The sequence below is a fragment of the Brachyistius frenatus genome, unplaced genomic scaffold, assembly GCF_029030835.1.
Source record: "Brachyistius frenatus isolate BFR_SWC_R1_liver_20210118 unplaced genomic scaffold, ASM2903083v1 Contig_49, whole genome shotgun sequence".
Taxonomy (NCBI): Eukaryota; Metazoa; Chordata; class Actinopteri; family Embiotocidae; genus Brachyistius; species Brachyistius frenatus.
Genome location: NW_027210648.1, coordinates 374,743 through 434,265, shown reverse-complemented (window position 1 = coordinate 434,265; position 59,523 = coordinate 374,743). Strand labels below are relative to the sequence as shown.

General features: G+C 41.2%; 4 protein-coding genes across 9 annotated transcripts in view; 2 read left to right on the top strand and 2 right to left on the bottom strand.

The window, feature by feature from the left end:
- Positions 1-523: 523 nt before the first annotated feature.
- btbd8 (BTB domain containing 8) lies at positions 524-28,604 on the top strand. 6 transcript variants are annotated; one of them, XM_069703968.1, is made up of 20 exons: positions 611-831; positions 2,380-2,400; positions 2,940-3,058; positions 5,216-5,395; positions 7,864-7,988; positions 8,351-8,468; positions 9,721-9,810; positions 10,497-10,577; positions 10,664-10,760; positions 12,438-12,526; positions 14,498-14,600; positions 15,094-15,276; positions 15,383-15,553; positions 17,767-17,896; positions 18,781-18,842; positions 19,576-20,119; positions 21,516-21,603; positions 23,152-23,264; positions 23,352-25,292; positions 27,709-28,604. In XM_069703968.1, exons 3-20 carry the CDS (start codon positions 2,955-2,957, stop codon positions 28,206-28,208), a joined length of 4,719 nt encoding a protein of 1,572 aa, XP_069560069.1. In that variant the 5' UTR covers positions 611-831; positions 2,380-2,400; positions 2,940-2,954; the 3' UTR covers positions 28,209-28,604. The 6 variants fall into 6 exon arrangements, with proteins under 6 accessions (XP_069560071.1, XP_069560069.1, XP_069560068.1 ...); XM_069703967.1 differs by having other exon boundaries at positions 2,380-2,404; XM_069703970.1 differs by lacking the exons at positions 611-831; positions 2,380-2,400 and adding an exon at positions 524-593.
- An 823-nt stretch (positions 28,605-29,427) lies between these two features.
- LOC138624079 (protein SPO16 homolog) lies at positions 29,428-30,729 on the top strand. The gene is made up of 5 exons (XM_069703963.1): positions 29,428-29,536; positions 29,732-29,825; positions 30,075-30,246; positions 30,414-30,492; positions 30,565-30,729. Exons 1-5 carry the CDS (start codon positions 29,483-29,485, stop codon positions 30,670-30,672), a joined length of 507 nt encoding a protein of 168 aa, XP_069560064.1. The 5' UTR covers positions 29,428-29,482; the 3' UTR covers positions 30,673-30,729.
- Positions 30,730-30,899: 170 nt separating this feature from the next.
- On the bottom strand, positions 30,900-40,320 carry LOC138624080 (glomulin-like). The gene is made up of 18 exons (XM_069703965.1): positions 40,266-40,320; positions 39,172-39,297; positions 35,532-35,642; positions 35,348-35,456; positions 34,383-34,632; positions 33,994-34,084; positions 33,720-33,886; positions 33,573-33,626; positions 33,462-33,492; positions 33,264-33,353; positions 32,655-32,696; positions 32,481-32,554; positions 32,001-32,085; positions 31,776-31,885; positions 31,489-31,552; positions 31,278-31,413; positions 31,078-31,172; positions 30,900-30,995 (listed from the first exon to the last, which is right to left on the bottom strand). The coding sequence occupies exons 1-18, from the start codon at positions 40,311-40,313 to the stop codon at positions 30,900-30,902; spliced, it is 1,779 nt and encodes a 592-aa protein (XP_069560066.1). The 5' UTR covers positions 40,314-40,320.
- Positions 40,321-58,436: 18,116 nt separating this feature from the next.
- The window catches only part of gfi1ab (growth factor independent 1A transcription repressor b), a 6,060-nt gene continuing 4,973 nt past the window's right edge, over positions 58,437-59,523 (bottom strand). Inside the window, exons 5-7 of the mRNA XM_069703955.1 lie at positions 59,199-59,336; positions 58,904-59,069; positions 58,437-58,746 (exon numbers count right to left, since the gene is read on the bottom strand). Of these exons, the coding sequence (XP_069560056.1) occupies positions 58,568-58,746; positions 58,904-59,069; positions 59,199-59,336 (483 nt within the window). The 3' untranslated portion in view covers positions 58,437-58,567. The remainder of the gene's footprint in view (positions 58,747-58,903; positions 59,070-59,198; positions 59,337-59,523) is intronic.

The window sequence follows — 59,523 nt, the reverse complement described above, 5'->3', positions numbered from 1 at the left end:
TTGGTTTTGTTAATAGATTATTGTTTAGAACTATTAACAAACCCATTTATTTCAATTTACTGCTATTACTATTAGAAAGTTATACACCAGATCACTCTGCAGCAGATCTTCCCAGATCTTTATATCCTTTGTGTTTCTGTCTCTGATGCTGATTCAAACATTTACAATTACTTTACAGTGACATCATAGGATAGAAGAAACGATACAGGATTGGACTTTGACGTCAATGCCAGGTGGCAAGTTCTTTGGCTGCCTTCATGGACAGTCGGAAATATTATAACAGAATATAAATAAATAAACAAAATGTATTTTTGTAACGCAGTGATCACCGCCCTTCCGTCCTCAGAAGACACCTACGTCCTACAATCCACCCGTGATCACTGAGCAAATATGTGTTTTTCTGCGGTGGTTGTCTTTTCATAATTTGTAGAACCGGCGCAGACACCTGAACGTGTCACAAGAGTCTGGCCCTTTCTTTAGTAATTACACTGCGCATGTGCAGCAGCTTCCGGGTTGTGACGCTGTGGGCCGATCCGTCCTCGTTGTCCTGGTGAGGAGGCGAGCAGCGTGCAGCGGTGATGGCAACAACATCGGTCAGTGGGTCAGCCCGTAAATGTACATGTACTCTGCTAGTAAGTGTTACCGAACCTCACACTAACAGACAGTTATCGGCTGCAGTTCATTTATCTGGACCTTTTTTTGTATTATTATTGTAAACTGTTCAAGAAGAAAGAGAACTATTAATGGACGCTCATCAGCTCGAGCTAGCATGCTAGCTGCGAGAAGAAAATGAGGATGAGAGTGTTAGCTGACAGTGCAGAGACAGTACAGAGACAGTACAGAGACAGTACAGAGACAGTACAGAGACAGTACAGAGACAGTACAGAGACAGTACAGAGACAGTACAGAGACAGTACAGAGACAGTGCAGAGACAGTACAGAGACAGTACAGAGACAGTACAGAGACAGTACAGAGACAGTGCAGAGACAGTACAGAGACAGTGCAGAGACAGTACAGAGACAGTACAGAGACAGTACAGAGACAGTGCAGAGACAGTGCAGAGACAGTACAGAGACAGTGCAGAGACAGTACAGAGACAGTGCAGAGACAGTGCAGAGACAGTACAGAGACAGTGCAGAGACAGTACAGAGACAGTGCAGAGACAGTACAGAGACAGTACAGAGACAGTACAGAGACAGTGCAGAGACAGTACAGAGACAGTACAGAGACAGTGCAGAGACAGTGCAGAGACAGTGCAGAGACAGTACAGAGACAGTGCAGAGACAGTACAGAGACAGTGCAGAGACAGTACAGAGACAGTACAGAGACAGTGCAGAGACAGTACAGAGACAGTACAGAGACAGTGCAGAGACAGTGCAGAGACAGTGCAGAGACAGTACAGAGACAGTACAGAGACAGTACAGAGACAGTAGTACAGAGACAGTACAGAGACAGTGCAGAGACAGTGCAGAGACAGTGCAGAGACAGTACAGAGACAGTACAGAGACAGTACAGAGACAGTGCAGAGACAGTGCAGAGACAGTACAGAGACAGTACAGAGACAGTACAGAGACAGTAGTACAGAGACAGTAGTACAGAGACAGTACAGAGACAGTACAGAGACAGTAGTACAGAGACAGTAGTACAGAGACAGTACAGAGACAGTGCAGAGACAGTGCAGAGACAGTGCAGAGACAGTGCAGAGACAGTACAGAGACAGTGCAGAGACAGTGCAGAGACAGTGCAGAGACAGTGCAGAGACAGTACAGAGACAGTGCAGAGACAGTGCAGAGACAGTACAGAGACAGTACAGAGACAGTGCAGAGACAGTACAGAGACAGTGCAGAGACAGTGCAGAGACAGTACAGAGACAGTGCAGAGACAGTACAGAGACAGTGCAGAGACAGTACAGAGACAGTACAGAGACAGTGCAGAGACAGTACAGAGACAGTAGTACAGAGACAGTACAGAGACAGTGCAGAGACAGTGCAGAGACAGTACAGAGACAGTACAGAGACAGTAGTACAGAGACAGTAGTACAGAGACAGTACAGAGACAGTACAGAGACAGTAGTACAGAGACAGTAGTACAGAGACAGTACAGAGACAGTGCAGAGACAGTACAGAGACAGTGCAGAGACAGTGCAGAGACAGTGCAGAGACAGTGCAGAGACAGTACAGAGACAGTGCAGAGACAGTGCAGAGACAGTACAGAGACAGTGCAGAGACAGTACAGAGACAGTGCAGAGACAGTGCAGAGACAGTACAGAGACAGTACAGAGACAGTGCAGAGACAGTACAGAGACAGTGCAGAGACAGTACAGAGACAGTGCAGAGACAGTACAGAGACAGTGCAGAGACAGTGCAGAGACAGTGCAGGACCCACACACATCTACCAACGTAGGTAGGTGTGTGTGTGTGTGTGTGTGTGTGGTTTTTGAACGGAGGCTGATGAGATATCTATTAAACGTATCTTTACGAGACTTTCTATTCTCCGTGATCGTATCATGGGTGTTTTTCTCCTGGAAAGCCAGTGGAAGCGGGTTGTTTATTATGGAAGCTATTATTGGCGATTCAATTCTAATTGAATGTCTCGTGCTGATTGTGTGTCGTTGTCGCCAGCACCTCTTCCCATTTCCATTGATTTCTCTCAAACTGGTCAAACAGCCTCTCTGAAGTGCAATTTCGATTCACGAAGACTGTGTGAAACATGTTGTTGCTCTTTGGACAGTGCAGTGGTTAGTACCCTGTACTATTGAACGATATGTTAGAGTACTTTCAGTTATGAAAACCTGATAGCTCAGTGATACCTGCAGGTATATTTGTCATAATCTGTGCCTTCCACCCCAGACATGTTTTACAAATCCAACCACGGGATGTTATCTGGTCCTCTTCAGTCAGAGCTGCTTAATCATTGACTGTCTTTGCCTGTATCTTAGAGAACATAACAAGCCATGATCACCACTGAGGCTGCGAGAGAGTTCCAGGCCAAAGAGCGCAAATACAAAGATCAGCTGAAGAGATGTTTATCATCGGCTTTGTCTGCAGACCTTAACAGGTAAGTCACGTGACAGCATCCAGAGACCTACAAAATATAGAAAAACCCAGTCGTTTGCTTTATTACCACAGCGATACAAAGCGGTCTCAAAGTACGACTGTTCTTGGGGATTTGGTTTGGTTGGTTTCTGTTAAAGGCATTTGAAGGGTTTTTAATCAACCAACCAGCCAGCAATAGTGAACTGGTAGAATTATTCTGCTGTTTGAACAGGATTGTTTTTGTGATCTTTTACATTAAAAATGTATATTATTTCAACTTATGCTGAGAAGTGTTAAAAATATGAATGAATATTGAATAAGTTAAGATTGAATTAAGGTTTCTGGTCAAACCGCTCTTTCCAGGGTGAGAAACTCAATGTTCAAGTTGAACTAGAAATGTATGGATCTTCACACATTTGTTAAAGTGGTGCTTGAGAGTTTGTGAACCCTTCAGAATTCTTTATATTTCTGCATAAATATCTCCTGAAACATTTAATTAATTTTAGATGAATAATACATTTTCTGCAGCTGATCCAATCCACGCCCCACCACCACACTTGTATTTGTAACGATTAACTGACAAAATATTTTGTGTGCCCTTCAAACCACCAGTAATTTTCGTGTTTGGCCTATTTAGACTCAGATTTAGACTTTATTAATCCCACAGTGGGGAAATGTAGTCGTCACAGCACCATAGAAACACAAAAAAAGTGCACACAATATGAAAAAAAATGTAGAAATACCAATACATAAAATAAGAGATAAAAATAATTATTTTAGAAAAAATTAGAGCAATGAATAAATACACACACACACACACAGATTATAGACACAAAAATAAATATATACAGTTTAGGACTCCACCGATCCATAGTCACAGATTGTAAATGGTCTGTACTTGTATAGCGCTTTATCACCTTTCGGTCTCAAAGTGCTTTAACATGGTTTCCCCATTCACACACTAATGAGACAGATCACCATGCAAGGCGCTGCCATCAGGAGAACATTCACACACTGATGGTACAACATCAGGAGCAACTTAGGGTTCAGTGTCTTGCTCAGGGACACTTAGGCATGTGGACAGGAGGAGCTGGGGATTGAACCACCAACCTTCTGATTAGTGTTCAACCCACTCTACCGTCTGAGCCACAGCCTCCCTTGTGCTTTATTTCTACCAAAGAATGATTCAAGAAAAAAGTTTATGTTTTGGAATGACCAAGTCAAAGTTCTACCATAATTTAATAGTTATGATGTTGAACGAGCTGAAGAGAACAGTTCATGTGAGAACACTGATCGCCATCCCAGAGCTGTTCTGTACGGGAGAATGGTCAACGTACTGTCATCGGTCGATAATGGGAATGTTTTCGCAGTTATTGCTGCACAATAGAGTCACACCACATTTTGAAAGGTTCATATACGTTTAACACTCCCCAATATGTAGTGTTGAACCATTTTTCTCAATAAAAGTATTTTTATACAGTATATTTTGTATATTTTGTACTCGTGTTTAATTGGGTTCGTCTATTTAATTTTAGGGCGTGTGTGAAATTCTGATGATGTTTTAGTTGCTATTTAAGCAGAAATATTGAAAGTTCAAAAGTTTTCATAAACTTTCATCAGCACTGTACATAGAATAGAATAAGAATAGCCAAGGGTGGAGTTTTTCCTCCGATAATAGGATCAGTGGATCTGAAATATGAAACTTGGCTCACAGCAAAGTTGCACTACATTTCACTGCTGACTGGAAGCTCACAAGAATCAAGCTCACGTGGATTCGAGCAGTTCATGGATGTGAATTTCCTTTTTGCATGAGTGGCTTGTCAATTTGGGCGTTTCTCGTCGGAGGATTACAAAAATGGACAGGACATGAGCCTTTAACTCATAACGCCCAGTTGGCTGGTTTCTGGGTCACCCAGATCAGTCATTGAGGCGGGACGAGATTTAATGATGGTGAAGAAATGGACTGCCTCAGGACTCTGCTTGTGTTATTCTGAAGAGGAAAAATAGGCCATCAAACTAATCTTTGAATCGCTGGTCTTTGTTTATTGTCTATATTCTATGTTGCCTTTTAAAAGTACATTCAATATGAAAACATCATGTCCAACCTAGTTTATTTTGTTCTGTGATTTGCCTTTTGAGGGATCTGCCCCTGATAACGTGCTGTAATGTATTTCCCCAGGTTGCTGCAGGAGGAACTGGAGGCTGATGTTTCTCTGTATGCCGGCTCGGGTTCGCTCCGAGTACACAGAGCCATACTGTTGGCCCGAGTTCCTCATATCCTTCAGGGACAGACACACAAAGATCCCATCATCCTTCATCTGCCCGGCTCTGAGCTCTCTGAGCTGAAAGATTTCCTCAGGTAGGCACTGGGCTCCTCCGTATTTGCTGATTTAGACAACTTCTATTTGCAGCTCGAGAAGACAGCTACAATAGTACAAGTACTATTCACATGAAGCCTTATTCTGCATCTGCTTTCTAGTACATGTTAAGAGACATCACTTCACCTTATCTGTTACAGTTTCAGTGCCTCTCTGATAGAGGGCGCCAAGAACATCATATTTAATCTGCAGGGTTTGCTTTTCAAGGAGGATTGCAGATGCTGCAGCTATTGAATAATAAAGTATTATCACATTTTCACGTTAGTGTCGAGACACACAAAGCACAAAAAGAGTGTTTATAATCACCTGCTGAAAGGTTCTAGTGTAACATTTGCATAGTTTTCAGCAAAGCTTTGTTGTGCACCCTGAACCAGGATGACTTGTTCCTTTAGTCCTAATTATAGGACTATTGTAAATATTATTAAAGTGCCATGGAGTTAAAAATTCAGTTTCAAATTCCTCTCACATACAGTACAAGAAATGCAGCACTGCTAATCCCACTTGTTCAGTTGTGGAGGAGTTTTTTTGTGTTCACTAATCTCCCATTATACATAATGTTATATGGAACTAAACTAATATTGAACATTACTGCTTCTGAAAGGTTCGGCTTTTCTTTTTTTGTTACTCAGAGGGAAGGCAGCAAAGGAAAAGCTGCAAACTGGACACTGACGTTATTACCAGCCAAATTATCTATTAAATATTGCTGTTTAAAATTGAAAAGGAGTGAAAAAATGTTAATCCATTTGGAATTTTAAATGAAAATTCCTCACAGCATTCTGTCGAAACTGTAGCTGAATGATATAAATCCTTGCAAAAGATGCTAAATTAAAGGGAGGTTGGCTGTGTGCTCACGCTGTGGTGGTGCAGTTGAAAGGGGGCTTTAATGCAAAGCTGCTAGTTTAGTAATCAGTCTTCTAATTAGATTTTCACCTGGAATCATGGTCATGGAGTTTTTAATCAAAGGTATGAAGTGCTCAGTATTTGATGGTCTCTTCATTTTAAAGCCATTGGTCCTTCATACTTAGAGGGCCTCCAGGTTATCACTTCAAATTTGATGACGCTGCCAATATGTTACCTGAGTTCTGTTACCAAAAGCAAAATTATACTTTTTTTTCAGTTCCCTTTAGTTTGATGAATATAAACAACTTGTAGATCAGGAAGGAAACAATGCCGGGGAAACAAAAAGGCAGAAATTTGTACTGACAGACTCATTTAAAAATCACTGGAAGACAGACATTAAGTTGATTTGATTAACGCAGACTGCTGTTGCCTCATACTTTATAATGGACAAGGACTTTTGATTTTGATCTTTTAATTGGCAGTTTAAACGGGAGGAAAGATTAAAACAAGCATATGTGCATATCAGCATGTGAGTAAAAAAAGGTGAACCTACCTGTGAAGCCCTTTGCCACCAGGGTGACCCATCTGAGTTTAAAAGGGAACTGAGCTGATGTTTCTAAAGGTCTTGGGAAGCACTACTGAACATGTGGAAAAACGCTGTTTGCTGAATCGGAGATAACATTGCCATATCTGATAAAATGCTTCAAATCTCCAGGATTGGATGGAGGTGAAAACGACAAATTTGAAAATAAAATAGAATGTCTGGCTGCTGTTCATCTCTGCTTCAGAGTAGCAGCTTGAGGTTAAATCAGCTACTAGTATAACAGGCTGTTCACACATGGATACTCCGTTTGGCCGGCTATCTCTTCCCTCTCACAAGCCTAAAACCTTTGTGCATGTGGAACATGCACAAATCTCCAACCGTCGAACTGTCCGTTGTCGAGTTGCACCGTGGGTACCAGGTTTTGTCTGGAATTAAAAATGATAATCTCTGCTACTCCTGCATAGATTTTAAACCTTTTTTTAAGCAGTCCAATTTGAATCGGACAGGAGTGCAACACATTTTAGATTACAGTGATTTAATTTAGACAGGGTAATAACAAAGTACCAATTCATCTGATACCAACTTTTAATACTTGCTGATTTCCAGGCCTGAGTTCACCCCACACATTTTGGGTGGACACTTGATACCCAGTCTTTCTCCAGAAAAGCCTCCTTTCAGATTTGCTCTGAAGCTGGGTGGCCCAGGGCTCAATGGAGGGATTACATCACCCAGCTGGCTTTAAAACATTTGGAACATCTGTTTGAAGTTTCTGGAGAAAAAGCTTCTGGAAAAAGCGTGTTTGGGTTGTTCTGCTCACTCTGTTGCTTCTATAACAATGACCATTACAACAACTAATGTATAGAAAGATAGCAACATGGTGTGATCCATGGCAGATTCACTTTGGGCCTAACTGGTTGCCTCCCATACAGAGTAACTTCATACGTTTGCCAGCCTCTGCATAAAATGCCTCAGTGAGCAGAAGTCACAGCGCATCAAATGAGACTGTAATTTAAATACGTATGAAAGGCCCGATTTTAATTAACTTTTGGAGTCTCGCCCCTGCAGGCGCGTGTACACGGCAGACCAGAGCATGCGCTCGGCTGAAATAATCCCAGATGTTGAGGGCTCTGTGCCAGAAAGCCTTCTGCCCGCTCCTGACCCGGCGGACCACCAGAGCTGCACTGACTCAGGTAGACAGATGAAGGGTTTATTGTCAGTTATGTGACCGTTCAGCTGCCCTCCTCCCTCCACTTTCCTCACATCATATTATCTCAGCCATAATCCATTTAGGAGCTAATCGCATTTGGATCTCTGTTGTTGTTACTGCTAATTACAGCACGGCCACGCTATGGAAAATGTATGATTTAGCTCTTCTTTATTTCTTTTTTATGGTATTTGTACTTCAGGAATTTAATGATAGCAAATTCTGCTTTTTTCACACACACACACACACAAATACCCACATATGTGGCCTTCACAATAATCTACACCTAAAGCCTTTCTCCTCTTCGCTCTCTCCCTTCTGTCCTTCTTGATTATTCATCTCGACCAGACGCTGTCGTTCTCGAGCCGGCCTCTGGCCTCGGAGCGGACTTGCTGGATCTGTACCAACGGGGCGAACAGTGTGACATCACCATTCAAGTAGCAGAGCAGGTCTTCTCCTGCCACAGGTAGAGCTATTTATGGTGACAGCTCAGCCATCTCTGTCGACACATCTGGAATTCAAAAGCTCAGTCTGTATTTTTTTTCGCATCCACGGTGTCGGTAATAATCTTCAGGACATCACTGCCACATTTACCAGATGTAAAAACACGGCGGAGGTCGCACATATGCTGTTGACTCACGCGAAATGTGGAGCAGCAGTAGGTGGTCATTCAGTGATGCAGAGGTAGTAGTAGCAGCTGGTTACCATGGAGACAGGTTTCTCCCAGCTCCTGCTCAGGGGAGCAGCCAGCCAGCGAAGCTCGTCAGAGAGGAGAGGCTGGGCTCTTTTTTTGGTTCCTCTGCAGCAGCGATCTGTGTGACGGCGAAGTGTTAGCTGTTGCTGTAGTTCTCACCCAGAAGCTGAGCCAGGGTTTCCCCGGCCCTTTACCCATACTGAATAAATGTATATAAAAAATTAAATAAATATATATTTTCCATTTACAGAAGAGACATGGTGACAAAATTAAAATATAGCAAATTCATAGTCACACACACACACACACACACACACACACACACACACACACACACACACACACACACACACACACACACACACACACACACACACACACACACACACACAGGAACCCAACAACATTTACATATAGCGCCATATCACAGTACCTCATTGGTGTAAAGTTGTTACATTATTATAACATTTACATTATTCATATAATGAATATGGAATCTAAATGCCTGGTGTTAAAATTATGTTTCTAGATTAAGTTTGTCGCTTTTGCTAAAATAAAAGCAAATTTGAATAGGAAAAAAAAAAAGCATTTTACAGAGGCTGAGACAGGAACTTTACAGAGAAGTGCTTTAAAGATGGAAATGCAAATACGTATTTTCATTGATATTTTCATTGAGGTCTGTATGGTTAACATGCAAAATGTAGAGATGTTTTTGTGATGTCAGAAATAAAATACAGAGATGAATGGTCGACAGTAGTAAGCAGATTTATGTATGTAGTTCACTAAAACCCAAGGACAAGCTTTTTGGTTGGTTGAAATGGAAAGCAATCCTGCTACAGTATAATCAGGGCCTGGGAGATTAAAAGCACTCTCGAGACTATAAAACACACAAGATAGTTTTTTTGTCCTCTTGCTTATCACTTCAAAGCCTTTTAAGTGCACACAGTCCCAGCAGATGACATGTGAAATATTAAATGGATGGGTGGATCTAACATGCAACTGCCTGCTTTTATTGGGTTTCTAGGGCAATCCTGTGTGCGCGGTCTCAGTACTTCCGAGCCATGCTTAGTGGAAGTTGGATTGAGAGCTCCAGACAGTGCATCACTCTGCAAGGGTAAGACTGGTACATGATTATCATCTAGCAGCAGGTCAATAATACACCTCCACTCCTAGAAGAACAATTCCACACATTGTTCCTGAAACAACACAGCTGAATTACTGCATGCACCGCTTTCATTATTCATGTCTTCCCACAGCTCACAATGCCATGTTTTAACTCCACAGACCGCAGTCACAGCCTCCCGCTGACAGGGAAATCTCAAATAGTTTGCTCTGATTTCTACCAAGTAAGACCGCAGTGTTAGCTCTGTGAGGCACACAAATGTCTTCCCATCCACTGCATGCTGAAGAATCCCCCACCACCACCACCCCCTCCCCCACCCGCCCCGCAGTCTCCTTCTTTCAGAGTGGCAAATGAAGTCCACTATTTTTCCTCCAGGGATAGATGTGTCACTCACCTCAGCGTTACTGGTCTGAGGGTAACGGGGGAAGACACGGCTGTTGAGAATGGAGAGCAGCTCCACTGATGTGCAGGGGAAACCTTTGAGGTGGCCCTCAGGTTGCAGTCACATGGATCGAGTGTGCATTCTCAGTTCTGTTTGCAGCCCTTATGCAAAAATATGTAATTTACACTTTATGTTTGGACTAACGTGTAGAATATCAGGGTGGGATCTGTGACAATTTTGGATGTTAACCAGTGATAAATGACTTATACAAATTTTATTGTGTTGATGTTTTCAGCTTGGGTCCAGATGAGATGGAAATCCTGCTCCAGTTCATGTATGGCGCCATCGTGGACCTGCCCAGCGGAGCCAGTGCCAGGTACTATATGTCAACAAACAGGCCGTTCTGAATCAGAACACAGGACCAGAAAACAAGCTGACCTGTATGTGTCTCCTGTCCCACAGTCAGGTGGTGTTGGCTGCAGACATGTTGGGTTTGGAGGGGCTGAAAGATGTAGTGGAGATGGTTCTTACCCGAGACTGCTGCCGCTTCTTCCCCAAGGTCAGTTATACAGAAGTAGTGAATGCCCTAAAGGATGTATTATTATTATTATTTTTTTTTTAAATAGGCTTATGTAAGTGATATTAAGAGGAACATAACAAATTTTACCTTTGTTCAAATATGTTGAATTTCAGACTACACATACAGTAATGCTGGGCAGTTAGAACAAACATTTTTATCACTGTATTTTTTTTGATGGTGTATCACAGCAGTTTATTTCTTTGCATGACCAAGCTTTTATATAGGTTAATAGTTTATCGGAAGTACATAATAACATTTAATTGTTATGTATATATTTCACACTTGAATAAAGGCTTGGTGGGAATCCTTATTTTCTTCCATAACTTGAAATTTTGCAAAGTACACTGATATTGCAGTACATTTCTACGCAGCATAATGCTAGGCAGTGTAATTTTGTACAGGGGTCCCATCAACACAGCAAAAAGGTAGTTACCTGGTTATGACCTCAGTTCGATGAGTGTGAATAGTTCGCTGCCTGTTATGAAGTTACACTAACTGTTTCAATGCTGCACCGATACGGCTGTATATAAAATGTTAATTATGATACAGAAATTAAAAGTCAGTGTACTGGATGAACCTGCACACCACCCAGCACTAACATACAGTTTATGATTAGTAGAAGGTACTTTCCAGGATTCACAGTTATTTTCAATTTTAGGTTTTTCATCCTTGAACATAAAATTTTAACAAAATTTGAGCTTTAGAAATTGATGAACATATTTTGTTCGTGCAGTACTTTGTAAACATAATATCAATAAAAACTGCTCCAAACCTGAAGATTTTGAATCAAATTAAGACTTTCTTCATATCAAATCATCATGCCTGCCTAAACCTACGCATGAATAAAAGTAGACCATGTAATAGCATTAAGCTACCCTGACATCTATGCCTAAGCTTTATACCTACTGTACGTAAAGATGAAGTTGCATTACACTTAGAGGTTTTTGTATCGCGTTTATTTGCATCTGAATTCATGAAGCAAAAATCGGTTAATCAGTGTGCTTGAAACAAAAGGCCGATGTGTCACTGGTCAATATGGAGTGCTTTTTTTGATACGAACAGTATTTCATGCCCTTTAAAAACAAAAGGGCCAGATTTACTAGAAGAATGTGTGCCTCAGTTTTCACTGAGGTTGTTTTTGCAGTCTGTGCATATTTGGCTCCGGATGTCCTCAGACAAGCAGCTCATTACAGTTGGTCAGTTCCTGCACTGCGTCTGGGACAGCCTCCTGAGTCACACTCTCCTTGTGAAGGACAGCTCACAGACACCGTTCAGCAGTGGCATTTCTATGACGTCACCTAAGCTCAGAAAATAAACAATAACGTAGTGATCTTGATTGTAAAACATAGCTTTACTTCACTTGAAACTTTGTTGGAGATGGTGTTAATGTGTTGTGATCAAATTTAAGTTTTCTAAACTCCCAGTCCACTTCTCATTTTACATTATATTAATTGGATATTGGGTTCATGCTTTATTGTTTTTTCTAAGCAATTGTAGTCATATACAAGACTATATTTAGTGCATGTTTCTTACCACCAATGTGATTTTCCTTGTTTCTCTTGAATGGTAAATCATTTTTGTATTATGTTTACACATTGTTACACAATTTGTCACAAAGTGAACGTGCCCTTTGTTTTGCTCCTGGTGTGTTTGCAGCCAGTCGATGGGGTTCAGAGAACAGTTCTTGAGTGCCTCTCCCTCACGCATGCCTTAGGCCTCCATAACCTCCACATGCTGTGTAAGAGGTAAGTGTCTGCGTAAAGCAATTTCTTTTTCTGCACCGGCTGCCACTTACAAGACTCCCACAGTTTTTTAATCCTTTGTTACAGCTTTGAAATTGATTATGTACATATAGACATTTGGAAAAGTCACCACATTTTATGTAACTGTCCAAGAATTTAGATTTTTCTTAAATGTCACTTTAAAACTACATGTAAAACAAAAAAGACAACAAAACAAAAAAGCTCAAAAGCTGTCACCATTCTTGCCACTGCAAGTTACTATGGATTCAGAAAGTACCCATTCACTGTTAGTACACTGTACTAAAGTGTTTTGTTGCTAGGCAACCAGCATATGGGTGCATACCTCTTTTTTGTTAAGTGGCCAAAGGCCAAGGTAGTGATGCAAATTGCTTTAATGAGAAACACCGCTGTTTTGAGGAAAGTGTGATCAGTATTTGCTCAAATACAAATTAGCTACATTTTAGGATTAGAAAATGATTTGGGTTTTTGTACTTAAGTTACAATCTCGAAGATCTCCGTTTTGTTCTCTTTGATGGCATGTCTAGCAGTAAGCAGTTTTTGCAGTTGTGTTTTTGAACTTCACTTCCCTGAGATTTTCCCCTCTGCAGATAATACCCTATGTGATGTGGTTTCACTACTTGAAACTAGTGTGACATCATTGTTATTGCAACACACACACTCTCTGACTCTTTTAATGGGAAACTAAAATATGGAACGTCTGCACCTCCTCAATTGACCAAGGTGTAACCTTGTAGAAATAAAAGCTAGTAGATTTGAGCCAGGCTGGAAAAGGGGCTCTACTTGCATTGAACTGTGGGACATATAAATAGTGCCTCTGACTGACACCTTTTACTTGCAAATACGACAAATCGCCTCTTATCTTTTGTCCACAGCGGTGCTGTGGTGTTTGACACTGCAACTAAATCCATGATGTTAATAGATGCTCATCAACATTTTAGAAGTTAAGCACCTTGAGATGAACAGTTGATGGTGCTAATTCTCCTCCTATGTGCCATTAAACTATAACAGAAAGCGATAGATGCCATTACAACAGTGAAAAACAATGTGGAAATAGTTTTCCAGCTGTTTTTATAGAGATGAATGGAAACGATTCTAATGATTATTAAATATGGTTGCGGTTGGCTCAAATAATCGTAATCAGGAAAATATGTCAAAATCCACCAGAGTGTCATCTAATTCAATGCAATGATAAAGGAAATCTGACCTTTTGTACAAAGGAGTAGAAATGATTATTTGCTTCAGTTTGATTGCTGAATTTGAAATATTTCTTCCTGACTTTACATGTCAAACCTTTGTAAAGATTTTTTTTTACTGACTTTTGGACCCCACTGTGTAGGATAAGCACAGTATACTGCACTGCTTTCATCTCTTTCCTTTTCTATTCATTTTCTGTGCACAGAAACTGTGTTTTTACCCTTTGAGTTTTCCTTCAGCTGATCATATTGCATATTAACTACGGTGTATCACACCCCAGTCAGCAGGCAAAAAGTGTGTGAATGTAGGTTAGGGACAGAGGTTGGGATGTGTTGAGCGAGGCTGTGAGCGGATTGTAATGGTTCTAATGTGAAGTGTGTGTGTGTGTGTGTGTGTGTGTGTGTGTGTGTGTGTGTGTGTGTGTGTGTGTGTGTGTGTGTGTGTGTGTGTGTGTGTGTGTGTGTGTGTGTGTGTGTGTGTGTGTGTGTGTGTTGTGTATGTAGAGTGGGGGGTTGCCTTTGCCTTGTTGTCTTTGCTAAGTCTGATGAATCACGCGATGGTGCAGCGCTGCTCTGTGCAGCAGTGCGTTGCTGAGCGTCTCAACCTCACTCATTCATTCTGTTCCATCAAGCAATGCTGCGCCGGCCGCTGCTCGGAGCCTCTGGGTTTCACTGCACGGACCTTGAAAAGTTTGTCACACTCCGATCAAACTGCTGAGTTGAAAATGCACTCCTGTAACGCTACAATGTGTGTCTTCAGGTGGGTTGCTGAACATTTTGTGAAGGCCTGGTGTGAAAGAAACTTCTCCCTCTTGTCACCTGAGCTCCACAGAGCCTGTCTAACTGCTGTAACTGACACCATGGTGAGTCCCTCCCCGCCAGAGTCATCGGCCCTGCTCTATTGACGTAATAGCACCAATATCAATAGCCCGTTCACCAGTGTTTTTCCATAGGAAGGAAATTGAACATGATCTAATCTAAACGGACCTTTATTATATTCTTAGTTATTAAAGACAAGGTAATTTAGGAATACGATGTGGATGCAGACAGATGGGGAGAAATCCACGCTTGTAATTGATAATTGAGTCTTGAGCCTGAGACAAGACTGTGGGTTTCCTTCTGCGAGTAAAGCAAGACAAACCTATTGTTGCTCACTCTTGGCAAGTGCTGAGGTTCAGAGCCGGCCAAGAACTGTTGCACAGTGTGGGAAATCCCTCCATTGATCAATCAGTGCTGGGCAGGAATAAAGTGTGAATTTTGTTTTTTTATATATATATAGGATTGTGCTCATCTGACTTTACTTTGTGGTCTCGCATAGACAGAGTTTATTTTAGCTGATAGGTGTTTTCCATTCAGACTGTACAGAATGCAGTAACCACGCTCTGTAGCGCTGAGCAGTTGATTGGCAGTCTCCCAGAAGTCAAGTGGGCCCAGCAGGTGAGGAGCCTGGCGACAGAGCTACAGGAAGAGAGCCTGCATGTCATCATCCAGCACTTCCCCAAAGTGACCTGCACTCAGGCTTTCCAGGACCTTCGCAGGGTACGGTGGCGATGCAGCCGTGTTAATGTGCTCTCATTTACTGCGATGACGTGAGGAAATAGTCAGCGTGCTTATTTTTTTCTCCCCGTCTGACGTCGCGTTACAGAGAGAAGAGTTTACCAGAGAGCCAACGCTGTTGAAGAAACTGTGTTCAGCCATCAGGGAAGGCGTGACGGTGGATAACTGCTGTGATCTTTTCACTGCTGTGCACCGTCTGTGTGGAGACGACATTGAGGAGGGTTTTCACCTGGAGCAGGGAGGGCCTAAACAAGAGGAGGTAATATTAAGCAGTTCTTATTACAGCGTACTGTGATCATTAAAGTTCCCATCTCATCTGCGTGGTGGGTTATCAGTGTGGTTCTTTGTTTTTTTTACCAAGCTTTCAAATGCAACTGCATGTCCTGGTTCTGAACCCTTGTTGAGATCACACTACATGTTTTCCCAACAATTATGTCAGATTAGGCCATTAATGAGTCATAAATGGTTGCCATGATTTGGTTGAGAGACATGACAGACTAATCTTAATATTCCTCAGGAAATACGTAAAGTCACTGGAAGGAGGTGTCAGGGACCAACTTCAGGAAACTAGAATGTAAACATAAAATGGTGTCCAAAGAGAATTGTATAATAATGGCTGTCTTGTGTTGGGGAAAAGTCAAAAAGCCTATCGTCCTGTTATTTATGATCAATGAAGTCTAGTTTATTTTGGTTAATAATTTGGCAGTTTGTCTCTTTTCTTGAACAAGGTCTTAAAAATCTTAGCTTGCAACCATTTCGTTCCTTCATGTGATTGGTCATGTGGTGGTCATAATGTTTTACCTCATCTGTGTTTTACCTTATTATAATGAACATGGCCGCTGTCCTTTATTTCACAGGTCCCATACTGTATAAACTATTTTTATTTTTATTTTAAAGCAGGTCTAGGTGCTATATAAATATTGTGAAAGTGTCAAAACGCTCAGTGCACAGAGAAATGCACACAACCTGTGATCAGTAAGTGTGTAGTTAGGACAAGCCGTTTGGATTTATGCGAGTTTGTGATTTCACTGTAAGTCTGTGATGTCACTAACTCACACTTATGTCTGCCCTCAACACGGCCCACCTTTCATCTAGAAAAAAAACAACGTACAGTCATACTATCGCTTCCATCCTGTGGGTGGCCTGAGTGTGTATCACTGAGAAAAGAGTTGGCCTATCAGAGGAGAGGCTACTTGAAATCAAAGTACTGTAATGACAGACACAAACAAGCCTATACTCGATAGAGCTCCAGAGAAAAGCTTGATGCAAAGCTTGATGAGGTGTAAAACTATATTGAGATGGCTTTTGCTACTTAAAACCACAAAAATATTGTGTCATGGATATAAAGAATGCAAATAAAAGACTGGAATAGTATATATAGTGTAAGATATGGGACCTTAATTGTTAATAAGTATTTACACTCAGTTGTCACTTGTGAGTACTAGCAGTGTTCTTCTTTCTTGCCCTTGGCAGAAAATTGCAGTATGCTTTGGCCTGTTTCCTCCAGTTGTAGATCAGTGGAATAGTGCGGCACCATTGGCAACGGAAAGTTTTCCCCAACAAATGCACCCTTCACTCCTGTTTAAGTAACCTTTAATAAAAAAAAAACACAGTGCCTGTCCATTAGAGGAAATTATTCTGCCCTTCTTTAAAAATGAAAGGCAGACAGCAACAGTCCTAAACATGGGCTGGGGAAGTTGGTAGCTAATGGGGGATTAATCAATGCTGTGTTGATTTTGGTCTTTTAATGGGATTTGATGACAATGTCAAAGGCGTAGCATATCACCAGCCTCATCTTAAAATGTCACCATAAGTGAACTGTGCTTCTGATTTCTAAGCTGATGTATCAAGAAGAATTGAAGTGGTGGTATGTGGTTTATCATTAGGCCTATGATGTTAAAAGGTCACAATTAAAACCTCTTATACTTTCTAAGCTAAAGTCAAGATTGGGTAAATTAATTAAATAATTGAAACTGTTAGAATACAGACTAATAAAAGTGTGTGAGCCGGCAGGTTAAGCTTGTGAGATGACTTCCATGGGAAAGTGACCTGGCTGCGCAAGTTGAAGCGCATAACCCCTGTAAATACTGTACAGTATGGCGGAATGGATTAGGCTGAGGGAGACTGTGATGTGTGCCAGCAGCCTTCACTAATCTGGCAGTGTGTCTGCTGGTGAAGGGTGTGTGTGGTTGGAAAGGCGGAAGAGGCGGAGATAGCTCCTCCCTGCCTTCCAGCCCTGTTTTATAACCAGGCATGGAAACAGGAGTATGGGCATCAGCCAGTGACATCACAGATTTTGCTCGAGGGAGCTCAAGTGGATTCTGCAACGGAGACGGAGGGAGGGAGGTAGAGAGGGGAGGAGGGAGGGTATTTGTTGCCATGGTGAAAGGTTCTTCAAGCAGCTGCTGATTCGCTTGTGCTTTAGCGCACCCCCTTCCATTCTTCTCCTTCTTTCCTCTATATTACTGCCAGCCGTTCAGGCAGGAGATTTGTACACTACGCGGGCGGCTCTGGACCTTCCTGCTTCAAACCTTTTACGCGGTTCGCCACACACAGGGATGGGAGCTTCTATCGTCCAAACACAGAGAGAGGATACTAGCAGGTAAAATTGATGTGTGAGCTCTTTATTTTTAAGATATTCATCTGTGTGTATGTGGGTTTTTTTTCCTCTCTCCCTAACCCAGCCTAGTGCTGTAGCAGTGGTTCTGCATCATTAGAGATGAACTGAAGCCCTTGGAGCGTATGCTGTTGGACAATTTAACATTTCCTGCCTTTTTTTTCTACACTGCAACCTGGTCGCTATTAACTCATTTGTCATACGTTTCTGCTATATTCCTGAGGTACATTTTTAACTGTCTTTGGCAGATGAGTGCACACTGTCATGGCAAATGCACCAGATGCACCATGCTTGATTTTAATGGGTGGGAATGAAAGGCTGGATTCCAGTTTTTTACAGTTCAGCACATGTTAATAAGTAGCCACAAATACAAATAACATGCTGCTTCCCTACTGTTGAGCTAGTAATGTGTTGAAATACACTGCATGAATAATTCATTTAGCTGCTATCAGTGTGTGCCAATTACTGGTACATTCAGTACAGTATTCAGCCAGTGTAGTCGGATTCAACAAATGCATTTGAGCAAATACAGTACATTGACCACATTTATTTTTGTTTAGATGAGATAAATCCTTAGGCTCTAAAACTGTTTATATGAAGTACAGAAATAGCCTTGCTTCGTTTGCAAGAGTGCCAGCCAGACATGAGTTACTGATCAATCCATTGATTTCTTGTTTGTTTCCTTACGGTTAGGAGGTAAATGCCAGCTGTGGAAATTGTGAATGAAAAAACTCTAGAACAGATAATGAAGGGCGATGTCTTGAAAATACATTGGTGCATCACTTTTCATCTGCCCAGATTTGAATAACTTGTTTTGCAGGCACAATACTAATTGGTGAGTTCATGTTGCTTTTGTCCTGTTTTGACAGATGCTATTGATAAAGGCGACAGTCGAAGACTTGGTAAAAAGCCTGTATTCACTAGTTCACAGGTAATATTTTTACAATGTGTTCATTCAAAGGCTTACTTTTGGACTAAAAACAAGATCATGTTATTTGTTGTTGTTGATTTTGATTTAGTTGCTGATGTGAAGGCCTGTTGTAGCTCTGAGAAATCCATGTTAGATATAATTCCTGTCAGTCAGTACAGTCCATGGCCATCAGATGCCATATGTCATAAATGCCCCACCCTCACAGCAAAGATGGACAGTATGAAATGAGCAGCATTGCCTCTTTAAACAGGTGTATGGCTAAGATAAGCCTGGCAGATGTGATCCAGACAGAGATTGCCAAGGTAAAAGGCGAGAGTGGTTAAGAGCAAAGAACTCCTACAGATCTCTCAGGAAGTGGTGTGATGTTGTCAAATGAGCAATTTGCCATGCTTCAGTCACAAAATGAAATGTAAAGTGGAAAAAAAAGAAGCACAATTTCTTCTTACCAATAATATCAACAAAAAAAACCTGTCGGTAAGAAATTAGCTCACGTCATTAAATAAAGACACAACAGGTAGGTTCTACTGATGAGCACTAAGTATAGAGATTTGTGCTGACTGTACAGATCTCAGAGATTAGACCGCATCATGTCTGATGGTATGCTCCAGTGGCCCGTGGAAAACTGCTCTAATATTATTCTGGTTTTTATAACTATGATCTGTTTATTTTTTGCTGATTAACCCAGTTCAGTAACACAGTTACATGGCTAATTTGCTTTTTTCCCCCCCTGCAGTCAAAGGCTGTGAAATGCTCTTCATCTGTATCTGAGAGTACCCATGTGCACAGGACCCAGAGGGTGTCTGAAAACAGAACCTCTTCCTCCCATAGTGCTGCATCAGCCATGAAGTCTGATGGACTGGGGACAGCTAACAAACCAGGGGACAGTCACACACCCAAGGCAAAGAATGTGAAGAAGCCAGGAGACAAGGGTGTAGCAGCAAAAGCAAAGACAGCCTCAGTTGGCGCACCAGTGGTCAATGGCACAGGAGCTGCAGGGGCCAGACGGGATGTGGCCAGTGCCAATGGCCCCAGAAGCGCTCATGGGGCTAGAGAACAAGAAAAGAAGCCGAACCCTGGTGCGAGGCCTAAAACCTCCCCGCCGAGCTGCACAGCTACGAGCCAGACAGCAGTAATGAAAGCTCAGAAAAGCTCAGTAGGAAAGGCTGACAACACGGCTGGCACCACCCAAGCCCAGCCCAGTGCTTCCTCCACATCAGGCAGTGCCTCCCCAGAGAACGGCGCCAGCAGCCCTCGCAATGACACCCACTCCATTCCAGGTTTACACTCTTTATTGACTTCTTATACATTTCGTCACCGTGACTGACACCAATTACCGTGTAATACATCACTGCAGCCGAGCTAAAGTGTCAGCGAGTCAGCTCCAGGGATAATACTGTAGTTGAAACATGAAAGGACCTGCAGACTAATTAGTATGATGAATGCTATGCTTTGGCCAAGAGGGATTTTTGAAAGACAAGGATAGTGTCACGTATGAGTTTTGATTCATCAGGAAACAGAAGCACATGTGGCTGTCCTTGGCAGCCTGTTGCTATCAGACGAGCAGCAGAGGTCGAAGCCCTTTACAGCTGTCGCACACGGTGGACTGATCACTTTGAGCTTTTTTGGTGAATATAGCTTCAGAGAGGTGCAGGATTCCCATATGATATTAGTTTTCGCGGCTCAAGGGGGCCTTAGCTGTCAGTCATGCTAGTAGTAGCATAGCACGTGTCCCTGTGCTCCACTCAGAAAGGGACTAAATGTCTGTGATGTAAGGCACATTACACTATCTTACTAAGTATACCTCCGACACTGAAATTTATTTGGGATGAATGGATGGATAGATGAGTGGATGGCGAGACGGGTGGATAATAGGTAGGTAGGTAGGTAGGTAGGTAGGTAGGTGGACGGATAGATAGGTAGATAAACAGACAGACAGATAGATAGGTAGACGGACAGATAGATAGGTAGATGGATAGACAGATAGGTAGACGGATAGACAGATAGGTAGACGGATAGACAGATAGGTAGATGGATAGACAGATAGGTAGATAGGTAGATAGATAGATGATTGGATGTTTTTTGTTTTTTTTCTAACCACTGGTCTATGTGCATTTGGGATTTCCTGATGGACTTAAGCAAAGAGCGCTCATCAAATTTTGTCACAAACTCAAGAAATAGGCTTCGAAAACCCTTCAAATGCTTCAGAAAGCCAACGGCAATGACGCAATGAGCCGGGCGAGGTGTTTTTCGTGGCATTTGTGTTTCATGAGTAAAGAAGTTACGTCAGGTCAATAAACCATTCAGTGCATTTGACCTGAACTGTGGCGCAGTGGACCTGGGTTCAACAACATGACAGTGCTCATGAAATCATAAATGTGCACATACCAATGGTCATGAAAGGGTGTGAGACAAAGGTGCTAATGTTGATGAAGAGATGTTACTTTCTCATGACTATTATTGTGTGCATTATTGTGCTGCGCTGCATTTGTGCGCAACAGGAAACAGTCCTGGAACTGTTTAAATGTACTTTGTAGAGAGATGGATAGATATTTGGATAAATGCATGGATGGAAAATACCTACGTGTTGCCTCGTTTGATTGTTTTCAATCCTATCTGCCGCGACAGACCTCTTTCTCAAAGTTTGCTGTGCGTTTGGTTCGTGTTCTGTTTTAGGTGCAAAGCCCAAACACCAGGCAAAGGCAGTAAACAAATCCCCACTGACAAAACCTCCTCAGAGATCAGATACAACAAAGACCAGCAGGTGAGATTTACTCCTTCGCATGACAGTTTGTATCAATCCAATTATTCAATCAAATGCTCAGTGGAACAACTGGCTTGTTGTGTAAGTCAAGTGAGGTTTTGTAAGATTCTCTTGAAGTGTTCAGGAAGTAAGTCAACAATCCTGCATGCGTTTGGTTTATACCAGTACATAAAACAACATCAAAAAGAGAACATTGTACAACTGTGAATAAACAATGCTCCTGTGTAACCCATAACTGAGACAAATGAATTCAGTTTTGCTTACCACTAAGAAGTGTGCCTGCCATAGGAATACGGAGTCTTTAACTTTACATGCAACTTGCAGAATATTGAAGATGTATCAGAAGGACAAAAACTAAGTAAGTAACTGAGTGAACCAAATAGGGATTATGACAATCCAAATCCAGACAGACTGTCAGAATTTAACATTATTACATAATACACATGCAGGCAAATCAGTAAAAATGATAAAGACAGAAAAAAATAAATGAGCTGACGAGTTTTATGTTTCATTGCAGTCCATCTCAGTGGCATGCATCCCGCTGCAGGTCTTCTATGATCAGTCCTACTTGTACTCAGTGCCAAGACAGCAAAACAGACGGCATAAGACTGAATGTTTAGTAAAGTGAATGTCAGATGAGATGGGTGCTGCAGCACAGGATCACCTGTTTAATTTTAGGTCACGTGTAGTTGTCAGCAGGATAAAAGCAGCTGGGTTGCATATCCTGACAAGCCTCTTATCCGTACTTCAAAGATGTTAAAAATATCTGTTTCACTGTCAGCATCTTACAAACTCCGTCGATCCGAGGAGCAAATTAATATTGAAATGTTTCCCCAGAAAGCAACCATGTGAGGCAAGCAATACACAGCTGATAGCCTAATTCAGGATATATTTGTTGCATTGTTGGTTTGGTTTCTTTTGTAAAGGAACCCATTCATGTAGTTTAATAATTGTTTTTTATTTTTCTGGATTCATGTGATCTAGCACAATGATGTTAGGGGTGTAATGTTGAAGTGTTCTTGGATAGCATTTTTAACATTAAACTCTCCTCAAACAAAACTAATAATTTGCACCTTATAAATATTTTTAAACCTAATAATAATCGTGGTCATCGAAGGTAGATCTTTTCACCACTCAACTGAGTGAACTCGCTCTGAGATATCAGATAAGGAGGGGCTTTTCAAAATCCATTGACCTTGAGCACAGAGAAAATCTCAATTCGTAAGAATCTGCCCTGTTTGTGTTATGAAGTCAGTGTTTGTTAAAAGCCGGGGAAGGACACCCTTCACTTGGATATGAGTAAGAAGTTGAAATTCTTTGCATTGATCAGGTCATGTCTCAGAAGCTGCCCTTGACAAAATGGGAGGAAAAAACATCACTGCCCCCTGCTGGTGTTAAATATTAATTCATGTACTTTCCTTGCTGCTCTTCTCATGAATATTTTTGTGATGATGGGAGCCAGAGGTATTAATTGAATGGGATATTGGGGAGAAATCATTTGTCACTTTGTTGTCTAATGATTTTGCCTGCCTGTTTGACCAATTACAGTCCTACCAATAAGTCAAGTGTGAGAGAAACAGGCAAAGCCAAGACTGCTGCAGCGGAGAAAGTGACAGCAGCAAGAGCAGACACCAAGGGAAGAAGCACACCGGACCACCATGGTGAGATGCTCAAGGTCGGCTATAGTTAATGGCTGGTCAAATTAATCAAAGTTTTAATATCCTGTTCTACTTTTATTTTGGTATTAGTCTCCAAACATGGAACGTCTATGAAAAAGCCAGCTTCCCCCAGAAAAGAAGACAGCAAGGATGGGTCGAAATCCTCGGCGGCAGACAAAGCAGCCAGTGAAACTCCGAAAAAGAAACTCGCAAAACTTGTTTCAGCGACTGGAGTCTCAGCAAAATCCAGTGCTAAACCAGCAAAAGGCTCTTCAGCCCCTTCCAAGCAATCTTCAGCAGTTGCACCCAAGTCTGGACCAAAGCCGAAAACTACGACTGAATTATCTACAGAGAAAGCCTCACCAAAACTTGGAGGATCCCCCAAAACCTCGGCTGCTGTTGCCTCCAAGAAATCAGAAACCAAAGGACGAGAGGTCGTGAATTTAAAAAGATCTGACTGCAAAACAGAGCTTGGTCCAACTGAAAACTCTGGTGATGCTGTGGAGCAAAAAGATATTGGAGAGGCAGAGCCAACTGACCGTCCTGCAGGACACAGCGCACAGCCAACAATCCAGGGTGGAACGGAGTCATTGGATCTACAATCAAGCCCGAACCAGAGTCTCCAGGAGACTGAAACACAGTCCGGAAACACTGCTGGCGCAGGAGATGAGAGCAGTGTTACACCGGCAGCCAACAACATCCCCCACGTCATATCCGCTAAGTCAGAGGCTGGCAAACAGACTGAAGGGAGTAAAGCGAAACAGTCTCAAAGCAGTGTCATCTCTTCTCACGTCAGCACACCAAATTCCCCAAGAGACACTGAGCGCCCCATCGACACCCCCTGCAGCGTGGGAAGCACTGACACGCCCTTAGAGGACTCCTGGAGCGGCATCCACCATCAGGTCAGCCCAGAGTCCGAGACCGCCAGCACACACACCACCTCTTCTGATGACATCAAGCCCCGCTCAGAGGACTACGACGCCGGAGGCTCACAAGACGACGACTGCTCCAACGATAGAGGTGTGTCCAAGTGCGGCACCATGCGCTGTCACGACTTCCTGGGTCGCAGTAGTAGCGACACCAGCACCCCAGAAGAGTTAAAGATGTACGAAGGCGGGGGTGGGCTGAGAGTGGAGGTGCGGCTGCGGGGGAAAGAGGCAGAGACGACCAGCGAGGAGGAGGGAGTTAGACGACGTCCTCATTCCTGGCTGCAGAGAGACGAGGCGCCGGTGGAGGAGGAGCAGCACTCAGAAGTCGAGGCCACGCTGACCTTGAAAAGCGTCCCCGACCACCAGCTCTTCTCCTCTGAGGAGGAAGAGGAAGATGACGATGAAGAGGAGACTGAAGATGAGAGGTCGGAAGTTGAGGTGATCCCAGGTGAGGTTCCACTGCCGCCGACCGAATCCTCGCCCCTCTTTCAGGGGATTGTCAACCTGGCGTTCGATGACGACGTCGTGGACCAGGAGAACGACCAACTCGACTACCAGTCCACGTCCAACTTCCGCCGGTCGGTGCTGCTCTCTGTTGACGAGTGTGAAGAGTTGGGTTCAGAAGAAGGCGGCGTCCAGACTCCACCTCAGCAGCCAGATGATGTTTTGAGTCCCTGCGATGTGTTTGAGTCTGACTCGACAGTTCCTCAGTCGACTCGCGCCCCTTCCGGTGACCGACAGAACCACCTGCCACACCATCCTGAAAATACAGATACGAAGCACAACAAGCAGGAGGAGGAACAGGAAGGAAAGTCCTCTGTGTTCCTTACAGAGATCGAGGACACCGCACAGGAGGAGAATAATCACATCCGGGTGGATGGAGTGAAGTCCAGCTGTCATCCCGTGGACTCCGACCCCAGGGACCTGCCTCCCCAGGAGCGCCCGTGCCACCTGGATCTGCGGCACACTGAACAGTACAACGGAGGAATGAGCAAAAGTCACACCAATCCATCAGAAAGCAAGAAAGCTGAATTACATCTAGACTTAAAAGAGTCTCAGCAGACAGGGGACTCTCCTGTACATGCTGCACAATCTCCAGCAGGTAATGTATGATGTACGGACCCTTCCTAGATCCTGAATCCAAACCCATCTTATCTCTCCAAACTCCAAACCCCAAAAGATTCATGCTCCTTTGCTCCGATTCCTAAACCTTACCTACTTCCGCAAATACCCACCCTCCTTCATAAAAAGGATATTACTGAGCACACTAGTTTAATCACGAGTTGCAACTAATAGAAAAAGTTCAAATTCAAATGAAATCCGTGGTCATCATAATTCCATAGCTAAAAACGTGCTCTCGTCTCAGCCCATTGACTGTATAGCTGTTGAAAATTTGAATTTGCAACATCAATATCTTATTAAAGATGGAAATTAGTCTCATTAAAACAATTGATTCTACATTCGAAACAACTGAACTACCTTCAGTCAGAGGCGTTTAAGCAGTTTACACAACAACCGGGGAAAGCAGTGTACATTTCACAAAGAACTGATCATAGAATTGTATTTGTCCAAAAGAATCTGCCTTGTGACAAGGCCTGTTAAATAGTTCTACCGATGCACTTTTATGTACATACAAAAAAATATATTATTTTTGCCATTTCTTTTATGCAGTGGAGAAGTCTTTGGCCTTTCTAAGCCATCGGTCATTTGACACAGTTGAAGGTGCTATAAACAACATTTTAACATCAGTATCTCACTGCTGACTGAATTTTTGACGTATTGTTATAATTACTAATGCAATTACACCATTGTTGAGAAAATGTTCTGTCATACAACTTATGATATTCCACATAAACCTCACCAGCACTGGTCTCAGAAGATGCTGTTTCAGCATGTCTCTTCTTTTTGATGCTTCATGTGTGTTGCTTTTTTTCTTTCAATTCACTGTAAAGAATAAATATGTTTGGCTTCTCACCTTCGCTGTGTTGAGAAACACAAACTTGTAGCTTCATAAACTCGTCCTCTTCCCTCCCATGAAGCACAAAAAAGGGACTTTGTGGCTCATAAATATGAACCGTGGCATCACTTAATGCTGGTGGCTTCTTCGTGATGGTGTTTTTGTTCACAGTAATTATAGTAACATCTGATTTTCTTTTGATTTTTTGTTTTTTTTAAGATTTGTTGATGTTAAAATGTTATATCTAGCACCTTAATTGTGTTCAGATAAATTACAAGCATGAAATGATTTTTTTCACATTTGTGGAGAGTTGACTACCTGACAAGAAAAAAAACAACCAAATATACAAAATGTTTGTCCAAAATAGAAACACACAAAACTGCCACTGCTTCTCAGAAAAGCTTGTTATTCCGGGTAACGTTTCCCTTGCATCTCCTTATGGTTTCACTTTATTTGTATTCAAGAATGTACCTGTTCCTGAATGTATTTATTTTTTTGTATTATTTTTTGTAATTTTATTTTGTACTGCACACATGCATGCTATTATCACAATTACTTCATTCCCCATATCATCCTTTATTTTTGTGTATGATTTTGTTTGATTTTTCCATTACCTCCTGTCACACCCAATAGACTTGTGTCTAGATACGTAGCTATCCCATTTTTTAGGAAAAAAAAAAGTGTTTTGTTGGCAATAAGCCTTTGTTCTTTTTTTTGTGGTTTTGTGTAGTGTCAGTAGCCTCCTCTATAAAGTACGTGATGTGTGTCCTAAGCAGCCATCATGGTTCTGCCATGTCTCTCTTTTTTCACTATCATATTCAGAAAAAGAAATCCTGCTGCACCGTTACAGAGGGTCTATCCCGATGCAAACATGTCCATTATTATTTTATTTTTTTTCCCAACATAAATAGAACAAAATAGAGATGAGTTATGTCATCGTATGCCATTTTGGAAATGTTAAAAATAGAAAACACAAAGAATGTCAAAAGAAACATGGTGGTGTGCCCATCTTCTGTGCTACTAAGTGAAGCACTGCTGCTTGCATTTAGGTTTTCGTGACCGTGTTGAAGTCTGTTCATATTCGGTCTGCCTGTTCAGAGACCTGCACGTAAAACTCAGAACATATCACTGGTTCCTTCCTGACAAACGCAAAAGTTCACTGGTGCTGGCAATGCATGGCTTACTTTGTTTGAACTGGTGGATAAAGAGATGCATTCAGAAAAGCATTGCTCTGTACGTTACCTTTAAAGCAACTGTCTACCCTTTTGACATACATGCATGTATTTGGAGTGCTGGGTGAATTTGAACTACTGAGTTTAAAATGGATGTAGGTAATGGTATTACCATTTAACTGACCATGATGAGGTCATCGTTATCACTGCTTCCCTCGACTGACATCCCTATGGAACTCATTTTTTTTAAAGGGCACAGTTGCATTAAGGGTAAACTTTTAGTTAGCTGTGTTTTATTTTAGTAGGCAGTGACTAGTCTCTGAAATGAAAAGAGAACTGTGGAGGAGTGTTTCAGTTTGTCATTTTGCAGTATTGTCAATTGTTTTTAGGGGACAGTGGTTGTGACAGATCGGATCAAACCTGCAAACATGACCGCCGACCATCCAAAGCCCTCTCTCCCATTTACGAGATGGATGTGGGAGAAGCCTTTGAGCACTGCTCGGACAAGGACAGGAATGTTAAACAGCAGGCGGAGGAAGAAAAGCAAAGAGGGGACGGGGACAAAAGCAGTGAGTTTGCAGAGCGGGACTGGAGCCTGCTTAGGCAGCTCCTCTCAGACCACGAGTCCAACCTGGGCATCATAAACCCCGTGCCTGAGGAGCTCAACCTGGCCCAATACCTTATCAAGCAGACGCTATCCCTGTCGCGGGACTGTCTGGACTCGCAGGCCTTCCTGTCCCCAGAGAAGGAGACCTTCAAACGCTGGGCAGAGCTCATCTCGCCCATGGAGGATTCCTCCACTAGCATCACTGTGACCAGCTTCTCCCCAGAAGACGCTGCATCTCCACAGGGGGAGTGGACCATCGTGGAACTGGAAACGCATCACTGAGTCGAGAGCCGGACAGACAGCTGACGCCTTCCGTTTGAATGCCGTTCCATTGACTTTGTCTTAATTTATTATAATTTATAATCTCATTGTCTCATTTTATGTCATTTTGGTCTTTGCGGCAGTTTATTTGTACTTCCATTATGCCCCTACAGGACTGTTTCTTGACACAAATGGGCTGTTGTGCATGCTGATATTTTTGTATGTTTGACTGTTTAAATGGTGTGGCTTTCGAAAGCTCTTGAAAAGATTAAGACTCAGAAAAAAAGATTTCTCGCAGAAATTCTTCTCGACAGTCTTCTAATAATATGGTTGACTGAAGTTTCCTAAAGAAAAATTATACTGGCCTCCTGGCTTGCATTTAATGTTACACCGAAAATAAAGATTTGTGTTTCTGAAAAAAAAAAAGGGTGAAATGTGTTTGTCATTGTCTTGTCATACATATCTAATATTTTGGGGGCACAAACATTGTACATTGATCAAGTCAAGCTTTGTCCTTTTTTTTGTAATTTTGTAAATTTTCCATTTACGGTAGGCTTTTTTTCTACATCACACAACAACCTGTCTACTTGGCAATTTTACACGTCCAGTAGTTCAAACTTGCTTAGCCTCCAGCAGAGAAGACAGTAACATGCCTCTCATCATGTGATGATTTTATATATAAGAATATATCCGTTCGAGGGACCCAACCAGGACGTTTTTACTTTAATATTTTAACTATATTTTTCTGCTCTTACTGTAGTTTTGTACCCATTAAGGTTTTTCATGCTTGACATTTAATTTGTATGAGGCATTTTTACATTGCTGTATTAATACTTAAACTTAAGTGAAGTCTGTACTTCTTCCACCATTGTACTCACTTAGACCTGTGATTGCCCTTAAATGACAAGTTACCCTGTAAATGCCATGAAAAAGGTGCAGTCTTCTTTCACAGACGCAGACAGGTAGGCTATATTAACCATTAATCTGCAGTGCATTCAGAGATGTTATCTTAGTTGTAGGCTTTTATTTGGTTTTAATATCTTCAGCCACAAAAAAACAAACCTTTTATTCTAAAACAACGTGATAAAAGTGAGAACAAAGTGATATCACAGCGTCCTCTAGCGGCTTCCTGACGACATGTAAAAATAAATAATAATAATAATAATAATAATAATTAAAAAAACCTCGCTCGTGCTGCATTCCGGTTGACTCGCGCGCCCTCAGCTGACTCGACCTCCAACAGAACAGCTGTTTGTCAGTCAGAGTGAAGTTATCAGGACACTGGTCAGCAGGTGATGGCAGCGACTCCGCCGTGGAAAACGACAATTATAGTGAGCACATCGCTTCAGGTATTGTTAGGGGGGTTAATAACGGTCAAATATGTTGATAGCTGTTGTTTTTAATAACGTGAAGAATGTCCGTTTGCTAGCTATGTAGCTAACCCAACTACCACCAAAACAAAAACCAAAAAAAAAAAAAAAAAAAAAAGGTGTTAAGCTAATAAGAAGAAGCTAAAGTTGATTTAATTCTCTTTATTTCATCAGAACCATGATACCTACAGGATGCTCAACTCACAGCAGCACCGCATCAGATGTTCAGACCGTGTTGGGTCCGGAGCCTTTATTTTCCCTCTGTCAGGTAAAGCGGTTCTGTTTCCTTCCTTTAATACCAACCCTATAGGACACGTCACCTTTACACAAGCACTTGGAGAAGCTGCTGTTGGATCTTTAAATGTTCTCAAAAACACCAACTTTAAAAGTTCTTCACAAGCGTGTTTGTAATGGATGCTGTGGCCTGAGTCAGCCTCACACAAGTAAAGCCATTTTGTCTTTAGCTGAATATAATGTTCGCATTAATAACTTGGGACATTTGTAACTTATCGGCTAGGTACTGCATTTCTGTTGGTTGAGCCTCAAGACCTCCCAGAGCCTTTGGAGGAATCAGTGCTGATTGAGACGATACAGAAATTTGTGCGAGTCCACCGGAACTGCTTTGTGCTCCTACATGCTCCCTTCAATGGGAAAAAGGAGCTGGAAACACTGGCTCTGATTCAGCACAGGTAGATAAATGGCTTACAAAGTCACTCACTTCCCCAGGTGAACTGTCGGGGTGTAACCTCTAAGGTAACCATGTTTCTGGTCACATAGGCATCGCAGTTTTAAGATTTTGATGTATTTGTCCAGTCCAACTTTCAAGAACGGAGGAAGTCACTTTTTTTTCTTTCAGACTCTTCGGCAGCAATCTCAGGATCCTGCCTGTACGAAACCACGCCGATGTTGTCAAAGCAATGCTGACCATTGCCAAGGTAAAGATAGAAACCAAAGCTATCTCGTCCGTTGTGATACAATGAATTAAACCAAGACTCATTTATCTGCAGGCCACCAGTAAGCCCCATGTAGACAGCATCCGGGACCGGATGTCTCGGGCTCGGGCTCACATTATTGAAAGCAGTCCAGTGTGGGAAATGCTAAGAGACATACTCTGAAGGTCAGCAGGGGATTCAACTTGTTTTATTTGATTTGATGCTGACGGGTACAAGCCTCACGTGGTGAAAACACAAAGGATTTGATTCAATTTACAGTTTGTTTCTGTTTTTCACAACAATTTTGGCATAGAAAAAAGTCCTACTATTCAGTGCATGCTTTTCCTCAATCAGTCAAACAGATTTATTTTTTTTAATTGTGTATTCAGGAAAGTTACCCAGTGACACAATCAGTTTAGTTTGGTCAGCTTCTCCTCTGTGATCTCTTCGATACGGACTATCAGACTCTCCATCAGGTCAAATGTTACCAATGCACTCTGCAACACCTGAGGGACACGGCAGTAGTCAGCTCATGATTCATACAGGGTTCAAAGCCAAAACAAAAATTAATTGGAAAAGTTTCTGTACCTGGTGCTGGATCTCTGGGGACATATTGGACACCTTCTCATGTTTTACTGTGAGGCTTTTGACCAATCTGGTGGATCTGGCAGCATCTCTTGCTTCTGGCCGACAATAAAGATAGATGATGTTATAAAATGAGACTATCGAACCTTTGTGAAAAATTATTTCAATGAAATGTGTTGCACGTATCAGCAGCTAGTTCCTACCTTTTGCCTTTAGCTTTTGATCCTCCTTCAGTGCTTTCAGTTCAGCGGAATAATATCCTCTTGATATGCTGATACACACACGCAGCATTTTGAGGTATTCGTCTTTGATTCTGCACAACTCTTCCCACACACCTTTCTGAAAGAAGGAAGAGTCGATCAGCAGCGTGGTCTGGGCTGAATGGCAGACAAGTGATGAATTAGGCTGACCTACATTGTTCCTCAGTTCTTTGTCTCTGATGAGCACAAAGCGTAGGAGATTCAGACTCTCCATTATCCTGGATAAACAACAACAGAGCATTTCTTTCAACTCAATCTGGATGTATCTGTTTTGAATCTAAACAGGAGATCCAAATTGCAAGTAGCCTCAGAAGTCTGTAACTTAACTTAATTAATCAGAATGTTAATAAGGTACAGTGATTAAAAAAAAATAATAAAACAAATGAATGGATCACATAAGCAGGCCTGTCTGTACGTTAAACTCTTGTTCTTATTACTCACTTGTCCATTCTGCTGAGCAGATCTGTTTCAGCACCTTGTGGCAAACATAGCACCAGTCCCACCAACGAGAGGAACTCCATTCCCAAGAACCATTCATTCGCATTTCCTGGCTAGAAAGGAGTCATCATGGATTTCATGTTAAGATAATATCATCACATCAAACTCAAATACAAAAAGCAAGAGCTTGTTGAATTCTTTATAAAACTATTAATGTAACTTTAGTACCTTCATGGAGAATTCTATTTGATTTCTGATGTTCTTAACTATAAAACTCTCTACTCCTGCATGGTTGCTTGTTTTTAACATGAACCTGCAAAAGAAGCATGATTAATTACCATTATACAGTTGGTCAGTAGAAGATAGAGCTGCAGCAAATACTAAGAAAATACAGCAAGAAAAATAATATAGATGTGAATATTTATATAGATAAATGTCAAATAGACTGTCAGTGGTTTTGTATTAATGAAATGTTATTTTTAGATGGAAAGCAATAGTTATAAGTTGAAGTAGGAATAAATGTATTAGCCTACACACTGGATACATTCTAAAAAGAAACCACAAAGTGAAAGTGTTCAATAGGAAGCTGTAAAATAAAAATTAAAAAATGTTGCGCAACCATAACGGATAAGATGTGCATTCATTTTAAACCTGTAAAGTTTACAGTTAAATCTTGGTAACATTTCTTTTTTTGATGATCATTCTCACCTGAAGAATTTGTGCTTTGCTTGAGCGTCTAATTTATTGATGAACTGCTGGAAAACATGCAGTCCTGATTCTCTCTGCAGAAGCAGTGAAAGAAAATCCAACAAATGCATGCCTTTCACCGTTTCATGTACTTGTAGATTAAATTCCTCTAATCAAGCATAATTGTATACTCACCAAATGTTGCATCGGGCAGTCAATGAGAAGTTGCCTCAGGTTCTGTGGATTTCAGCACAGCACAACTCACTGTGGTGAAACGCAGCCTCATACAGTAGTTGTTATTTGAATTTTTGTTTTATTTTTATTTTTACAATAACTGTAGTCACAGCAGTGGCTGCTAAATATTTAAAGCTTTATATTTCATAATAAAAAAAACCTCCTATTTCAAAAATGTTTAAATCTAATTCACAACCAATTTATCAAGTCAGAAGTCTCATCACCTCCTTCAGAGCCCTGGAGATCAACTGCTTATTTTGTGGTAAACGTTTGACAACACCTGTTTTTTCCTCTTGGAGGCAGCAGAAATAACAGGGTAAGTCCATTGACATCACTTTGTAACGTTTTGTACATCCGGCAGTTAGGGTGCAACAAAATCATTTGGACTATGGTTTTGGTGAATTTCAGACTGTTTTTAGAAATATCTGGCTCTTCTGCTGCTAAATCCTGCTCTATGATCAGCAGCTGCAGTGACTGACTGTGTCTGCCTGCCGCTTGGTGCGGTGCAGGTTGTGTTCAGTTGTTCAGTCGCCTGCTACAGCTGAAAAACATAGGACATGCTTGTCTTACCTGTGGCACAGAACAGAAGCTCTTCACCTCCAGTAGACTCACTGGAAGGCTGTTGTCCGGCACACTCTCTAAGCTTTTTCCAAACAGTGCCTGAGTAAAAAAATAAAAACACAATTACGCCCAAAACAAATCATTTCTGATTTCATGCTTGTGGATTGTAATGGCTGAGATTGTTCTGCATATTGACGGGGGCCTTACCAATCCTTTGAGCAAGTGGGATTCCTTTTTGCTATTAAAGTGGGAAAATGACAAGATGCTGTGAATATCGTTTAAAACAAAAAGCATGTTGGTATTGTGTTGACACCTTACCTACTGAGCAGCTGGTTGATGTATTCCATGTTGCGCTGAAGGACAAATACGGGACTGGAACGGCAGGAACGGTGCAATGTAAACGGTTTGCTATGTACGGCCATGTGAGTCAGTGAATAGGTACCAGTTTGTAGATTTTCATCTCACCTGAATACTGCTGGAAAGCTGTCTATGGTTATGAGTTGGACGAACAGCAGATAGGCCAGACATGCCCTGGACTCCGTGAACTGACTGTTGTCCATCAGGGTGCTTTTACGCAGAGAGCTGAAGAACAGGAGCCTTGAAAGCGACTCTCTGATGGCAGGCAGAGTGACCTGCAGTGCACACACGTGACTTTGTGGACTACAGGTTTTTTTCCACGATCCACTTTTCTTTATTAAAAAAAAAAAAAAAGTGGTTGAAATGAAGACTTTGTTCTTACCATTATCTCTACTGCAAAGAGCCACAATGCTGATTTTCTGTCTCGGTTCAGTTCAGCTTCGAGCAACGGCTCTCTCAAGCTCCTCAGGCAGCTAAATGGAGAAAAGAATCACGGCTATTTTATTGTTATAAAACCATTATAACCACAAAACCAAGACAAAAGGTCTCATTTGAATTAATTTAATATTTGAGAGTATAACAAGACTTTATTAAATGGTCAAAATACTTTTACTAAAAAAGAAAGAGTACATTTAAATTACGGAAAGGGAAAATTTGAAGTGTCAATGAACCCTAAAGATCTGTAAAGAGAGTCGATCTGTTTGTATTCATCATTAGTAGCGTCCAGTTACTCCACACTGAACACAACCAAACGTGGAGACAGAAACCTACAACTTCAGAAGCTCGGTCTTCAGCTCCTCATCCTCGGCGATGGGAACGCAGTTTCCATCTTTCCTCTTCACCTCCTCGACAAAAGGCTTCGTGAACGCAGCCAATGCAGTGCAGCAGCGAGACAGACCGTAGGCATCGGCCTCCTCCTGCTGATGGGTGTAAGGCACGGGCAGCCGGGACAGCTGCTCCTGCAGGGCCGACAGAGCCAAACCCACTCCTGCTGCCTTCCTCTCATCCAGCCGGAGAAGGACTTTTCAAAGAAAGGAAACATTTATGTCAGTTAACATAAATGAACAGCAGGGGGAGCCAAATACTTTTCTTTTTTCTTTAAGAACTGCATTTTCTTGATCACGAAGTAAACCAGCTGTACTTGCACTATATGATGCAGTCTAATACAGCAACTCCGGAATACCTCCTACACTCATTCATGTGTTTGTGTTTGCTGAAACCTTTTTAGTGTGGTGTTGATTCAACGTATTTTGTAGACTGTAGTTTGTGAGGCTTTTGAGTGGAATTGCATTTGACCTTTTAGTTTGTCCACTGTATTTGTATCTTTTGTATTATTTATAACAGAAACACCTCGCAAGCCAATTAACTTCCACACATCCATTTAGCTGCATGACGGATTTTTATGGATGTACAACATACTTGACTTAAAACGAACTAGAAAAGTAAAAATATGAAAGAATAAAGTATACTTTAAAGATAATGTTAGCATTCATAGTTTAAAGAATTTGCATTATACTTAACAAGACTTGCCTTGATATAGTTTATTCTATGTCCTCTTTCTCAGGAATCACAAGTATGATGAGTGTGATACTTTGAGCAAATGTAACAATTAACTTTGCAACAGGATATCATTAGAGAAGCTTACCCATTTTTATACAATATGCAAGGGCTTTAGATGTTATAGAAAGTGTTGATCACGTGTGGGTAGGTTATCATTGCATGAAGAATTGAGTCACCTGTTAGTAGATGTGGGACCAGGGCTAATACAGTCTCAGAAATGGCACCTGGATCAGTGCCGTCAATTATCTCAAGCAAGATGTGCAGGAGGTCATTAGGTCTGCAGGTCTGGACAACATAACAGACATTTTAAGACAAGAAGCATGTCTCATTATAGGGATGGAATAAACTGTCTGTACCTACATTGGTCAGATGTGTGATGACAGCCTGGCAGGGATCGAGAATCCTTTCTTTTTTAACTACTTCAGTCACAAGAGGCGTCAGGAGAACACAACCCATAGACGACACCATCCCCTAAGTGGAAGAGAAAATAATCAATATGTATCCTCAGTAATCATAAAACGACCGAGTTGGTGTGGCCGGGCCTTCCTCTCTAATTTGCATGCAGCACTGCATAAACAGCTGCGTGCGACAAGAAGTGCAGTTTCACACTTGCTTTGCGTCAAACACACAACCAACAAGTGTAATCCACCAGACTGAAGAAACAAAAAGTGATTAAGAGTGTCAGGACGGGCAGGTTGGGTCTCTCCGAAACCTGCAGGGGTCCACAATCAGTGGAGCTGAACACCAAACGCTTCGTCAGCATGCTCGCTAGATCCCATCCCAACTAAACTTTTTAAGGAAGTCTTCCCTTTAATTAATACTTCCATATTAGATCAGATCAACCTATCTATTGTAACCGGCTATGTACCGCAGGCTTTTAAAGTGGCTGTAATTAAACCTTTACTTAAAAAGCCGACTCTTGATCAGCTGTTTTAGGAAACTACAGACCAATTTCCAACCTGACGTTTATTTCTAAAATCCTTGAAAAGGTTGTTGCAAATCAACTTTGTGATCATTTACAAAGGAATGATCTGTTTGAAGATTTTCAGTCTTTAGAGTTCATCATAGCACAGAAACAGCTCTGGTGAAAGTTACTAACGACCTTTTGTTAGCCTCAGATAATGGACTCGTCTCTGTACTTGTTCTTCTGGACCTCAGTGCTGCTTTTGATACGATTGATCATACGATCTTATTACAGAGATTAGAAGACGTTACGAGGATTAAAGGAACTGCATTAGACTGGTTCAAATCCTACTTATCAGATAGATTCCAGTTTGTCCACGTCAACAATGAGTCTTCCAGACAAACAAGAGTTAGTTATGGAGTTCCACAAGGCTCAGTGTTGGGCCCAATACTTTTTACTTTGTACATGCTTCCATTAGGAGATGTCATCAGGAAGCACTGCATCAACTTCCATTGTTATGCAGATGACACTCAGCTATATCTTTCTATAAAACCAGATGAAACTAATCAGTTAGTAAAACTTGAAGCCTGTCTAAAAGACATAAAGGCCTGGATGACCAAAAACTTCCTGCTTCTAAATTCAGACAAAACAGAAGTTCTTGTACTTGGTCCTAAACACCTCAGAAACTCTTTCTGTAATCACTTAGTTACTCTAGATGACGTTGTCTTGGCCTCCAGCAAAACTGTGAGGAACCTTGGAGTCATCTTTGATGAGGATTTGTCCTTTAGCCACCATGTAAAGCAAATCTCCAGAACTGCCTTCTTTCATCTACGTAATATTAATAAAATCAGGAAAATCCTTCCTCAGCGTGATGCAGAAAAATGTATTTATGCGTTTGTTACTTCTAGGCTAGATTATTGTAATTCCTTGCTGTTAGCATGTCCAAATTACTCATTAAAAACCTGCAGCTGATCCAAAATGCTGCAGCAAGAGTACTGACGGGATTTAGCAAGAGAGATCATATTTCTCCAGTTTTAGCTTCTCTTCACTGGCTTCCTGTGAAATCAAGAATAGAATTTAAAATTCTCTTGATGACTTACAAAGCCCTACATTACCAGGCTCCATCATATCTTAGAGATCTTATAGAACCATATAATCCTAGCAGAGCACTTCTCTCTCAGTACTGGTCTACTTGTGGTTCTCAGAGTTTCCAGAAGTAGAATGGGAGGCGGAGCTTCAGTTTTCAGGCTCCTCCCCTGTGGAACCAACCAGCTCCCAGTTTGTGTTCGAGAGGCAGAAACCCTCTCTAGCTTTAAGATTAGACTCAAAACGTTCCTTTTTGATAAAGCCTATAGTTAGGGCTGGCTCAGGTAGACCTGAACCAACCCTTAGTTATGCTGTTATAGGCCGAGGCTGCTGGGGGACCTTGTTACATGCTGAGCTTCTTTTCTTTCCTCCTACTCTTTAACTGACTCATACCTCACCATCTTCTTCTCTCCCATATCTTCTTCTTATTATCTGTTGTCTCCATTCAGTTCCCTCACTCACGTAGTTTCTCTTCTTTCTTTTCCAGATGTCCCGTCATGGAGCTGCATGTCTCTGCTCTGCGCTTATCGTCTCCACCAACAGTTCTTCTCTTCTATCTCTATGCTGTCCTTTTCTCTCTCTGCTCTCCTCTCACCCCAACTGGTCGAGGCAGATAGCCGTCCACCCCTGAGCCTGGTTCTGTCGGAGGTTTCTTCCTGTCAAGAGGGAGTTTTTCCTTCCCTCTGTTGGAGGTTTTTCTCCCTTAAAGAGGAGTTTTTCCCTCCTAGCTTATGTTGGAATTGTTGAATTGTTGGTTTCTCTGTATAATATTGTAAAGTCTTGCTGTAAGGACTTTAATGTGTTAAGTGCCATGAAATAACCTATGTTGTGATTTGGTGCTATATAAATAAAGTTTAATTGAATTAATGTATATCTGAGGGGGAGCTCTGAATATAGATGTTGGATGGCTCAGGTCAAGACAAGTTGCCATCCCACACCGATGTCTGATAGTAGTTTACTACCATGACTTGCTGTCGTGGGTAACACTTAGATCATGTTCAGTTGCCTGGAAAGAATTATGTAATTTGGATGCAAATTTGAGGGTAAATATTAGTTTGAAAGGAAATCAAACCCAAGTAGTATTCATTCATCAAACATTTATTATTGGTAAAAAAAAAAAAAAAAATCTGTATGTTGAATTGTATACTTCCCTGAAGACCTTTTCGTGTTCTTGCACATTCAGCTGACCTGCTGAGCAATATGTTTGACTCCATTTTTCTCTATAATGAGAACTAAGTTCGTTTTTTCAAGTCTGAGGAAGTTTGTCTTATACTGGCAACATAATGAACATGTCAGCAGTTTTTATAGGTAGATAGTTCTTGTAAGATGCCTCTTTCATTGAAAATGACTGTCTGTAAAACATTGAGGAGTCTGTCAAAAGAGTATATCTTTTCAATAGAACTGAGTAATTTGTTGTAATTTGCATTTCCTTCACTATAAATACATCATGAAGAAATTGCGTTGCCCTGCACAGCTTATATCTCGCTCCATTTCTAAGTCTACTCTCTGATGTCCATGTTGAAAGCCGGAGATTTTCTCATTTGATAATCAATCATTTGAACCCCTCGAGATTGTTTTTTCGCCTCAGAAAGAGGAAGGATGTAGGAGATGATTCGTGCTTCTAAAAGTCAGCTTTACTCACAACTGCATGAAGCGTGGAGAGATTGGGACAGCCAAGGGCACTTAGAGGAGCGCCGTATTGAAGAGGGTTTATCAGTGGAGCGAGAAATCTGACTGAATATCTGCTTGTTTTTCCCCTCCACACCTTCAGGTCAGGACCACACCGAGGAGTGACTGCATCTTAGTGTTTAGCATAGTTGTGTAGCAGGGAAGTGGCTGCCGCTGTTCGCTTCAGTAGGTACGTGGCTGTTGTGGACACGCTTTCAGTGCCGTAGGACAGATCAACACTGTCGATCTCCTGTTACCTCTGTGAGGCGTGACTGCTACAGTGCTAGTGAGGATGGAGACGGTCTCGTGCTCTCAGTTGTGTTGGCGGTGGAACAGAAATACCTGGTTTTTCTCATCCTGGATGAATTTCAGGAGTTGTTCACTGTCACCCTCATCGAGACAGGCAGATCCCAAAATCATGAACTGCTGGTAGTCCTCAGGCTTCAGTTCTTCTGCTGGAATATTTCGCTAAATACAGGAATGGAAGATTATCACGTATCTTTTACTGTGTCTGATAAACAGTATTAATTAAGCTGGGTTTATGTTAGAAACAGGAATATAAATTGACTTATAACACCTCTCTGTTCTCACTAGATGTCAGCATGTTCTCTGTATATTCTCAGAATAGAACATGAGAAACAATTCTTTTTTTTTTTTTTTAAATAGACTTTTTCCTGACATTTTCATTTTGTATTATTCTTAAAGGTCATGGTAGTGAGTGAGGAAGATGGCATTAGATACCAGTATGCCAGTCCTGTCCCGTGCTCCAGATGGCGTACTTGTGTAATAACGCTCACTATTTTGAGTGCATCAGTTCGTTCATACTGTCATGTACAGAAACATGCAGTGTACTATAAGTACCAGGATGATGCCCATGGTCCAAAAAAAGAGGTGTGACATCCTAAACCGTGCCATCTTGGCTACTTAGAGAAAGGGGCGGGGCTAAGCATTTTCAAACTAAGCCGTCTGAGGAAGCTGCAGCTGTTCCTGAACACCACATAAAAGTGTTTTCTTTTTCACGACTGCTGCTGGACCGAAGAATCAGTGTTCATTGAGTGTGTTAAACAGAGGTCACAAAAACGCGTTGATTTCTGGGTAAAGTAATTAAAGCTGCAGATATTTTGGCTGGTGATGCATTCACATGCTGAGGTTATTTCCGGTCAGTGCAGAACAGCAGCGTGCGATTTGAAACAACACTAAATTCCTGCACTACACAAGTAAGAGTCCTAATGTATGAGAGCACTATTTATTAGTGTACTACCGGAAGTATGTCATTTGGAACACACGTGTGCGTTGATGCTAGCAACTCATTATTTGATTGATTTCATACTTCACCCATCAAAGGTTCCTCTCATGTGATGCTCATACCCCCCACAGTATCACTGGGATAAGTGAGTCTGTGTACTGTGTAAAGCAATAGAATATTGTTTACTCACCCATCTCTGGATTATGTCATCCACCCCATCTTCATTCACCATCAGCATCTCCTCAGCCCTCACAGACAATCCTATTATCAATGTCTGCTCCTTTTTTTCAGCTCACCATAAAAGACTCCGGGGCAAGCTATGAAGAACCGATGTCAAAGTAGCCAAATGTGTCACTCTCCTGACGTCTCGAGGGAAAGAGATTCGGTCTGTGAGGAGCCCGGACATAAACCTCTTATTTTCCTTTGTGCTCGACATGTAATAGGATTAAACCAGAGCGGTTCTGTGTGGTCACAGGAAATGTGGAAGTGTCTGGAAGGTTCCAGTCGAGTAACGCTCTCAGTCATGTACAATAAAATAGTGCAGAAGTTGTCATTATTTGCAAAAATTCCCAATAAAGACATTAGATCTTTCTCATCACCAACCCCACGGTGAATAGTTTGTATTAAAGTGACGGTTTATGCTCATCGTCTTCTCAATGAAGTGCTCGCCTACTAAGATTTAACAGTAGGTAACTTTGGCTCAGTGGATAGTCTGTCTGCTTATATTATGAGCTCGACCTAAAATGTTGTTTACAAGAAATCCAACATTCTTACTGAACTATTCTTACATTGTGTTCAGCTATCAGGGATGTTTCTTGTAATACTTTATTAATATCACTCATAACTGTGCGAAAGTACATCCTCCACAGTGATTTGGCTAAAGCTTTTGATTTATTTTGTAGGTGTCCATAGCTGCTACCCTTGTTTGCATTACAGTGGTATGATTTCGGAAAAGGCTCACAACAATGTGATTTGTATCTAATTTGTAGTTATTAAAAACAAAATTAAACCACTGCTGGTTTGTGAAACTGTGAATTTACTTTAAAGAGAGAATGTGAGACTAATTTGACAGTATATTAGATAAATAAATCTACCTGTGACTGATTACTCAATACGTTTCTATATGATTAAAAGGAAGAGCCGGTTGTATACAGAGCCAGGGGGATTAAGAATGCCTTCCCATCATTGCTTAATGACAACATACTGCTCCTCTGTGTAAACACAAAGGCCTCTCAAAGGCTTGTTACCCCCCCTCCCCCAGCATTCATGTGTAATATAATAGAAGTACAATCACTGACTTCCTGCTTGGGCCTGACAGCTTCAGCAAAGGAGCAGCTCAAGTCCTGATTTTAGATGAATAGGTGGAGACGCGTGTTTGAGCGGTCGGATTTAGCCGACATCTGCCGCTCAGGTTTGCTCTCTCTATTGCCGTGTGATGAAAGCCTCGGATAAAAGGCACAAAGCAAATACACACACACGACTGCTCGCTCCTGGTTCGTCCCTGATTTTGTTGTTCTTAATTGCTGGCTGATGAGGTTTTGTTTTGACAGTGCTGCAGGGTGCAGGAAATATTAAAGTAAATAACATGGAGGAAGAGGATCTGTTTGTGTTTATAATATTAAAGTCTTTATTTTAGGGCCACACTATTTATTGCATCAGATCAAATTCATTATTTGTTATTTTATTGTGATGTAATAAAATTTTGTTCATTGAACCAATTGAACAAATCTCTTGAGAACGAGTGTGATGCTTGCTATTTCCTGGAATTAATTTTCCCTCTTAACTACTTTGCTCTCTTTTTTTTTTTTTTTTACTTGGCATTTAAATCATCGCCGTGGCCTAAAATAAATTGCTGTTACCGAAATGAAATTTCTGCTAGTTTTGCCCCAATGCTTACAAAACACTGAAAATGTATATTAGGTCAAAATTTGTTCGGCTTTACATGAAAATTCACTGGTCCACATTTTTGAACGTGTTGACTCTTTGAGTCACAGGTTTGTTTTTCAGTGCAGTCAAAGCAGTGATCATTTCTCAACTCAAGAGGGAGCTGTTTGTCTGGGGGGGCTGCAGTCCGTACTGACTGCAGGATTCATTGTGGATTAATGGATCCATTTAGACAGACTGGTGTTCAGATTTTATACGCAAGTAAAATAATAAATAATTAAATGTAAATATATCCCTCATGACTGAATTAAAAAAATAATAATTATGTTAGGGTTTAATGTATTAAGAATGTAACACTCAAAACACATTACAGTATTAACTAACTGAGATGTTTCTTAATCTTGATTTGTTGCATAGAGGTAAAGTATATGATATCACCACCCGCTCCCCCCCCCCCCACCACCACCATTCATAAGAAATGCACAGAACAACAACAACAACAAAAATCACAATTTACAGTGGGTACGGAAAGTATTCAGACCCCTTTAAATTTTTCACTCTTTGTTTCATTGCAGCCATTTGCTAAAATCAAAAAAGTTCATTTTATTTCTCATTAATGTACACTCAGCACCCCATCTTGACAGAAAAAAACAAATGTAGAAATTTGTGCAAATTTATTCAAAAAGAGAAACTGAAATATCACATGGTCATAAGTATTCAGACCCTTTGCTCAGTATTGAGTAGAAGCACCCTTTTGAGCTCGTACAGCCATGAGTCTTCTTGGGAATGATGCAACAAGCTTTTCACACCTGGATTTGGGGATCCTCTGCCATTCTTCCTTGCAGATCCTCTCCAGTTCCGTCAGGTTGGATGGTGAACGTTGGTGGACAGCCATTTTCAGGTCTCTCCAGAGATGCTCAATTGGGTTTAGGTCAGGGCTCTGGCTGGGCCAGTCAAGAATGGTCACAGAGTTGTTCCGAAGCCACTCCTTTGTTATTTTAGCTGTGTGCTTCGGGTCATTGTCTTGTTGGAAGGTGAACCTTCGGCCCAGTCTGAGGTCCAGAGCACTCTGGAAGAGGTTTTCTTCCAGGATATCTCTGTACTCGGCCGCATTCATCTTTCCTTCAATTGCAACCAGTCGTCCTGTCCCTGCAGCTGAAAAACACCCCCATAGCATGATGCTGCCACCACCATGTTTCACTGTTGGGATTGTATTGGGCAGGTGATGAGCAGTGCCTGGTTTTCTCCACACATACCACTTAGAATTAACGCCAAAAAGTTCAATCTTGGTCTCATCAGACCAGAGAATCTTATTTCTCATAGTCGGGGAGTCCTTCATGTGTTTTTTTGTCAAACTCTATGCGGGCTTTCATATGTCTTGCACTGAGGAGAGGCTTCCGTCGGGCCACTCTGCCATAAAGCCCCGACTGGTGGAGGGCTGCAGTGATAGTTGACTTTGTGGAACTTTCTCCCATCTCCCTACTGCATCTCTGGAGCTCAGCCACAGTGATCTTTGGGTTCTTCTTTACCTCTCTCACCAAGGCTCTTCTCCCACGATTGCTCAGTTTGGCTGGACGGCCAGGTCTAGGAAGAGTTCTGGTCGTCCCAAACTTCTTCCATTTAAGGATTATGGAGGCCACTGTGCTCTTAGGAACCTTGAGTGCTGCAGAAATTATTTTGTAACCTTGGCCAGATCTGTGCCTTGCCACAACTCTGTCTCTGAGCTCCTTGGACAGTTCCTTGGACCTCATGATTCTCATTTGCTCTGACATGCACTGTGAGCTGTAAGGTAGTGATGTTACGAGATGTGCCGACGCTTCAAAGCGTGTGTCGAGTAATGGAGGGGGCGTTTCCTCGAAGCGTGTGTCGAAGCTTGCTTCATTTAGGGGAGGAGCCAAAAATGATGACGTCAGAAGCCTCGCTGCCCGGCTGTACCACGTGACTGCTTCGGGAAGTGGTTCAGATTTTGCCAGGAGGTTTGACAGCAATATAAACCTCTCAGGCTTCATTCAAAATGTGGGTTGTTGGTGGAGAGTTGAGGTCAGTTGAGAGTTTGGATAGTTTGGAGAGTTTAGAGAGAGAGAGATAGATTTAGAGAGAGAGAGATAGATAGAGAGAGAGAGAGAGAGAGATAGTTTGGAGATTAGAGAGAGAGAGATAGTAGGAGATGTAGGAGGAGAGAGAGAAGGAGGTGATAAGATGGAGCCAGCTAGGAAGAGGAGGATTTCCCCTGCGTGGGAACACTTTGATTTGATAACTCCTAATAAGCTAAATCTAACTCTATTTCAGACACATTAGGTTTGCTTATCAAGAACTGTATTTTTCACAGTTTCTTATTTAATTCAAAGGTGAGGTGTTTATTGTGCTCCAAGGAGTTGGGGTACAATAACAACACCTCATCCATGCTGAGGCGTTACCGTGCCTTGCATGAGAATAAGGAGGAAACTGGAGCTTCACCCAGCCAAGGTAAGTCATTACAATATTACAAATGCACCATCACAATTTTTCCCTGTTCACTTTTGTTTATTGTGCAAATAAAGACAGGTAACAGACACTGTATTTATTCTCTTTTAACCAGCCACCAGAAAACCAGAGCTGGATGAAGCCCTCGTCTCCATGATAGTGAAGGACACACAGCCCTTCAGTATTGTGGATGATGTTGGATTCAGGGCATTTGTGTCCAAACTGGATCCTAATTATGTCCTCCCTACAAGGCAGGTATGTATGGGTGCATGCATGAAACAAATGAGTACTTTATTGTGTCTCACAGTTCAGCACTATATATTTTTTCCTTGAGGCTCTGAAGGCCATGGTGGAGGCCAAGTATGAGTCAGCTAAGGAGAAGGAGAAGGCTAAAGTGGAAAAGGTGGCTGCTGTTAGCCTTACTTCTGACATGTGGACATCCACAAAACCAAAAACTGTTGAGAAACTGTTATTTCTGAATAAAAATGAATAAAATGTCCCCTGTCCTGTACATCATTGTCCAAGTTACACAAGCATATTCAGTCCCCTCTTCCTAGTTCCACAAGCACTTCCACTGTCCTCTGCCTGCTTAAGCCCATGCCATTTTCCTAAAGTGACAGAAAAACATGATTACACAACCTGCCATATCATATGATACTACCATTTTGGGAAAATTTACACACACAGAATACATTCAAAAGATATTTTATTATGCACATATGTGATAATTTATGTACAGAAATTATTTGGTCATACATTTTTGTAATTCATAGTCATTCCCAACAGCCATAACAGACACAAAAATTCAATGCATCACATTATGTGGTTCAGATCCAGCTGCCTGTCATTATACACTTGGCCAGTAGGTGGTTTCGTGTTCACGTGAAGCTTCGAGTAATGAACCCTTTCTCGAACCAATTGGCTGAAGTGGTTGGATGCCTCATGAGGCTTCATCTCACCATCACTACTGTAAGGTCTTATATAGACAGGTGTGTGCCTTTCCTAATCAAGTCCAATCAGTTTAATTAAACACAGCTGGACTCCAATGAAGGAGTAGAACCATCTCAAGGAGGATCAGAAGAAATGGACAGCATGTGAGTTAAATATGAGTGTCACAGCAAAGGGTCTGAATACTTATGACCATGTGATATTTCAGTTTTTCTTTTTTAATACATTTGCACAAATTTCTACATTTCTGTTTTTTTCTGTCAAGCTGGGGTGCTGAGTGTACATTAATGAGAAATAAAATGAACTGTTTTGATTTTAGCAAATGGCTGCAATGAAACAAAGAGTGAAAAATTTAAAGGGGTCTGAATACTTTCCGTACCCACTGTATATTGTTCAAATTGTACAACACTGTATATTGTTGTACTGTTGTGTGTCTGTTTCCCAGTGTCAGCTTGAAAAGCTGACTAGTGACTTTCAATTAATTCAGTTGGAGCAAAAAGTATATTTCCCACAGGAATATTGTGGATTAGAAGTATTAAGTAATATCAAATAGAAATAGTACAAAAACCTCCAAATTCTATAAGGACAGTATTTGAATAAATGAGTTACACTGAACATCTGAATATAAAAGAGGACAGAAGGAATATTAGAATACAGAAGAGTGTATTTGTTGGCTTTGTTCTACACAGATTGATTTCTTGGCTTGTTTTGTCAGAACCTTTTGTGATATTTTATGTTAGTTTAAATTCAGGAATTTAATCTCACTTTATAGAAGGAATTTTAAACAGTTTCCTGACATTTTATAGACCAAACTACAAATTATTTATTGAAAAAAATAGTGTCCACAGTGTTATTGCATTGTCATTGTGCCCAGAGATATAATATTAATATTGCCCAATCTGCAGCTTTACACCTGTAATATGTATTTGAGTAGCAAGTGAATTTATTGGTATGCCACCACCAAAGTATCCATTTTCATGATTGAATATCCTGAGCATCATTAGATCAGGTGGCAATACTGTATGACAGTGTGTGTACTGTCCTGGCATGTGGGTAGCGGTTGGCAGTGTTCACAGGCATATCTCAGGTCACTGATATCACATATCCATTTATATTTAATTCGCTGGACTACAACAACACAGTTGTGAAACGAGATGTGGAAAGAATCTATCCAGCTCCAGTAAATTAGTCTAACATCATTTCAGTTTTATTCATTTTTGTTTTGCATTCTTCTGCAATGAAATATGACTTGACAGTAGTTTGTTAAAAATGAGCAAGATTGACTATATCATTTCAGTTGTGCAGCAAGATGTGTGCAGTATTTATGGAGCAGTCTAGTATACAAACAGGCAGCAATCCTATGAGAGCGAGATAAAGCATTTCCATTTCCCCTTTCCATTCCATATTTCCTTGGTGACCTCTTAGAGAGCAAGAGGTTCTAAGTGAACTATTTATCCAGTCGGCTTCCCCCGGAGGCTTCCACAGACCGCTGCGAGCTCTCCTGTCGGCCCAAAACCTCCCCAGGCCCTGCTGTGCTTGTCGAGAGAAACTGCCATGTTTCGGGCTCTCTCCCACGGGTCCCTTCAGCTACGCTGCTGCTTTCTGAGTCACCAGGATGCATTTGATTTTAAGATATTTTTTATCAGTCCAGATTTGCTTTTGTGATTGCTGCTTGACTATATGATGCAAAAAGATTTCAAGGGAATTTAAAAGTCTCATCATTTAAAAGACAAGTCCAACTCAAATCACACCCTCAAAAAAACCCAACATATTCCCTTATTTACTCCTATATGGAGCCATAGGCAGGGAGATGTTCATTTGAAGTGGCAACCTAAATCTAAAGGTGGAAATTGTGTTAAGTTGTAAGAGTATATTGTGTATCCAGAAGCAATGTTGAAACGTTGCAGTAGTCCACTATAACACTGTAATAATCAATTACAACTAAAACTCCTCATCAAAAAACTAAAATGCACAAGTAAAAGTATTCCTTATTACAGTGGCCTCTGTCAGAGTGTGTATAATGTATTATGATAATGTTGAAATATTACCGCTAATTTTAAATATGTAAATAGTTATTATATAAATCAGTCTTGCATCATGTTATATAAGCTGATTGCATCTTTTGCATGCCAAATCTTTATTTTCAAAGTAATTAGCCTACTAGTAATTACTTTACAAGTAACTATTATTTAAAGCTGTCAAGTAAAAGTAATGAAGCAAAAAGTACAATATTTCCCTTTGAATTGTTGTGTAATTTGAATGTGAGTAGTCGCCCTCAATGCAAATACAAGCACCTCCAACTTACTCCGTACAGCACTACACATCTCTCATTGTCCTGAAGCACCTCATCTGAAACCACTAGCGTGGAGTTCGATCTTTGAGGACGGTGCTTCACTCAGCTGCAACGTTAAAACCGCCTGCCTAATATTGTTTAGAACCCTTTTGTGCCGGCATCTGAAGACGACCTGCTACCGCACCAGGACATCAGCAGAAGACTCTTTATGTCCTGTCAGTTGCAAAGTGGGGCCTACATGACTCTAACTGATTCTTCAACACGTCCCACAGATCCCCGGAGATGTGCAGATTTTTGAAGGTCAAATTGACTCTTAAAATACTGTAATTTTTCTTAAACTATTGCCAAACAAATTTTTTGAGTGTGGTGGAGTGTGTATCCCGCAGAAAGAGGCCACCGCCATCAGGGATCACTGCTGTCGGTTTACCAGCTGTCCTTCCTCAGATCACCTTTGGAAGGTTGAAACCAAAAGTACTCAGGAAACACCCCCAACTCTTCATAATGACAATATACCTCAGTCATTGGTTTTAATGTTGTGGCTAATCGGTGTGTATTTTCCATGCCACCCTTGAATGTAGAAAGTTTGAACAGTTTTGGCCTGATTTCATTTTCATGTTTGAATGTGGACAAAAATGACAAAGGAAATCTAATTTAAAATCTAAAATTATTTTCTCATCTGTTGGATTGTAATTGTAATTTTTCCTAACTAGATTTTCCCAGACCAGTTCATTTGTAGACTTTTCACACATTAATAACATCCCACGCTGTTCTGGTTCAGCTGACACCTGACTGCCTCGCTAGATGCAATTCTCATTTTCATTAACTGGGTTCCTAAGTGTGTTTCCCCGTTAACAGGCACAAAACTGCACTGCAGACTCGTGACACATGAAAAAAACCAACAAACGTTTTGTCTTTCATGTATAAAAGAGTTACTCAGCATGTATAATCTATCAGAACTATTAATTTGGTCAAAATCATTTCCAATAAAAATGTCCACTCTTTCACAGCAGTCACTGTATGGAAAAATATTAAAACGCCATTTTTAACCTTCTCAGTCACCCAGGTATATTCACTCCTACTGAAGAAGCAAATCTTTTAAATACACAGATTTTTTAAAAACTCAAAAAACAGGTTAGTGTTGTAGTTTTTGGTCAACGTCATTCTAACAGTGGTTAGGGAATATATTTAGCAACTCATTAACACACATTTGGTGTTTTCAGTCAGTATTTATGGCAGCAGGATCCATGTGGGATTGAGTCAGAATATACTACATTGCATGTTTGTTATTAGTTAGCCTGTTTGTAATCAACAGCTCTATGCCACAGAACAACATATGAGGGTTTGCATTCACAGTACTTGTTATCAGGATCAATGTTTGGTTGAATTTGGTCTTTTCGTTGCATTTGCTGACAATGAGTGAAATATAGCTGCTGAGCACTGCTAATGGAGTTTTACTCACCTGCATTCTGTTTAAATCTCAATAACAGATATCTCTAAACTTTTATTCAACTTAAACTATCGATATGTTTCGATTCCTGATATATTTTTGGTCAACACAGAGACGTGAGTGTAAGTCTTTTTGATGTGGAGGTGAGTTCCCATCAGCATTTTTCCTCTTTTTTTTCCGATTCTCTCACCAACGGGGGAAGAGATACCCCAGTGAACTGAGAGCTAATGGAGCTGGTGGTCTCACCAGGGAAAATCTTGACCTTGGCCCCTTTTTGTAAAAGCTTTGCCCCTGTAGCAAACAATTGCAGGGAGGGGCTGTGCGAGTGCGTCCTGAGTGTGTGAGTGTGTTTAGTGAACATCTGTCTGTGCTCTGGCGAGGGCTGATGCGGTAATGTCCTCCAGTCTTTTTTCACATCTTTCAACATGGCATGAAGCTGCTCTGTCTGCCGGTGTGCTGTGAGCTGAAAGATCCCGAGGTGAGACAAAGGCCCGGGCTGGACACCTCAGTGTTTCCTGAGCTGCAGCATCTGTCTGGTATTGAGCGACGCTGGAACTGTGTCTGCAAATCTATACCTCCTGGACCATGCATGCAGACTTCATCACCGCCTGCTCAACCTTTTGTAAATCGGCATTTTGATGACAATTCCCAGTGTTGAGTCGTTCCCAATCAATACACACAGAGCAGACACCTAAATAGACACAGATAACTGCTGCTTGCCTGCTGTATCTCGGAGCTGTGGAGACTGACACCCTGTCTGACTCTGATCAATAAGTGGTGCGTGCACAGTGCACAAACTTAGCCCTGCCCACTCCACTATAACACACCAGGCTTGGTTTCCCCCGGCAGCGGGGTAAAACTGCCCAGCAACTCCCCAAGGTGGATGAATCGGAGATGTTACATGTGAACTGGCTGTCAAAATGATTTTGTCATCTCCTCTTCTCTCCGGTGTTTAAAGATGCTTACACACTGTGTTTTAGGTACCAATATCTTGTTGAAAGTGGTGGAGGCTTTTAGCCTTTTTTTTTTTCCTTTATCCATTTAAGTGTTCATTCAAGTGTTAGAATTTCTATTTCACCTGCCACACACGTCTCCTGGCACTTTTCTGTCCACTCACGGCTTCCTTTCAGGTCATCTGATCTGGATCCTTCTTTCAATTTACACACTTTTTAAGTTCATTTAAAATCTTTTATTTTACTACTAGTTATTAAGTTAAGGATAGTGTAATATGGTTTAGTTATCTAATTTATAAATTTTGTGATGACTTGATGAACTTATCTGTCATTATGAGTCAACTGTTCCTGAAACATACAACACATTCTGCCACAGTTTATTGGTGGTTCTTTTCGATTTATCTCAGATGAGGTTAAGTGAATATTATTCGTGGGAAGATATTCCTGGGTAAAGATAAAAACAGTGAGTAAAGAAGACCAGATCAGATTCAGCTTGGAGTCATTAATGTTTCAGAGGATGCCAGAGGGAGAACGGGAGAGTCACTGCACTACTGGGATCCATTTCCTTTCACTGTGGCTTTGTCGTTTTGGATCAATCCCACCATACGCAGCAGCCCCATTGTGAAATGGCTTGTCTTTAATGGAGTGATTGGAAAATCCTGGTATGTGATTAAAAACAACTAGAGATATGACATTGTGCTTTAAGGTGTGTGGGCCAATGATTTCCTTTTGATAAATGAAGCGTTAGTTCAAGGTTGAAAAACATTAAGAATGCTTCTTACAACACATTCACTCCTGCAAGATTTTTCAAAAAAGACATTATATTATTATATATATATATATATATATATATATATATTCATCTTCCCCTGACGTGGCCCACTACAGACCTCGGGGCCCGTGGAAGTACTTACCATCCTACTCCTCTATGCTGTGATCCCCACAATGGCGTTACTCCCGCTTTGATCCTGCTGCAGTCTGACACATGACCACACAGACCCCTGAATGGGCATTAGTGCAGGCTTCAGCAAACCCAACATCTGTGCCTCCCAGCACTGCCACTGCTCAAATCATTCATTAAATCAGAACACAAAAAGTAACTTTACTTGAATGCCTCAGCATAAATATTTGATCATGGCTGAGAATAAATCTTTGTCATTTTGTACTCCTTCCTCTGGCTGCGGCTTCCTCTTATAGATTTTCCTCGCCTTGCTCATTGCTATTTAGATGCAGGCACATGCTTGGCTTGGTCATTTGTGAAATGGATCTCGTGAATTTTTTAGAAAGATTCATAGCTACAATCAGGCCTAGTTAAGGGGATGACTGTATCACAGAGTAACAGCTTGTGCTGCCATGCTCGCTCACAAATCATATTCTGTTTTCATAGATAATATAATATAAGATGAAAGAAGGTTTTTGTGTCATTTTGACAGTGGAACGGAAGTTTTCTGAATTAAAACATATCTTACGACCAAATAAACATCTTTGGCTTCACAATAGAGGTTTGTGGTTTGTTTAAATAATCCCTACAATGGTATTCACTCAATAATTTGGAGGTTTTCATGTTCAATTGTTTTGCATCACAGATTTAATGAGGCTTTTTGATAATGGATTAACAATTAACAAGTTAAAAAAGGTGCCTGCAACGATTTGCATTAATCGTAATTCAAAATACATGTTTTCATAAGTATTCACAGTCTCCAAGTCAGTGCAATAGATGCACCTTTGACAGCAATTACAGCCTTGACTTGTTTGAATAAACTCTAAATTTTTCAAGTTTTTCTAAATTTGTTCTAATTCTTCTTTCCAAAACTGTTCAGTCTCTTTCAGGTTACATGGGGATCTTAAGTGAGAAGCCTTTTTTAAGTTCATTCACAGATAACAATGAGACTCCATTCCAGGATACTAATGTTGTTTTTAAGACAGCCATGTGCATTTTTTTGAGTACAGCCAGTTCCATTCACATTTGCAGCTCTTCCACATTTTACTTTTTTAGCCTTTTAATGATCGATTCAAATGGACTCCACATGAGAGTTGTCTTGAATCCGTCAGAGGACTTGTGCCTTTCAAACCCTTGCTGGAAATCTTCCTTTTTCTCTAATTGGTGCAGCAGCTTTTGTCACAAAGTATTGTGTCTCACCAAAAGTCCAACCCTCCAGATACAGGTGTATGAGGCCAGAACATGTGACCGCCCCTGCCATGTTGTACATGCCTGCTATGACGTGGACTCTACAGAACCTCTGAAGGTACCTGTGCTATCTGGTGACTAGATGTTAGCAGCAGATCCATTAATTCCTGTAAGTTAAGAGTTAGAGCTTAGACCTGTACGAGCACACCCTCACACTCTGTCACTGGTGCATGGTTTGGCCCTTCGCTGCTGACAGCAAGCACCCCGCAACGCCTTGCTGTTTCAGAAATGCTTCAACTGAGTGGTCTGACTATAATAATGTGCCCTTTATCAAAGTCTCACAGGTCTTTACACCTGTTTATCTTTCCCACATTCAGCATGTTCACTACAACAATCCATCTAATGCATCCCAGACCCTGACGTGTGCCTCTGAAAGGGGAACTTTTTATTCAGGCATTCACATATTTGACACAAACACCACTGTTGAGCTCTATATTCAGAGCGCTTTGAAATATTAGGGCTTAGAAACATGTGTTTTAATATATGTGCAGATACTCATTAGGTACTTTCAGTATCAATAGAACAATAATTCTTCTCTATTTATTTCCTCTGATTTAAATGAACATGTCCAAAAATCTAAAGAATTCAAAAGATGTCAAATGAATCAAATGTCTAATAAATTTTCCGAACGCCAGAGTTTGTAGTTTTCTTAACTGTAATGTAGTCTAAAATGGAAATATCATGCTTTTAATTGAAGCCTCTCAGATCAAAAATCAAGAAAACAAGAGTAAAAGTCAGAGCTAGAATTTCTAGGTATTTGACAGGTTAGTGTGTGAAATGCATTTCCATCAGTATAAAAAAAAGTGTTGAGTTTAATTTTGCAGACCTCGGAGTATTTTACTGCAGAATTAAAAGCATTGTGTTATTTTCACCTAAATTGTGTAGCATGGAAGGATTTGTGCTTGTATCTCAGCTTTACATCCTGCACTTCATATCATCTCACATTCTTAACCATGTTGAACCTTTTTCAGTGAACATGAATATCATCTATAAAAGGTTGCACCATTTGTTATCAAGCCTTTTAACCAGACTGAATCCTTTTAATGTCACCTTTAGCATTCATATGTTATTAGACGGGGCTTCAGATAAAAGACAAAACCAGGCCTACAAGGTAAAAGCATGGTGTCGCAGCAGATACAGTTATTTTTGTTACAGGTACAGAATATAAAATCAGATGTGTGAAACTGCTCCGAGAGGAGGGGGCTTGTGCCTGAGTGGCAGCAGAGCAGCTTTTTTGTTCCTGAGTGACAGCTCACATCTGAAGAGTCTAGTGATATGTAATGCTAAATGAACCGGATAAACATGTCTTTAAATGAGCAGACAGCTTTGCCAATCCTCTTGCCCTTTCATCAAACCTGTGGGTTCCCATTCCAGCTTGCTTCCCCCCCCCCCCAATGGAGTCACGCTGTTCAGGGCCCCCGACCCTACAACAGAGTCCGGCTAATGGAAAGCTTTCAAGGCGGCCGCAGAAAAAAAAGTCGGCTCTCATTTGGCCTCCATCATTTTCTGATGTCTCCATGTGTGTGTGTGTGTGTGTGTGTGTGTGTGTGTGTGTGTGTGTGTGTGTGTGTGTGTGTGTGTGTGTGTGTGTGTGTGTGTGTGTGTGTGTGTGTGTGTGTGTGTGCAAACACCTTGGGACAAGCCATTATTAACTGGCCTGAAAACAACAACACTGTCCACACCCTCCAACCGCCTCCACACACACACGCACACACACCTGCATTCGCCTGCATGAATCGTTGGGCATAAAATCAATTTGTAAAAATACTGTATCATAAGATGATTAATTTACATCACTAATATTGTTTTAGCAGTGGTGGTAGTAAAAGTAGTAACTCAATTTATCCAAAAATTAATACAATGGGTAACATAAAAGGAAGCTGGATTGACGGGATCAAAGTGGGATTTGAGCAGTGATTTTAAGGGTGTTCCCTGATGATTGAGCTATTAAATATATAATATTATAGTAATGTTATTATTAGCTATATATTTATAAAACAAACAGTTAACCATGTGAAGATAAGCTGAAACAGCTATTATATGATCATATGTGTGAGTAGTTTTGTACAACCTGTAGTCTGTCTCAGGCAGGTGAGATGTGCATTGCAGTGGTTAAGACAATTAAAAAAAAGAAGGAATATGTTTGTTTCGGTATCTTCAAATCTAAATTGAAGTCAAATATTTGCTTTGTTTCTAAATTGATGAGAACATGACTGGAGTAATTACATTAAATTAGATTAAATGTTGCACAATAGGAGTCCTGCAGTAGTACCTGATTAGAAATATACAATAAGATTTGACTTCAGCATATCATCGGAAATCTAGATGTGAGTCGTCAGCACTCACATTCATGGGGGCTGGGACCTTCACAAGGATGCTGTAGAGCAACTTGTGATCATTTTTTAAAAACTGTATTGTGGTGTAAAACTCCCTTTAAAAAAAATAAGAAAACCATAACCAAAGATGTCTTTGTGTTCAGTGCCACAGTTTAAAACTCTTCATGGTGAGTAGACGCGGTGGTCTGGTGGTGCAGCTCCGGGAGGAAGAGGGCAGCTCTCCCCACACGTGTTCGGCCTGTCAGCTGCCTAGCTGATGTCTCTTGTTATTATTTTCCTCTCATTCTGCTGCCTTTTCTTTGCACAGTCATGAATAATTTGTGTCTATGCCTTGTTGCTCGATGACAGCTGTGCAGTTGGTTTGCAGTCTGTTTTTCAGATCAGGTGAATAATGAATAAGCCTGTGCAACAAAAGAGCTGTGTCCTATATGAGCCCTCGGCTCTCTTCGTCTGTCGCAGCTTGGCTGGCGTGTCAACCACCGGGGAGGAGACAGGTGAGGAGGAAAAGTCTCTGTGATGCACGAACTTTCCTAAAAATTAAAAGTGTAAACAGAAGAAAGCACTTTAGTTTCAAATCGTTTCATCCGCTGAGAACTTCCCGACATTTCCAGTGCATCCAAACATTTTAATCACTGCTTTTTCTCCTGCTTCTCTATCAGGTATCTCGCTTTGTAACTCGTCAGACCTGTGTGAAATCTGCTGACCACAGCATGAGAGCAAATACCACATTGTTATTATAGTATACACAACAGGTTTGCGCACCCTCAGGGAAATAATCACATTTGCTCTCTCTGTCTTCTCATGAAAAGCACAACACCATGCAGATGTGTTCCAGATATTGATGCTGGTGTTATCTTGATCTTTACTTTTTTAATCTATGAGGTAACTGCACGTGATCATTCTTTCCTTTGTGTCAAGCCACGTATCAGAGTTGTAAATCAGGAGATGGAGTCTGGTTTAAAAGCCGTTGCAGCTTGCTGACCTGTGTGAAAATGTGTTAATTTTTTTTTCAAGAGTTTTAGGTCTTTAGAAAGAAATTTTAATAGACTTTATAGAGCTATGTCTACATTCACTTATTAAAAACAATCTGCCTCGTCACAAGGATCTGGCAGTAAACCTCATACTAAATATCTTTGTTTGAATCCAGTTTGCATTTCATGCAGCTCATTTTGATGGAGAAAAACAAATCGACATCAAACTCATAAGTGTGCCTCTAAAATCTCTCTTTTATTATTCATGTTTAATTTTCAATTAATAATAGATCATCCAAAACCACCAAACCCAGACCCTGAACTTTCTAATTGCACAACTGTGTCTGTCAGGAAAAATGAATCCAGTCATACTTCTGCATGCTGTATGTGCTTGTGTGTGTTTCCCGACCGTGTGCACTTATGGGCCATGGATGCAGGCCTAGATTTGAGCCTCAGACTGCAATGCTCTGATTACTCGCCCACTCGAATTGATCGAGCCATATTCTATTCATATTTGATATGCCTCGGGGCAGTGGGGTAATGCTTTAAAAAAATCCACCCGTGCCCTTGGAGGAAATCTGGTCAGCCTAATGGCTCGTTAGAAGATTTTTTTTTGTATGAAAAGCTTGTTTCTGAGATTGAAGGAGCTCCTCTCAGTGGAAATCATTCCGTTCCTTGTGAGATTAAAAAAAAATCAGTCACAAATGATTCACTTTGTAAACAGCAAACCACCGTTCAGCTGCGTAGACAAAGTTATGGGAGGAGTTTGATGTCAGCAGTTCAGCTGAAGTCACCTGCTCATCATCGGGCTGCTGACTTGAGGCTGCCTCAGAGTATTAAAGGTACTTAATTGGAAACTCAGCTTCATTTCAACAGGAAGAAATTCCCCTGAGACCAGATTCAACATCATTCAGTCTGAACAGAGAGTGTGCCATCGGCACTGCAGCATCAGTCTCAGTAGTCTGACACTTTGTAATTCCCTTAAAATGACCCATACTTAAGTATTTTTCTTAAAAATTAAAACTAGATTTAAATTCGGACTGTGGGGTTGCTGCTCCACGTTTATTCCCCTTTAAAGTGATGCGAGTCATTCTGTGTGACGTACAGCACCAAGGTGCACAGCTCCAGTAAGGCCTGCTTTAAATGAGCATGCCTTTTTCCTGTTCTCTTGTAGTCTGTTCATCTTGGGGTTTAAAATATTCAGTATTTTCGCAGGCCTGGATGTTGTACGATTTTGGGGGGAGTGAGGCATAGAAAATCCTTGTGAGTCAGTGATTTCAATCAATGTTGAGGGAAGACACAAAGTGATTGCCCCCCCACCCTCCCCTTCTCCTTTTGTTGGAGTTGGAAGGACAAAAGTGAAAGAATCAGGTCATTTATAAGAGAGTTGTTTTGTTCTGTAGATGCAGACTACACTCACCTAGGCAGTTATATCTACATTATTAAAGTATTATTTCTATAGAGTGGAAACATCTAATATGAATATGCTGTGATATTTTTTTTTAATGCTACTGAGTTGGGGATAATGTCAGATTAAATCATTTCTTCTTATCATTTACTGAGTAATTCAGAAAGTTAAATGTTGCATCTCAGCACCGATCTGTCGCAGGATCACAGCTGCCACATGTGAAAGCCTTTTTCTGCCAAAACTCGTTTTCTTTTCCGCAAATAACAGCCATGGGGGTAAAAGGTATTTGGTTAACGGTTAAATCTGCTCAGATTGTTTAAGGTCCAAACATATGAGTGCAGTGGTCAAAACAAACAGCCGCCTCCGGGCAGTCACAATCACAGCAGCAGGATGGTTAATCGCCCTTTTTAGTTGCGTGCGGGTCGGGCGCTTTAATGAAGCTTCGTTAACACTGAAAACCGAAGATCTTATCCGATTCTAGTCTTGTTTTTGGCGGAGTATCGAAGCAATAATTGACTGCCCAGGAGAAATAACCGATGATAACAATGACATTAAATCTACCACTACTCGGCTTACGTTAATATTATCATTATTAACAATAATAGTCAAAATAGGCAGATTTTTGCTGTATATTTGGATGATGAAACATGACTTAAATCATCGGGAGACACTTTTAAATGCAGGCTACATATCGATCATTCGTTATTTATTATTATTTGTAGATTTCTTTTGGGAAAAAAGTCACCAAAGATCAGTTAACTTTTAGATATTTATTGTATTTTCAATTCAAATAAAATCCACCAGAAACACAAATACAATGAAAAAAGTTCCATTTATTTTGTAAACGACAAAATGATGAAATGTGCAAAATGGAAAAAGAATAGCTTCGTGAGAGATTCAGAACACCTGCTTCTTAAACCCCACAGTGTTGGAGGCTGCTGTGATCCGCTGCCACCTGAAAACAAAACATCTTCGTTCTTTGGAGAAGCGCAGATTTTTCAGCCATTTCTTAGTGGCGTTATTGTCTATCTGGCTTTTGAAATGCAAGTACAAATATTTTGGGTTTAAGACAATCACAAATGTATTTTTGCCGTGCTTCATTATATCGGACTTGCATTTCCGTTCACAGCTTATCTCTGGTTTTCTGGGCTTCTAACAATCTAAAGCGGTGGAATTCGTGCTGTTGGTGTCCTCACACTGCAAAAAATGTGTTTAAGTCGCATCCGTAAAATGTATACTTTTTCCATAATAAAATAAATCTGCCGTTGTTAGATATATTTTCAATTTTACAAAAGTAAAAGTGGATCAGAGTGGACTGTGATCCAGGAAGCGTTCCACATTGGGACGATCGGGAGGACGCAGATCAGGAGCGCAGATCAGGAGGACGCAGATCGGGAGGACGCAGATCGGGAGGACGCAGATCGGGAGGACGCAGATCGGGAGGACGCAGATCAGGAGGACGCAGATCGGGAGGACGCAGATCAGGAGGACGCAGATGCCTCTCGTATTCGTCATATTTTTCTCACTTGTTTCAAGAATGATCACTTCAAAACTCTGAAGTCAGATTACAGATGAGTAATTGTTCAGTTATTAATTCTGCTTCATTTCAGTCCGTGCTGCGTCTCTTTGTGTCTCCTCAGATCCACCTTTCTCTGGAATCCTTTCCCGCAGAGGTCACAGCCGAAAGGTTTATATCCGGTGTGTTTCCTGCTGTGTGTGATGAGGTTGGAGCTCTGACTGAACGCTTTCCCACACACCTGGCATTTGTGCGGCTTCTCACCTGAAAAATAAATTGTGGATATTTTTTTTTTTCATTACTGCACATGAAATAAATTCTGTATGAGAGAAAATTCGGACTTTTACGCACAGGTGACGCAGAGGAGCAACGATAATTTAACTTGTACCATTGATGTTTTTCTGCCTTTTTTCCCACTTGCCTGTGTGGATGAAGGTGTGTTTCTTCATGTCTGACTTCTGGTGGAACCTTTTACCGCAGTACTGGCAGGGGTACGGCCTCGTGTCGGAGTGAATTAGCAAGTGAGTCGACAGAGTTGACGACCGCTTGAAACTTTTACCGCATATTTTGCAGTCGAAACTTCTTTCCTGAAACGTGAGCAGAGGCTTTCGAATCAGCATAACCACCCTGACAAAGTCCAGGTCGTCAAGAAAACGCACATTTAAAAGAAGGTGTGAAGTGCAGGATGTGGTTTGGAGTGTGTGTAAGGTTACTACCTGAGAGTGCACAGCTTTATGTTGTTCCAGGCTGACAGCGTGTCCGAAGGTTTTGCCGCAGATTTCGCACGCAAACGGCCTGGTGCCGCTGTGCGATCTGCGGACGTGGACTTCCAAACCGTGAGGGGTGGAAAACACCTGATGAACACAGCAGAAAATTAATGTAAAGAAATATTTGGATTTAGCAATGAACTTTTGCAGAACAAATGAATTAGATTGGGTGACTGGAGTTAATTGACTCTCTAATTTGTGGCCCTTTGGGAGGTCAGAGGTGAGGCATCAGCAGTCTGTTTTTGCTGAGGGCCATTTGAGCTGTTGCTTGTCA

What these genes read in the sequence shown, in the direction of transcription:
- LOC138624080 (XM_069703965.1), bottom strand. Translation starts at nt 40,313, where the DNA reads ATGCTGATGGTGAATGAAGATGGGGTGGATGACATAATCCAGAGATGG. An exon ending in ATGACATAATCCAGAGATGG is followed by an intron (nt 39,298 to 40,265) that starts GTGAGTAAACAA and finishes TCCTGTATTTAG; the next exon opens with CGAAATATTCCAGCAGAAGA. An exon ending in TCCAGGATGAGAAAAACCAG is followed by an intron (nt 35,643 to 39,171) that starts GTATTTCTGTTC and finishes TCTTCCACTTAG; the next exon opens with GGGATGGTGTCGTCTATGGG.
- LOC138624079 (XM_069703963.1), top strand. Translation starts at nt 29,483, where the DNA reads ATGGCAGCGACTCCGCCGTGGAAAACGACAATTATAGTGAGCACATCG. An exon ending in TAGTGAGCACATCGCTTCAG is followed by an intron (nt 29,537 to 29,731) that starts GTATTGTTAGGG and finishes TTATTTCATCAG; the next exon opens with AACCATGATACCTACAGGAT. An exon ending in CTGGCTCTGATTCAGCACAG is followed by an intron (nt 30,247 to 30,413) that starts GTAGATAAATGG and finishes TTTTTCTTTCAG; the next exon opens with ACTCTTCGGCAGCAATCTCA.
- btbd8 (XM_069703970.1), top strand. Translation starts at nt 2,955, where the DNA reads ATGATCACCACTGAGGCTGCGAGAGAGTTCCAGGCCAAAGAGCGCAAA. An exon ending in TTGTCTGCAGACCTTAACAG is followed by an intron (nt 3,059 to 5,215) that starts GTAAGTCACGTG and finishes GTATTTCCCCAG; the next exon opens with GTTGCTGCAGGAGGAACTGG. An exon ending in TGACACCCACTCCATTCCAG is followed by an intron (nt 20,120 to 21,515) that starts GTTTACACTCTT and finishes GTTCTGTTTTAG; the next exon opens with GTGCAAAGCCCAAACACCAG.